The sequence below is a fragment of the Cololabis saira genome, chromosome 11 (assembly GCF_033807715.1).
Source record: "Cololabis saira isolate AMF1-May2022 chromosome 11, fColSai1.1, whole genome shotgun sequence".
Classification (NCBI taxonomy): domain Eukaryota; kingdom Metazoa; phylum Chordata; class Actinopteri; order Beloniformes; family Belonidae; genus Cololabis; species Cololabis saira.
In genome coordinates, this window is record NC_084597.1 from 16,228,574 (window position 1) to 16,300,662 (window position 72,089).

The 72,089-nt window shown below is 40.0% G+C and overlaps 1 protein-coding gene across 1 annotated transcript; it reads left to right on the forward strand.

Annotated features, from left to right (window-relative positions):
* Window positions 1-261: 261 nt before the first annotated feature.
* On the forward strand, window positions 262-34,832 carry agpat2 (1-acylglycerol-3-phosphate O-acyltransferase 2 (lysophosphatidic acid acyltransferase, beta)). Its single transcript, XM_061733808.1, has 6 exons — window positions 262-687; window positions 20,076-20,209; window positions 28,062-28,237; window positions 28,327-28,422; window positions 29,799-29,871; window positions 29,986-34,832. Exons 1-6 carry the CDS (start codon window positions 494-496, stop codon window positions 30,141-30,143), a joined length of 831 nt encoding a protein of 276 aa, XP_061589792.1. The 5' UTR covers window positions 262-493; the 3' UTR covers window positions 30,144-34,832.
* Window positions 34,833-72,089: the final 37,257 nt, after the last annotated feature.

Sequence of the window (72,089 nt, forward strand, 5' to 3'; positions counted from 1 at the left end):
TCTATATGTATAAAGTAATAGAATAATCAATACAAATAGACACAGAGTAATTCCATAAATGTATTTAAAAAACAAACATTTACATTTTCCCTTGAAGCCAAGGTGTGGCGGCTGCCATACCTTGCCATACCCAATTGACGCCCCTGCTAGTCGCAATCCAGATGTAAAATTATCAAATAAGTGGTGACATCTGACTGTTTGACACGTGGTGGTGAAACAACCGGAAATATGGGGGGCGCGGCGACGATGATGACGACATGACTCCACCTCATGATGCCATTTAGCAACAGATGTTCATTTTGTGCAGCCACACGAAGCCGCTGCAGGCGCCGGACTCGTATCAAACGTCAAAGGAGGACTCTCTCGGTTGTGTAATGTTCGTCGGGGCCGCGGAGCTGCAGCGTCCCTTCCCCCTCGCACCGTAGCCGGCATCCCGGCATCCCGGCATCCGCCCCGCGAGTGCTGCCGCCCCGCCGGCGTGAGTTGGTCCGCTATGGAGGCGCTGTGCACGGCTCCTCCTCTGCTGCTGCTGCCGCTGCTGCTGCTGCCGCTGCTGCTGTGGAGCAGCAGCACGTTTGTTTTCTACTTCAAAAAGTTCTTCTACGTGGCCTGGATGATGCTGCTGGCCCTGCTGGCCATCCCCATGTGCCTGGTGCGGAGCGGCGGCAGAGACGTCCGGAACATGAGGTGACTTAGCCCGTTAGCCGCCTAGCAGCATCAGCTGGCCACATTCAACATCCACACCACACTTATCTGCAGGAACGTGAGGGGGAACCCCGTTATATGCGAGTATTAACTTCGTTTTATGGTAACCAAATAAAGAAATGACACCCCATGCATGTTTAATCACTCATGTGCCACATTAGCCCCCTTGACGTGTTGGCATTAGGTATGTGTTGACGAAGCCTATGCTGCTAAATCTGTTTTGCAATGTTTATTTTGGTGTTTTGCATTTTTAACATAGTGGATCCTGATAATTTACTACCCTCTGGAAATCTCCAAATGCCAAAATATACATGCACAAACTACTGCTGTAAAATCGGCATGCATTAATAATATTCTTCTTTTCTTGGCATGAATCTCTGACCACTTCAGTTCTGTTCAAATCTCAATCAAATAGTCCATAATTTTCAGGATTTTTAACGCTTTAAATGCCAGTATGAATACCTTTTATTCATTTAAATAAAAATAGAAAAAAGTCGTTTTATTAGATTAAATGCAGAGGTGATTGGAGACAAGGATATGTAAAAAAACAAAAATCAGTCATTCAGTCGGTGAGGGATTTAAAGTTTTACACCCTCTGTGGAGCCTGGAGCCATAAATGTATATACTGCGACAACAAAAATACTATAACCATCATGCATCATTATTTTTTCTGCTGAAATCTCTTAGATCACATCAGCTCTGCTCAAAATGACAACATGAACATATTTAATCATTTTCAGGATTTTTAACCATTTTGTTGCCAGTTTGAACACGTAGTGACAAGGCAACTGTTGATGTCAACAAATGTGATTGTAGTGGTGTGAACAAAAGTCAACATATAAACACACATGCACAAAATTGACAGTGAATGTAGTTTTCATTTCTTCAGGATGTTCACCAGGTTTGTTTGTCCTTTTACTTGCATTTAGTTTAAAGATTGACTCAGTGCTGCCCTCATAACTTGAGTTGTATCTTTCTTGTAATGTATTCATTCGTACCTTGAGGACATGCAAAATCAACGCAAGATACGGACCAAAGGGTACGTCTGTCTCCAAACGTTGAGTATAAATAAGCATATTATCTGTGCCTCCATAAAAGAAAATAAAACTATACCAACAAAAATGATAAACGTCTCATTTTCGTCATGAATCTTGCTGTTAGGCTCACACGTACGCAATGAAAGCATCCTGAGCGTCACTGTCCATTCACCATTGCCGAAGTGAATTGTGGGTTGCGTGTGTAAGAGGGAGCATTGTTTCTGTCAAAAGTCATATCAGATGCGCCACCCGTCCAGTGTTAATGCAATGCTGCTGTGGGAGGCCACAGTTGGAGCTATTGAGCTCTTTGGAGAGACAGGCAAGATTGAAGTTTTTGTTGGAATAAAAAATCTTCTATGCCCGTGGCTAGCAATGTAGCCATTTACTAGAATAAATGATTGTAGAGTCCAGTTGTATGAATATATATTTATTTCTAATCACTTTTTGTCAGTACTGGTGTTTTTAAAGATGTGTGATAAGTCAGAAGAGTATAGCGATATTCAAAGAAAACATCAGTATTTTTTGAAAATGTTCTCTGGAGTAAAAGCTGTCTTTGATGTGAAAGAAGAAAAAAGAGGAAAAAAATCGCGCCCTCTTCTCGCCCTCTGTGGGGTTGCTGGTGACCTGGGTTCCGGCTTCTTCCTTGTCGGCCTCTGGTGGCGGGGTTGCCTCCCCTCCCTCCCCCACTATAGATACACTTCAGGTAGAGCTTTGACAGGACTATTATACACACACATACACACACACAGCCACATAGATATATATACACACACTTACGTACACACATACATGCATACATACATACACATGGCCAGACATATACATACACGTAGCCATACAGATATATACACACACATAGCCACACATACATATACACCACAGGTGTCAAACTGAATCCCAGAAGAGCCGGTGTCCTGCATGTTTTTAGATGTTTCACTGCTTTAACACACCTGATTCTAATTAATCATCGTCACCAGCTTGTCATCAAAGTCTGGATAGTTCTGTTGATGACACAGTCACTTGTATCATGGTGCAATGAAGCAGGGAAACATCTAAAACCTGCAGGGACACCGGCCCTCGAGGACTGGAGTCCGACAACCCTGATATACACGCTCGCTCGCGTACACACACACATACAGCCACTCAGACATATACATATACACATGGAACATACACACACACAGCCACACAGACATATACATATACACATACACACACACACACACACACACACACGCATAGACATACACAGACATACACATTGGCTTGTTCACCTGCATGCTTGCTCTGTAGTTTTTAGGGTTAGTTAATCGCGGTAGCTTAGCTCAGGTTGTGATTGGATCTCGAGATTTGGGACAGTTGCTGCTTGTGTTTTGGTCGGTTCCGTGTTGGTTTCGTGTTTCGTTTGTGGTTTTTGTTGCAGATTTCCAGTGCTCGACGTGTGCCTCCATGTGTTCTTGCTTCCTGGTTTAGCAGCGGATGTTACCCCCCTCCCCCCAAAAACTGTGTGTGTGTGTGTGTGTGTGTATATATATATATATATATATATATACAGGGATTAAAGTTCTCCGTCTCTGGACGGATTTCCGTCAATTGGAAAATGGGGAAAAAAAAAAAAAAAAAAAAAAAAACTTTGCACGTGAGTTTTGTTGTGGTATAGTTTTAGACTATCCAATGAAATCATGTTAGGCATTAAACTGACGCTGTTGTAAACCAATAAAACTGCCGGAGCCTTGGATTAGCCAATCAGAGCAGAGGAGGCGGTAACTTCGGGATAGGCTGGGTCGGTCGGGCTGGGGTGCGAAGCGGGGCTGGGCTCGAGCCGCGGCTGGGGGAGCAGTCGCCCCGTCGCCCTCCTCTCCCCGCCGCCGGAGGCGCGGTCGTCCGGCCCGCCTCGCGGGGGGGCCTCTGTCCGACGGCGTTCGCGCGTCGTCGGGCGGGGGTCTTTCTGCGGGGCGGTGTCCGGCGCCGCGTGGAAGGCGGGGGGGATCGGGAACGGCGGTCGGCGGCGCCGGGTCCTTCTCGCGGATCTCCCCAGCTGCGGCGCCCGTCGGGGACCCGTTAACGCGGGTTGCCACCTTTCAGAAATAAAAATAAGGAACGCCTGATTTCAGCAGCGCAGGCGCCAAAAAAGGCAACATCCCCACAACGTCTAAACTGCATAGAAATGTATTTATTTCATATGAAAAAACTAAATGCTTTGATTTAAAGTTTAAAGTGCTTTAATAGCATTGAACTTGCACGACTGTACAGACAGACAACTAACTGAAATAGTCTCCTATGCTATGCTTTTTCACATCAGCCCAGATGTAGAATATAGCTACAGGTGAAGGTTGGAAAATTAGAATATGGTGTAAATTTATTTAAATGTAAAAGGTGAAACTAATATATTACATAGTCTCAATACATACAAAGCAACACATGTTAAACCTTTATTTGTTATAATTTTGATGGTTGAATTCTTTATTGATTTCATAAAATATTCACATTTTTTGAGATTTTTTATTTGGGGTTTTCATAAACTGAGCCATAATCACCACAATTATAACAAAGGCTTGAAGTATCTTACTTTAAATGTAGTGGGAAATAATATATTTGTTTCACCTTTAGTTGAATTTACTACGAATGAAGTTTTGTGATATATTCAACTTTTCCGACCTTCACCTGTAGATTTTGACATCAATAAATAAGAGCATAATATATGTCCGTATTGTTTCAATAGGGAACGCAACTTTTAATTCGCAATTACGTAACATTTCTGCATATCAAGGGACGGGTGGCAAGCCTTGTCACCTCGGCTGGCGCCTAGCAGCTGACTTAGAACTGGTGCGGACCAGGGGAATCCCACTGTTTAATTAAAACAAAGCATTGCGAAGGCCCACGGGGGTGTTGACGCCATGTGATTTAGAAAAACCTTCTTCTCAACAATAACATCATCATCTCTTTGTCTGCATTAACACCATCATTGATTGTCCATGAAACAGTCCAGGATGCTTTCATCACCTTGGCCAGAGCCTTGCCAAGTGCAGTGACATCAGAGCAGCTGGTCAACTGGATGAAGAAGTGCAGTTTACCAGGTCGACTCAGATCTAGGAGAACAGGCCTAAGGCTTTAATGACCAATTGATGTGGACAAAAAAAAAGAAGCAAACTAACAATAATAAAACTGCTCAAAAACACCTTCCTCCTATAAAATGCTATTGGTCTCGAGTATTTAAATAGTGTTGGTTAAAAGTCTTATTACACCTTAAATGCTGTATTAGAAAACAGAAGGGCTAATACAGCTTTTAACTTTTTTACTTGAAACCTTTGGGAAGCAACCGCATATGAACTGGCGTGAAAATTTTTTTTCAGTCAAAAATATTTTTTTTGCTTTAATCCCTGTATATATATATATAAACAATGCACATATATGCCTTAGGTTTTTACCAGCATGGTTATAACCATTAATGTGTGCAGACAAGGTTAACAAAAAAGAAATAGGGATGCATTATTCTGATATCTGGGCTTTTTGAATAAGCTTATACTGGATTCTCCAGTATCATTGAAATGGTTGTAATCTGTAAAGTCATAGTTTTCCGAAACAAAAAATACTTCACTGAGTTTGCTGCTGAAGATCAACAAAACACAACTTCTTTCCACAGACTATTTCTATTAATAGTCTTATTTTTGATGTCCCAACATCATTAATCATATTCCATGGAAAATCCACCCTTTGGTTCAAGTCATCACAAGTGTTTGTGATCAATCTGTGTTATTTCTCATATCATTTTATTCCCTCTCAGCAGTAGAAGCAAAACAAGGCAATACCAACCCAGCATTGGGAAACTTAGTCTTTTCTGTGTTTTCATTAGATAAGGCCTGAAGTGAAAGGGATTTGTGAAATGTCGATTTCCATCAGCTGTGAAGATTCCATTGAGGTATTTTTCATGGAAATCTATCAAGATATATCTGAGATATGGCTGCGATATGGCCTTATGCCATCTTCCACAGCTCAGCAAGTGTACCACATGAGGGTACTACCGGAAACTACAACATGCAGTTACCGGGATATAGTAATGTTTAATTAGATACGTTTATTTTATTTTTTTGAAAAAAATCTCTTAAATAGATTAAATTGTGGGTTTCAATTAACAGTAGTCACGGATACTTCTACAGGGCTGCTGGTATGTGTCCTCATTAGCACCCATTTTGGTGCAGTAGGAAATTTTGACAACCACTACCAAAGCAAACCTCTGCACGGTGATAGGTACTGCAGTCAGGAAAAACTGCAAAACTGGGTAGAGTGTGACCTTAAGTTTTGCTAGGTCAGTGGATCCTGCCAGGACCGACAGTAATGGACACACAATGCTTAAAAAACTGAGGAGTTCAGTCCGTTAGCAGTTTTAGCCTCCTAGATTGACCCCAGACCTGCACTAAAGAAAACCTGCCTTTGGCTAGACAGGAGCTAATGAAGAATGCTAGAAAACGCCAAGGGTTTGCATAGTTTCTATTGCCTCTGCAGTTGTGTGAAGCTAACATGGGACTTAAAAAAGTTGCAAACAAAATTAAAGTGAATAGGATCTGGCCCATTTATGCATTAGCTGGTCCAGTTATTTTGACAATATCATGTCCAATATCTGTGATGAATCCCAGTAATATCTCAGGTGAATAAATCCAGTGCCATATTGTTGGGGAAAATACAGTTATTACCCCTTTTTTTCCAGCACTAATAGACATTAGTTATTTTATACTTTTATTTGATATTTCTTAGTGTCCACTTTGCTGTGGGGGGTTTTCAGTTTTGTGGTGAAAGCTTGTCATCGAGGGTGGATTGCTGCACACAAATTACTGCATTCCAATAATTAATCATAAGAGACGGATGGCAAGTTTCTACTGATTAGACTTGGGTTACTGAATAGTTATGTTGCCCTTTCTCTGTTCAACCTAGCTTGGCCTTGATCTGCTGACGGCACCCCTGTCAGTTGCGACAGCGGACTTTACTGCCTCAGTGCACTAGGAATAACTGTTTCACAGACACGGTGCGGTGGTGGTGTCATGTTGCGCCAGTGTACCATTCTGTCAGCTCAAAGGTTATCTGGACCTGTTGACTGCGACAAAGCAACTGCATCAGGGTCAGACCTTGAACAGAAAGTGAATTGAGGGTTGTTGGGTTTTTATTTTTGAAAGCAAATTTTTCGCCTAGCGGAAAGAGCTCAGTGATTCAACAGAGACAGGAGTCTGTCAAAGGCATTTGCTGACATACAAAGCCTGAATTCTGGGATTGACCTGATTTTTATATATATATATATATATATATATATATATATATATATATATATATATATATATATAATTTTTTTTTGCAGATGACTTAAAGGACATGGGGGGCGGGTAGGTGTAGTCTAGTGGCTACAGAGGTACAGAGGGTTGCTCCATGGAGTGTGTGTCTCAGATGTAAGTTGCTTTGGATAAAAGCGTCTGCTAAATGACCGTAGTAGTAGTAGTAGTAGTAGGACCTGCATATATCTCTGTAAAGTGGTGTGGCACAACACGCTTTTATATATTCAGTCAAAAGCATCAGTGAAACTCGAACTTTTGACCTGATGTGACATCCTTTCACCCTTAAAGCCTAAAAGGATGCACATGTTGCAACAAGAGGTTTGTTTGGTTTATGTTGATCCTCTCTATGCTTGTTTCCCACTTCCCTGTGCATGACCAGGACAAAGGATTGAACTGGAGTTGCATCAAAAAAAGAAAATCTTTTTCAAGAGCTGAGAAATAGAAGGCTCAGTTGAAAGCTTTTAAGTTTTTTCAGGAATTTTCTCTGAGCTTAAAAGGGATTTTGAAATGAGGGCATGTGCGTTCCTGAAACATTCTTGTTAATTTCTAAAATGATCAGTGTTTTAATGTAAACAGGAAGTCTAACCTGACATGTACATGAATGGCTGCTTTAGGTCCGAGTGTGGCTCTGGCCTTCATGAACAGGCTGGATTTCACAACAGTTTAAAGGCCTAGTTTGCTCATAATTTCATCAACTCAAGTCTTTACTATGAAATGGTGCCTAGCACCAGTGGTGGACTAGTACTAATTTTTGTATGAGCAGTTAAGTTTTCATTAAGGCGAGCCGATTATGGCATATTTGTTCTACTTTATTTATACTTTAGACTTATCCTTTAATCCTTTTTAAATTGTATTATGTCCTCCCAATTTCCTGATGTCTACATGAAATACCAATGACATGCTTTGCTCAAAATATCACAAGGAGTCATGTAATTGCTTCTGTGTCAGCTTTGAATTTACAGTTTTTCATACAGTTGCTACTTTTTTTTAAGGGTATGTTGTGACTCTTCTTTAATACTTCAAACTACTGTGGAAACATAAATAAGATTATGTGAAATATTATAGAATATATTGCCTTTGAGGTCACACTAACACAACTGTGACATGAGGCACTGTGTTTTTGCAAGCCAGTTGTGGCAGCTGGCCACTTTGGCGGTAACACTATGGTTGGACGCCAACAATGTAAATGGGGCTGGCTGAAACATTTTTTTTATGGGATGCAGAGCTTATGCAGAAGATTGAAATAAATGTTTTCTGTGGAAAGGTACAGGTGTCATACACAAGAGGTCATACAAGTTATGCAACGCAGATGGCTTTAAAAAGCAAATACTTATCTGAAAACTGAATGTCCACCTAGCAAATGAATGTCCGGAGCATCCGGATATTCAGTTTATGTCCAGTGTATTTTTGTACCAATATGCAGTCAAATAGCTTCTGGAAGCTATTTGGCAGGACATTGGTGCGGTGGTTCGCAGTGTTACATCACACTCAAAGGTTCCTGGTTTTACTCTTTTGAGTAACCTTCTCAAGGCATGTTAGGCTTAATAGTGAATGTACATTTTCATTGGAGGTCGACTAATTTTGTTTCTTGTGATTTACTAGCGACCTACCCAGGTGGTAGCCCACCTCTTGCCCAGTGACAGCTGGGATAACCTCAGGATCCACATGACCTTGAACGAGATAAAGCAGGTGTATAGAACGTGAACGAATGAATGGAAAAACTTCTTCTACTAATGGTGCATTCAGTGAGAAAAGCTAACTTTCAGACTGGGAAAAGGGACTACAATTATTAGTCAACGTTTTTAGCATTAATGCACCATGTAAAATGTGGATATAAAGTCTTTGCAGGTCGCAGGGCAATGTTCACTTGTTGTAATTAACTACAGGAAGTGTAGACAGCAGTCTAGGTTGCACATAGCTCACTGGAGAAGAACATATGAACAGTGACGAGGGAAACTGGTGAATGAAAGGTGGAAACTTGCAGCATTGCCAGACGGCAGGTGTGCTGCTCTGCAATGGCCAGTTTGAGACGCCAGCCATCATCTACATATCTTCTGTGGCCTGTGCCCTAGATTTGTGTTGTCTGTTAGCTGTGATAAACAGCTGTTATTGCTCTGGAGCATTGTGCCGAAGCACGAGGAGGGCATGGTAGAAATAATAGACTAATTAACCAATTTAACGAATAGTTGACATATTGCTGTCTACCAAAATGACTGGTAGTTGCAGCCTTACTAGGAAATAAAAATTAAAGATCTACAAGTTGGATTTCCTATTTTGGATTCAAATCATTAAACGAGGTAGAGTATAATTAGCTCACTTCTATTTTAAATAAGCTACGGACGGGACTTGCGATCCATTGTCAGTATCACAAGCTGATACTGCCTTGTTTTAAACTTATTTGAAGGGTAAGATAATACAGAATTTAGTTTTTTTTTCACAGTGTTTGCACTTTTAGTTACGGTATATTCAATTCTAAAATAATAATGGCCTTTTGATATCATAATCGGTGATTAGGAATGATATATATCAGAATCAAATGGGCGTTGAGGCATATTTGGGGAAAGTTTACCACTGTTGATGAGAATATGTTGTTCATAGCAAAGTAAATGGCAACAGCGTTTCAACTTCTCACTTCTGAGATTCTGTAAATGAACATGAGTTAGCTGGATAATTGCATAATTTACCTGTATCATGGAAATCTTAACATCTCATTGAATAACCCTTTTGTGGTTCCCCTGTACCAATACCGCTATGAAATGAACTGGTATTCCTAAGGGCTTTAACTTGTCACTAGTAGGGTTGCACGGTATACCGGTACCAGTATAGTACCGCGGTACTAGAGTTTTGAAAACGGTACTATACCAGCATTTAAAAACAAACGGTACTTTTATATATTTTTTCTATGCAAACGAATTGGTAAATTGGAGCCTGTCTCTTTAAGCACGGCAAGGTCCGCGAGTGTGACGTAGTTACAGAAGCAGAGCCGCCTCCCCCTCCCACTCGCATGCGGAGGAGAGAGAAACGAGAAGTCGCGTGTTATTAGACAGACAGAGCGGGTTGAAATAAAGTTGAAATAAATAGGGATGGCAGCTGCAGAAAAGCCCGTACTTGTGGACAAAATGGGGGCCCGAAGTACGGTGGAAATATTTCGGGTTCAAACCGCAGTGAAAGCGCTGCTACAAGTGTGTCTCGCAAAAGGAGGCAACACTTCAAACTTGTCCAAACATTTAAAGGACAACCACGCGGACTTGTTCCACGACTTCAGTCAAGAACGACAGCTGATAACTTTGTTCACCAGTTCACTGCACTGTCATGTCAATTAAAGAAGTACAGAGCCTCTCCCAGCCCGTAGTAAACCTACAGTAGCCTACATACACAGAGTTAAAACATGTCCATGGTTAATAAATGCAATTTTTTAAATATTTAAAAAAAAAAATTACAATCTTAAAATATTTAAATAAATTCCACAGACTATAATATAACTTTAATATATTTTTTATATTTTAATATTATTTAATGTTTCATATATATTATAAACCATTAAGGCAATGAATTATATTAATTAATATTATATATTAAAACACACTTTTGTAAAACATTCCATTAGCCTACAATATCTAATCCTATCCTAAAGGACTGTCTCAGAAAATTAGAATATTGTGATAAAGTTCTTTATTTTCTGTAATGCAATTAAAAAAAAAAATGTCATACATTCTGGATTTATTACAAATCAACTGAAATATTGCAAGCCTTTTATTATTTTAATATTGATGATTATGGCTTACAGTTTAAGATTCCCAGAATATTCTAATTTTTTGAGATAGGATATTTGAGTTTTAGTTTTCTTAAAGTGTAAGCCATGATCAGCAATATTAAAATAATAAAAGGCTTGCATTATTCAGTTGATTTGTAATGAATCCCTTATGTATGACATTTTTGTTTTTGTAATTGCATTACAGAAAATCACAATATTCTAATTTTCCTGTCCTGTAGATGATAGAATGAGCCTCAATTTATTTTTCTAGTTATGCCCATTTAATGTTTCATGTGGCCTATAGTTTCAAAACACAAACCTTTTGAACAATGAGAACAAGTAAAATAAAGCAATGGCATTTAAATTAAAATGACCATGTTAATTAAAATACTGTACCCCCTCCCTCCCCCAATTACAGAAGACTAGTGCTCCTGGCTCAGAGAGGGTGACACCACCCACTCAGAAGCAGGAGTTTTTGCTGCTACAGTATTTTATTTAACATGGTGACTTTAATTTGAATGGCATTGCTTTATTTAACTTGTTCACACTGTTCTAAAGGTTTGAACATTTTAATATCCCATGCCAATTATTTATTTTATTCATTGTTGTTATTGTTCCCAAAGTCTGCTTTAAAATAAAGGAAAATATGGACATTTGAGAGTGTTCCACCTTTTTACAAAAAGTATCAAAGTATCGAAAAGTATCGAAATACATATTGGTATCGGTATCGAAACAGAAATTTGGTATCGTGACAACCCTAGTCACTAGGTTCATAGTAGAGCAATCCTGACTTTCAGTGTCTTGCTTTTCTGAATGAAGTAACCTCTTGCTCAGCCACGGTCCCGCCTTGGAAAACCATCTGACCTTGAGCTTGTGACTGAGCAGAGTTTGTGCTCGGCATTAGTGTATTAATTGTTAGTTCAGTAGGTTTAGGGATGACAGGAGAAATTCAGCCTTCATCTGATTATCAAGGCCCTGTAATATTCTTCTCATGCCTGAGTCACGCCTCATAGGTTTAAAGTATTACACTAACAAACAAATAGTTAAAGGGGACCTATTATGGCATTTAATGTATATTTTAAACAGGCCTTGAATGTTTTAAAAACAATCAAAAGCTTGTTTTTTCTACATATATCAGAAATTAAGCCTCTGGGCCATGTCTTTATTTTTACCGCTTTTAACCTCCTTCTCTATGAGGGATTCTGAGTGGGCGGGGAGGCTATGATAATGAGGCTCTGCGCTGATTGGCTGCTTGAATGACGTGTAGCAGGGGAGGGCACAAAGCCTCGCTCCGGGCAGAAGAGCAGCATGGGACACTATTAAAGCGTGTCCCATGCGAGCGAGCTTCAGCGACAAAATCAATTCCATTGCTTTATTTTTTTTGTTTTGGACTGTCCTAACTGGCCGCGAGTTTAACGGTTTCAATGTGGACAGAGAACGTCCGATGTCACGCAGCTCGACGCGATAGTCGGACGCTCGCATCTCATGCAGTAAGACACGGTGTAAACGAAAAATTGGAAAAAATAAAAAATGAAGCCCAAGCTAAGATTGAGTGTTGTTGAGCAAATTGATAAGTGTAAAAAAGTAATTCATTTATTATCTGACCCACAACAAGAATGATTACTTGATGGTAGAAAGCGATTTTTGGCATCTTGAATAGCTGAATTCGATAGCATTCCCTTTTGCATTAGTCTATGGTGAACATATGTGTTTCAACATTATACCACTGACAGAAGAAGGCAACAGCCTCTGTGATGTCATCCATTGGTTTTCTGAGGAATCTGTTTGTTTGAAATCCATTTTTCAGGATTCTGAATGGAGCCATATTGGTGGAAACTGAAGAATGCAGAATGATCAAGCCCAGCAATGGGTTAGGGTTATGTGATGGGCTGGTTGTTTTAGCCTAGCTTGGTTCATGCTAAACTATGAGGTTAAACTAATGTTTTCTTATATTCATAATGATAAAATTATTCATCTATCCTCATTTCTGAGGATAGATGAATAATCTAGGGCTCCAGTGGAGGCCCTGGCAGTGTTGGGTGGGTCTAGGCCAACCTGAAAAAGACAGGTGTTCTGACTACCGCCAGAGCTAGTAACTGGCAAGCTAGAAGGCATCAGTTCACATGACCTCTAGGGTCAAAGGAGACAGACGCACAGGTTCAAATCCTGTTGCATTCTGTTTGTCTATAAAGTTGTAAGCCCACAGGTGAAGCAACAATTTAAAAAGTAAAGGAAAGTGGCAGGCTCAGGTTGCATGAGTCCACCCCTTAAAACTAGCTACCATAAACTGAGATATAAAGGCATTTTGAAAATGGAGCTGTTGCATTTTACGAAATGTCTGACACATTTGGTCAAAACATCAAATAAAGACCTCAGACACAAGTGTCAAACCTGTGAAAGAGGCATACCTTTTTTTTTTTTTTTTTAAGGTCAGAATTGGATTCAACGTCAGTTCTCAGTTTACAACAATTCTTTATTAGGACTGTATTATTTTTAGGAAAACGTATATCATAGTCGTAATCTGTTATGACGATATGTGTGGTACATATTAACATATGCTTAAGTATTTTGAGCCACAGCTGAAATTGACCCCAACATCTTGCCCAAGAATTTCTCATTGTCTTTTTCCCTTCTGTCATCACAGCACTCACTGCAGCCTCCATGTGAGTTGGCATCTAAATTTGGATCTTTGACAGTGACAGCAATCTGATTGGTCAAATATATTGTAGGTATTTAGAGCACAGGTCATTTGGGAAACATCAGTTCACCATTCATTGCAATTGTTTCTTTGTTTTTGCACCATTGATATTGCAATTGCAATACATTTAAGATATGATGTGCAGTAGTATTCTTGATGCATTGCAAGTGTTTACTAGTTTTAGTATCTAATGAAGTCATGTTAGCACACCTATCAGCAGAAGTGAATTAAGCAAAAGACAAGTGTGAGGAGAGAAAGAAAATTAACTTTCTATTTCACAAGAGGAATTGACAATTTACAAGTGCAATATATTTATAAGAGCAACTTGATTCTCTTAGTTAGGACTAATAAGTACAAGTCTATTGGGCCCAGAATAATTGTATACCTTGTATATCATTTTATTTATTTTTTATCATTACCAGAAAACATACCAGAAGCACCAGATTGGAAGCATCTAATCTTATCCTGGTTCATTGTTTCTCTCTTGGTTCAGATATCAGCAATCTTGAAGGTTTCTTTGCCAACCCACGTTTGCTGATGGTCGTTGGTGTGCCAAGCTGAGAAGAATTGTCAGAACATAAATGCAGTGTTTGCTGCGCAGCATTTTGCAAAACAATAATTTTGTTGTCGAAGCAATTTAGCTTTTCGTGCTAACTTTCAATATAGCTTCTTTAGCTCGTGAGTCGCATGACAGCCTTTGTGTGTGGCAGGAGGCTAATTGGATTTGTTTCTAATTGATTACCCATGTGGACATGGATCACGAGGGACCTCTGGCAGGGTCTTGTTTTCTAGCCATTCATTCGAGGTGTGGTATGCTCGACGTAAAGCAGACAGCTGTCTGACTGTGAGATGGTCCGTCCTCAGATGATCAAATTTACAACAAACCAGAAAAGGGTCTTTGTTAGTCCACCAGGATCCGCTCATTCAAAGCTTTGGTGCAACCTTCCTGTGTTCATGGTTTGCTGTTTTTTCAGCAGGTCTAGATTTCTCAAAGTGGCAAACACTTTTCTGGTTCTGAAGCCAGACAATCCATTGCTGACTGGTTCTTCTCACTGGTGTTGATTCTACATTTTATCTGGTAGGACCTTAAAAGCTCCTCTTCATTGGAGAGCCAACTGACTCGATTAGTGATTATTAACAGTTTTTTTTTATCATAATAATAAGCTTACGTTTTAAAGCTGAATTTTACTGTTGCAAAGCCAGCACCAAGGGGGTGCAATTTATTGTGATTTAATATACTTTACTAACAGGACCACAAGGCTACTGTAGAAATCGGAAATAAGCATCCATTTGAATTTACCAAATAATGACGTTTGCTGTAAACATTGCAGCGTCATACGTGCAATATCATTCACTGCAACGTGCAATTATGTAAATATCCGTCTGTTATTTTATATACCAGTATTTTTTATTATTTTTTTATTATTATTGTATATACCCTATTGTTGCTTCTTGTTTTACACTATCGCCTTTGCTGCTGTACACTGCAATTTTCCCCGCTGTGGGACTAATAAAGGAATATCTTATCTTATCTTATCTTATACACCTGGAACACAACAACCACCCAAATGATATACCACTCAACGTTCAGCCAACTAAACTTCCTCCTCCCTTGAACCAACCATCCTCACAACATTGGCAAGTAGGGGCTGCTATGCCCAACGGGTTAAGATTTATCGATAATTGACTGATGGAGTACACTTCTGAAAATGCCCGTCCCTTTTGGAAGATTGAAGTTCATAATTTTGAACACTACTCTGCAGATTTAGAAACAAATCGAGTGGAAGTGGGTAACAAGGTCACAGTCAGAAGTATCTGTATGTTGTGTTGAGTCATTGTTGAAAAATACGTGTTTTAATTTACTTTTCAATGCCATTAATAGATAAATAACACATTCTTAGTGGGGCCAAAATTCACGTAAGATACATCTTTACTCCTGTTCAGTTTTGTTAATCTTTTTTTTTTTTACAAAGGTTGAATTTAAGACATCTTAAGTGATAAACTCTTCCTGCTCACATGAAGTTCCCTGCTTAAATAAAACAAATTGATGTCTGCAAAATCTGAACTGACATTCAAGTGTGCAAATCCATTTTTAATTGAATCTTCTTGGTTTTTTTTGGATCTAGTTTTCCTACACAGCTACTGTACTGTTAGTTCATCTACATTAGTCTGGCATTTTCACACAATAGATGCTCTTTGTCAACTAGAGTGAGAGAAGTGCAGTTTCACATCCGCTTCTAATGGCTTTACAAGGACTCATCATTAGAGCTAAAATCAGAGCTCATATTGATGTGTCTGGCTGGGTTTATGCCACTAACCTAGTTGGTTAAGGTCTCATCTGTGAAATGTTTGACCTGTAATCGTGTTGACAGTTTATCGTATTTCAGCACACAACGCCTTCAATTATTTGAATATTTAATCTGTAATCAACGGATTTGTGACGGTTTTGTGCTTTAGAAAGTTTTCATTAACAATCTTTAAAGCGGCACAATGTAACTTTCAGCTTTTGTTGAGTTTGGCAGCACCTTTGGACAAAAGCGGTAGTGCTTTACCACACTACGTTTCCCATGAGCACCAGCGCGTACTGCCGGAAAACTCCCGTCCCCGTCGCGTGCATTTGATAATGCGCTCTGGTTTTGTTCTACGGCACCTTTTTCCTATCACGTTTTTTAGAGGGACTTCATCATAAATTAGTAGAGCTGGGTATCATCACTGACCTCCCGATACGATACGATTCCGATACACTAGGTCCCAAGACGATACGATTTCCGATACGATTCGATACGATATCGATATTCTGGTTACAATAAGGGAATAACGTGATCCTTCCACACGCCACGTCCGGCCAGAGAAGCCCCACCCTGCCTGGTGAAAAGAAGCAGCCTGCTCACTCCTCAAGTAAGGAGGAGACTTGAGCTCAGTGCATGGCCTCCAGGGGTTGGTAGATGGAGCAATGCCCAGGACTGACTTAGGTAGGAGCACTGGGTAATAAATGGGGGAAAAAATCGGGATTTAAAAAAAAAAAAAAAAAAAAAAAAAATTTAAATCGATACTTGGATTTATGTATCGATAATCGTTCCTACACATGCATATCGATATATCGATATTTTTAACCCACCCCTAAGTCCAACATACTTACTGACAAAATCAGCTATCAATCAACAACAAGCTATCAATTGAGCAACACTGTTCAGGGCTGTACGCTTACTTTTTTGAATGGTAGCACTGGTGCTAGCAAGTTAAAAATTTTAGTAGCACAAATAAAAATTTACTAGCACACCCGGGTGGAGTTAGTAGGGGTGTAACGATACACTAATCTCACGATACGGTACGATACACGATACTGAGGTCACGATAACGATACGATACGATATTATAGCAGTATTTTTTTAACAACCTTGAATGAGGAACATATAACTGGAAAAAATGTCTTTTATTTGAAAGACACAAAATACAAAACAATGCTGTGTATTTGCCCTATTGTTACAGTTTGTAATGCTTTATAACTGTTTAAGTTTTAAAGAGAAAGCCAGGCCAACCATTTTCCACAAAATGAACTAAAAGTAAATGTCAGGTTTGCATTATGCATCTTCAGTTTCATACAATAAAAATATTTTGCCACAAACTGAATAGTTTCTCTCATGTATGATTTGACTTTTTTATTTTCCAGAAATTTAACAACTAAAATGAAATAAATAAATAAAAGTAAATAGATACATACGATTTTACATCATAAAAAAGATTGATTCATGCTCACCTTATAAGTGTAAGAGGAGATTTATTTTTGTTAAGAAGGTTATTTTGGTAATTCAGGGTTCATTATTTTATAAATGTATTCTTTATATTCTGATGTAAATCGGGGACAATAATTACACTAGTCAGTTTATCTGTAGTTGTTAATATGTTTTAGATTGGGCGGAGTGATACAGTACTAGGTGCTGTGTTGATCTTCTAAAATCCTACGCTGTTGAGCGGACAGTAAAGTACTCTCAAACTCAGCAGAAGTTGTCCTCTGTTTATCCTACTCACGACCCGAAAAAGGTTTAATTTAATAAGGTAAGGCTTAACTCTACACCAGACTTAAAAGTTCAGAGCTCAAAACCCAGCTAGAGTCCCGTGATCGGGACCGCAAAAAGGTACTACTTTCTTCTGAGCGGAGTAAGATTTTGGTCCGCGTGTCGAGGCGCGGTCGGCGCGCGCGGTCGGATCATGGATGTATTAATAGTATTAATAGCCTTTCCACACGGCGCCCCGGCCGCATGGTCGCGAAAATACGGTATTTATATATGAAATGTCAGAATAGGTAATTTTTTTGACGACACCCCGGTTGAAAAAGGCTGATGTAGGTCAAGAGACATTCATATTGATTTTCACACTTTTTTTAACATGACCCCAGCGCAACTCACTCGCACAAATGCGAGTGGATACATATTTCTCTTCGCACCGGATGATTTTTATTCGCAAATGCGATGAAAACTGTCGCACTGTACAGCCCTGCTGTTATAGAATAATATTTATGAGTTTTTATAATTTCTGCTTTTAAAATGTGTGCTATAATTGTCAGAGGCGGGTAGGGAGCCAGATTGCAAGATGTTAGTTCTCAAAACTTATTAGAGCATTACTTTCTCCACAGGCCATTTTTTAATTACTACTGCTAAGAAACAGCCAAAGCTAGTGGGGATGTTGGACATAACTCATCTAGCAGATGTTTTTACAACTATATTGACCCAAATATATAAGACACCTGGAAAAGATTTATATTTGGGGTCTAGACTAGTTGCTGGTAGGGAAGTACCAGAGACTTGATTGTACCCAAAACTTTAAAATGGTGGCAAACAAGGTGCAAACAGAGTCACGTCCTGAGCAGACGATCAATAGCAGGGCAAATTAAGAAACGCACGAGAAGAAGTTTTGAGGTTTTTTAAAGTTATTGTGATAAACGCGGCAGAGTCAGACAACTGCTAAGCAGCTGAAAAATATGCTCTCATGCAATTTTAATGTACAGAGATGGTAACCCCAAAATAATGTAAACTGTGCAAAAAAACTGTCTTCCATGGAGAGTGTGCATCACTTGGTAAGGGTTGAACAACCCGGCCACCAAGTTTCGTCTTAGAAGCCTGGTTGTGTTTTATTTGGTGTCAGTACAGAATTTTGTCAGCCTAGAAATCTAGATGTGGTACGTGTGGCTCATTAAATATGCCCAAAAGTCACTTGGAGCTAGGGCTGTTCGATTTTGCCCAAAAATAAAATCTCGATTTTTTTTTTTTTTTTTTTTTTTTTTTTTTTTTTTTTTTTTTCTCTCAAAATCCGATTTTCGATTACGATTATTTTGGGAATTGACAAAAGGCAAAGAAATGATTTCAAATATGCTGTTTTTTTATTGAACATTTGCTCCATTGGGCTTTAAGTGCAAACTTTTCTCTTATTAAACCAAAAATGAATGAATAAAGTGCAAAACTCTGTAAAATAAGTTGAAAAAAAGTTTTAAAAAATATAATAAAATATAAAGTTTTATCTCTGAAAAAAAAAAATCAGCAAATCAGCACTTGCAAACATACAGTAAGTTATATTTCCAATTAAATAAAACAAGACATTAATCATTAATATGGTATCAATCACTAATATGTGTGCAGACGAGGTTAAAAAAAAAAGTGAAAAATCGATTTTACGATTTTCACGTTTTAACATCGTTCTAATTACATAATCGCGATTACGATTTAAAATCGATTAATCGAACAGCCCTACTGGGAGCCAATCAAATCAGTCTATCCTCGTGAAGGGAGTCCCCAGGGCGGGCTTAACATGATGACGACAAAGCGTTGACTTTGTTATCTGGATATAAAACATGGCTGCAGCAAGGGGTTAGTGCTTGCTTGAATTGGCTTTGACAGCATCAAATAAAGATTCTGACTTTTTTCTTGAAAATTGAGCATCTACCTTTTGCAAGGTTGATGTGTTTTTTGACAGGCTATGGCAAACATGTAATTTACTCTTGTACACAACTAACTCATCTATTTACTCGTTTCTGTTGCTCTGAATCCGTCAACTAGTTAGTTGCTCTGATTGGTCGTAGTACTAACCAACTGCTCGCAAAGGGAGTTTGATGAGCAACTGTTGGTGCGTCCCTGGGATGGGAAGGTCTTACCGATCATTTTCAGACCCTACATCTTTCTAGATGTGGGTCTGATCCAATTGGCTAGTATTTTGTCTTATTTAATGTAGATTTTTGAATATCTAAATCTACATGGTTGTAGAGGTTATGTTACAAAACCTTCACACTGATGTTTTCGCATTTGGCTCGGATTGTTGCCGCAACGGGCTGGATATAATGATCAAAGTCCTCGTAGAGTCAGTGTTATCTGAAGACACGTGTCCACGTACATCTGTTGTCGGATAAGCTTATTTCTTGTGACCTTATCAGCATCTTGAAAGTGCTTAGTAGTAATGTAAAGAAAAGTACTGCAAATATGATAATGACAATAAAATCAACATTAATAGAAATAGTTATAATGGTAACTTGTATTTACCATTTAATGTATTTATTTTTTCTCCCTTGTTAGGGTAATCCGTTTTCTGGTTCGCCATGTTAAATACTTGCTGGGTCTTCGAATCGAAGTGAGCGGCTGGGAGCATCTGCAGACAGAGGGTCCTTATGTGATCATCTCCAACCACCAGAGCTCCCTGGATGTTTTGGGTGCGTATTATTGTGCTGTCCTTACGTTAGATTGAATTATGTAGTTTCTCTGAAGTACAGTGATGTAACTCAAACTAGTGCTGTCAAGCGATTTTATTAAAAAAAAAAAAAAAAAAAAAAAAAAAATTGAGAGATTAATTAATAAATATTTGTAATTAAATCTCTTTTTTTAATCTCACCTAAAAAATGCTGATAAAAGCCCTCAACTTGAGGTGTTTTCCTATAAATTCATTACATTATTGTGGCAGATCAAAAGATTGATATATAACAAAAAAGGGGTCTTTATAAAGTCATGTATATTTTTAACAGACTTGAACAGATGCAATCCTAGCCATTTACATCCATTTGGCAAGAACATTCGCCAGCCTCTCGGTTGCAGACGTGTGCATAGGCGTGGTGCTCTCCTTGAGTTTAGTGGCAATCAGTCATATTAGAAATAAATGTAATGCTTTTATATAAATTCTCCTGGTGTGTTTTTAAAAAAATATCACCCCCTTCAGAGTTGTCATGGGTGTGAAATCAAACGATTGACAGTAAAATGGTCTTCAAACCTTAATATGTTAATTTATTTTCTAAAGTTGGACATTTGAACATGGAGGTCAATGTAGACTGACTCTTTTGGAGCCAACCTCTACCAGCCAGTCGAGGAACTGCAGCAAGTCTTAATTCTGTATGAGTCTCAACCTGAAAGATTGGCTCTTGATGATGGGGGTTAAAGGGAAAGCTGGGAGGGCGTAAACAAAGAGAGCGACTTGATGTGGGTAACTCGTAGCTTTTAAGCAGCCCGTGTGACCCTGATGATGTCACGGAGGGTTTGTGGTACCCACCCACGCTGGGGATGAGTTGCCTTTCTTATCAAGTATCAATGGCTATGCATATGGCAGACATGACGGAAATAACTGCAGGTGAGTCGCACAAAAATCTACCTACGTTTTTGTGTAGTCATGTTTTCTGGACTTCTGCCTTAAATGTTTCTACAAATTGCAATTTGAATTTCAAACATTTTAAAAGCTTTATTTGTGCACAACACGTGCAAACATTCCCTGAAATCTATCCCTGTTAGATCAGTAACCTGGTGGTTTTCTTTTTTGTTTTTCTTTAATCAGTGGGTAGCAGTGTTGGGACTAACGCGTTACAGTTACGCCATTAGCTTTGGCGGTAACTAATACTCTTAACGCATTACTTTTTAAATTCAGTAACTCAATTACCGTTACCAAACAGTGCGTTATTCCGTTATTTCTGGCCACAGTGAAGCTTTTTTCCCCCACATGCGGGGACCGGAGGAAATGTAGTGGGGGTGTGTGTGTGTGTGCTTTCAAAAACATGACGGTCATGGCAAGCCAAGAGAGCAAGCGAGTTTCGCAATGTGGAGATATTGTCATTACTGTAATCCCTCGTTTTTCGTGGGAGTTACGTTCCAAAAAGAACCCGTGATAAGTGAAATCCGAAAAGTAGCAACCTTTTTTTTTCTTTTTTTTTTTTAATTACAATTATTATAAAAGGCTTCAAATTGCGGAGATCAGCACTGCCTCACCTCTCTTCTGACTGCTGCTACATCCCGACTCGCTCTGTAGCGTCTATTTCTTCTGAAGCCCGCAGTGCAGGGGTGTTTTTTTGAGAGAAGAACATAGTTATGGGTCGTCGTCAGAGGTGGACAGAGTACTCGACCCCAGTACTTGAGTAAGAGTACAAATACTACTGGTCAAAATTTACTCCGTTACTTACAAGTAAAAGTAGCTCAGTCAAAATATTACTCGAGTAAGGGTAGAAAAGTACTTGCTTTTAAAGGTACTCAAGTATCCAAAAGTAAATGCTTTTAAATTTACTTTAAGTAAAAGTAAGAGTAAGAGTAAATTTCTTATTTTCCACATGAGTAAATTACTATATTTTTTCTAAATTATTTTAAGGATCTTTTAACTCTTGTTTCTGAGAATTTGATGTTGAGTTGTTGAAAGCAGAGAGGTAGTTCTGCTTCGGCAAACACAATAAACATTTGAAAATAAATGTCTGTGGTTTGTCACACCACAGACATTTACTCGTTTTTTACTCGGTCGAACTCAAACATTGAGTTAAGATACGGCCAAGGATTTTGTGAAAGTCCCTGCTCCGAGTCCGGCTGATTATCAGACTCAGACGACTCAGCGGATTGTCTTTCTTCTCCTGACGCAGGCATAGCCATTGTTGCGGCTCTGTCTTGACTTGTTGCGGCTCTGTCTTGACAAACGCAGGCTACTTTGGCGGTATCGTTTTGAGGAGGCTTGACGTATTTCCGCTTTACGTACATCCCAGTGGAGAGCGTGCACTGTGATAGGTCTCCTCCTTTGACAAAAACAGCTTGTGTCCAATAGGATTTTAGGGAAGAAGAAAAAAGAGCAGACCTGAAAGTTACAAGTACTTTTCAGCCTTCCTAGAAATTTACTCGAGTAAAAGTAAAAATATTTGTCTTGGAAATGTATTCAAGTAAGAGTAATAAGTACCAAATAAATCTAATACTCAAGTAAAGTACAAATCCTCTGGATATGTACTTAAGTACAGTACTCAAGTAAATTTACTCCGTTACTGTCCACCACTGGTCGTCGTTGTCGCTCTTTTTTCTTCTGGGCAAAAAGATTAAACCTCTAAACCGACATGCCACCATCGATTATATCTGAGAACTGTAATGAACGATTCATCAAAGACTCTCATTCTTGAACTGCTCGCTGAAGCTCATTGGCCGTTCTCAGCATTGTTGCTAAGCGACCAACGTTATTGACACAGGAAATGAAGAAGCGGGGAGACTGTTTAGCCAATCAGAATGCAGAACACGAGGCACAATGCAAATCCATACAGTACCTGCTGAAATGAAGGCTAGAGGGGCATTAATAGGAGCATTTAAAATAATGTTGTTTTTTTAAGTAACTAAAAAGTTACTTTTCATAGTAACTCATTACTGAGTTACTTTTTAATGAAGTAACTATTAACAGTAAATAGTTACTATTTTTCAGTAACTAGCAGAACACTGGTGGGTCGTGACATCGCTTTGTCAAGACGGTGTACAAAGCTTTCTTGTGATCCTGAAGTTTATCACACACAGAGAATATATGAATTAAAGTAAATGTTGGACAAAGAAGTGTAGTCTGAAATGAGCAACAGAGCTCTCCAGTATTCATAAAGACGCACACCCCTGAACCACACTTGGATTCCATCTGCAGACATTCAGCTCATCGAGGAAAAACACTTAACAGTGATTCGAGGCGACGGTTGCTTTTCCAGAGTGAAGTCACAGCTGCCAAAGCAAACATCGTGTTGGGCATCTAATGTGTGCACATTATTACTGCTGGTTGCACTGCATTGTGCCTGCACTCCACTGTTGCAGCTTCAGAGCTGTGCACAGAGCGTGAATTTGCCAGCAGCTCCAATCACATGCTGTAAGAGATGCAACCTTTAAGTACTCCCTCATTCTTCTTTTCAATATTATGTCGACATACAGCTTCTGAAAAATATGTAAATAATTGCAGTGTCGATTTTACTACATGAAAGTACAGCGTTTGTCATCAGCAGGACTATCTGCCACAACCGTGACAGAGCTGGAATTCAAACCAGTTAGCTCCTGCGTACGACGACCACGGCCTGTGTTGACTCTGGAACCAAATGTTAGCAGAACAGAAATGACAGGACTGCTGAGGACATCATTATTACAACCATCCATGGTTTAGTGTGTCTTCAGTTTATTAATGAGGCCGAGACAGACTGCTTATCTGAGTAATAACCACCACTCCTAGTTCAAGTACCTGACGTGTCAGGCAACAGTCTTGCTAAAACTAGGGCAAATGTAAGATAGCCCTTTTCAGCTGTGTGCCGACACATGCAGGCTTTAACAGAGAAAGCTGGTTTGCAACAGCCACGGATGTGTTCGTTTTGATCTAAAGGAGGACTAAGGATGTCGCTTTGATTTAAAGGGGACCTATTATGAAAAACACGTTTTTCTTGTTTTAACATGTATAAAGTGGTCTCCTCTCACCCTGCCAGCACAGGGGAGACAAAATACCATGAATTTCTGCAAGCTCTCTGACCCCCGCCGGACAGAGTCCCCCAGTGTCACGTGGTTTTTTTTGAGCCGATTAGAATCTGCTCCCGTCATTACGTAACGACGGGAGCAGATTTCCATAGGTTCAGCCTCCGCTGCTGAAACCACGCCCACAACCAGCTCTCTCCACTGCTGGAGCGGTCCTTCCTTCAGCCAGTCGGACGCGGCGCCGCAGCGGAGCGGATCCGGGTTAAATCATTCAGGTTCCCGGGTGGTTTGGGAGCTGGTTCCTTGGGGGTCTGTCCCAGGTGGGACCAGCTTCACCCTCAAAGATTTTCAGCCAAATCTGTCGGTTTGATCCCCGGTAACGGGCGATGCGCCGCGGATGCGCCCCGGAGCGACTCTGTGCGCCTGCCGCGGGGTTGCGGCGCCCGTCACGCAGCATCCGCCAGGCAGATCCGGCTGAAATTCCGCTGGTCGGTCCCCGGGAGTCCCTGCTACCAGTCCAGGCGGGTTCCTGCGGTCCCGGCCGGTCGGAACCGGTCAGATTCCCCCGTTAAAGCCGCGGTGATGCGCGCTGCTCCTCCCGACTTCCTGGTTCCCAAAGCGCGGTCCGTCCGACTAAATTGTCCAGGTTCCCAGCCGCTTTGGGAGCAGGGATTTCTGGGGTCTGTCCCAGGTGGGACCAGCTTCACCCTCAAAGATTTTCAGCCAAATCTGTCGGTTTGATCCCCGGTAACGGGCGATGCGCCCCGGAGCCATGCTGGGCGCCCGGCGTGGCTCCGGGGCCAGCGTTCAGCATCCGCCGGGCAGATCCGGCTGAAATAGTGCATAAATGTTATTTATATACAACTCCTATTTTATTTTTTTAACAATAAAGTTGCCATTTGTGAAAATTCAGTGTTTTATTTATTTACAGGCTCGGGCTGCTCTGGCGGAGCAAGGTTTATTCTCCTCCGCTGCTACACGTCATTCATGGAGCCAATCAGCACAGAGCCTCATTATCATACCCCCCCCTTCCCTTAGAATGGAGCACAGAAAAAGGGGTTAGAAGCGGTAAAACTAGAGACAGGGCCCACAGGCTGGATTTATGATTTATGTAGAAAAAACAAGCTTTGGATTGTTTTTAAGACATTCAAGGCCTGTTTAAAATATACATTAAATGCCATAATATGTCTCCTTTAATGTGAAGAAATATTGGATTGTTTTAAACAAAAACCACACAACTTTGGACCCTGGTTGTCTTTTATAACACACATCAGCAGCGAGGAAACTCGTTCAGAGTGACTGCAAACTAATGAGGGAAGAGAAAACGATGGAGTAACTGAGCAAAAGAATGATCTTGGTCAGTGTAGTAAAAGCAAATTGATCTCCGTTCCTACAAGGTGTCACTCTGAGCTAACCTCTGGGCATCCTGCTATTATGGTTATCAATGTTTCTTGAAGCAGCTTTATTTTTATTTATTTATTTTTTCCTCGTCAGTTTTTGAGAAATTTTTCTTTTTTTTTTTCAGGGCAAAGTATTTTTGATCAACTGGATTTTCACATTGCCAACATATAATCCAACATTGAGAAAGAAGGGTCGTCCTGAATACCAGTGTTATGGGCGCCAAGGGTTCAGCAGAACATTATGAATATTCACAGCCTTGTTTTTTTGGTGGGGGGGGGGTGTAGGGGGGCAGAATCTGCTTTCTATGCCGTATGTGATGTGACGTAAAAGAGCACTCCACACATCCATGACTTAACAGTTTCAACACCAAACAGGGGAGAAGTGCAGGACATCAGTGCACCGGATGGAAAATAGCTTGCCAGTTGGGGTAGAGGTAAATCCTCTTTTCTAGAAATGAATCCATTGGTGAAGGAGTTAATTTGCCAACTTGTCACTCAGTTTCAAGTGTCCCACACAGCTAAGGTCTACAGCATGCTGTGATGGCTTAAAATGGACTGAAGCATTAGTGTGGGTGACGTTCGCCAGCCAGTGAGACACACCGCTGGAACTGGAAAGAGGAAAAAAATAATAATAATCAAAGTGACATCCTCTTGTGCAGCAACCGCATTTTGTTTTTTTAATGTAACATGTTTTCCTGTGTTATGTTATCCGTATAGTGGCTTTAAATGTAGTGGGTGTTTGTCCAGGTGCTTCGTTTCTGCTTTTTAGTTCCTTTTTTTCTTTTGTGCATGTGTTGCTGGTTATCATTTAACAATAAAATGTGAATTGACTCGCTCACATCCACGACCTTCTCCATCTGAGAAAATCTTCAGCATCATAGTCATGTACTTACTTGGTCCCATCTAAAACTGGAGTATGCCAAGTAGAGTTGCGATCAATCCATCAGAAGTAGTCCCTAGTTCTGCTGAAAATGGTGGAATCAGGATCTGAGAGTATCCACATCTGCACCAACCATGTCTCTTTTTTAAAACTTTTTTTTTCTTCAATAAAGACTGTCATCCAGGTCATGATAATCCTCAAAGGCATGGCCAGATGAACTTCCTTTCCTTGCCTCTTGAAGGCATTCCTCCTTTTAATCCAGAAGGCATCATGATGAATGAGCATATTTCAGCAATATGCTGCTATTTTCAGCTCCATTTTGCTACATCTTGGAGTTTAAAATAACTTTTCGGCCAACACCCAAAGCCCAGGTATAAGAATCAGTACCAAAAAAGAGACGAGAAAAATACCGTCACACCTCTGGTGCTGAGTAAGACCTTTTGTGCAGGTTTTATTTTAGTCTCAGCTCCTGATTTGAATGCCTTCTAGTATCCATTTTAACTGTAAATCTGAGCGTAAAGGACACTGATTTAGGAGAGGGATTTTTTCTCTCCATTAGTGTTCTTCTGTGCTGGTGAGTGAAGAGGGCAGGCCCGAGGCCAGGACACTGACAGCAGGGGGAGAGCCAGGCGTCTAATTAGCACTGAGAAAACTCTGATCCTGGGCTGATTCGGCATCCAAGTTACCATGCCAACTGGTACACCAGCTTTTAATAGATGCTCCTCCTGGAGCTGATGTAATGAGTCTGTTTGGTGCTCAAGTCCTCGTCTCACCTGCACAGATGGAGCTGCATTTCAAACAATGTTTCTGATGTCATTTGGGCTCCTCCACTGTTGTGAAGCAAAATACTTTTTTATCTGATTTGAACCCACGCTTTTTTCACAACCATGGAGGCTAATGTTGATTTTAACACTTATGGAGACGTCACAATTTTAGATCTCTTTTATGATTTGCGATTGGAAGAGAAAAAAAACAGATAATCTAAAAAAAATTATGGCACTATTCTTCTGTTCTCCAAATTTTAGTTGCAGCGCTTCCAATTATGTTTCTACTTACAAAACGGTTCTTTTATACTTTTGTGTAAATTGATAAATTAACTTTGTATTCACAGTTAAACATTATCTAGAACTTTCTGTGAAAAAACCTCATGAAGTCGACCCCTAACCCGTAAATATAAAAAGTGATTAGGAATATTAGACCCAGTATAACATTATATAAAGATTGTTTTCCCAAGTTCTTAGCTGATGACTTTCATCCTTGGGTCTTTGTTAACACACGTCTGAATGCTTCAGACCAGCAACCTAATCAAGTGCAACCACCTGTAAAAGCAGAAGTTTTGGCAGTTTCTGCAGCATCCATCTGCAAGTTGGACTCAACTTTTGACTCTGCACTCCTGCATTTTATCATCCACTGTTATCTGAGGTTTTATTTAGTCTTAAGGAGTCTTCGAAGACCACCTTCTCTGCTTGATTGTATGTTTGTTGTAGATTTATCAGTCAACAAGAGTTATACTGTATATAAGCGGGGTGAATCTGACTGTTGTTTAAATGTTTCAGCTTCTAACCTCCCATTTCTCAGGTATGATGGAGATCTTACCCGACCGCTGCACCATGATTGCCAAGAAGGAGCTGGTTTACGCGGGAACAGTGGGTCTCATCTGTTGGCTGGGTGGCATCGTCTTTATCAATCGCAAGAAAACAAGCGATGCCAAGAGTGTCATGGCTGATGCTGCGAAAACAATGATGGATGACAAAGTAAGGAACAGTGTTGGTCCCCGCAGCTACATTGTTGTTTTAAGGTAATGGCATGTAAATTCCTCTCTTCCCTCCTTTGACCATTGCAGCTTAGACTGTGGGTGTTCCCAGAGGGAACGCGTAACCAGCAAGGTGACCTTCTACCCTTCAAAAAAGGTGCTTTCCACCTGGCTGTGCAGGCGCAAGTGAGTATATTTTATTCATCTTCCTTAATTTTCACCTTCCTTTATGGGTTTTTTGTGTGCTGTGTGAAGTAGGGGCTATATTGTCCCATCTAGGGTTGCAAAATTCCGGGAATTTTCAAAGTTGGAAACTTTCCATGGGAATTAACGGGAATTAATGGGAATAAATAAGAAATTTACAGAATTGAAGGTTGGCCCTTAACAGGGAACTTAAATATAGTTGGGGGAAATATATTGTAGCATAGTCTTGGCTAAAACAACCAGATTTAATGCAAGTACACTCCTCAATCACATGCACACAGCACATTGCTTACTGCAGGGCTATTGAGGCCACGCCCCCTACAGGCACTGTGCATTCCTCCATCACATGCACAGGTGATTTCTTGAAGCCTGGAGGCCACACATTTGAGCTCAAAGCACAAGACTATTGAAGCCACACATTTGAGCCCACGGACTATATAAAGTCAAGTAAGTTTTGATAATATTATGGGGTAAATATATTTGATCTATAATGGTATTAATGTTTAACTTGCAAATATTAAATAAAAATGTATTAACACTAGCTAGCTGGTAAGTTAGGTGCTAATGTTTGGATATGATACAGTTTGTTTAAATTACCCCCAATTTCCAGTTAATTCCCATTTAATTCCCATAAATTCCCATGGAAAGTTTTCAATTTGGAATATTTCCAAAATTCCCCAGCTTAACTTCCCATGGAAAGTTTCCGGAAATTTACCGGAAATTTTCCACCCCTTTGCAACCCTAGTCCCATCTATGTTCCCTCTAAGTAAATTCAGACAGCCCGTCTTGTGCTGTAATGCACAACTTCATGTTTTTTGTTCTGTTGACCGTGAGTGAAAGACTGAGGGCACTCTGGTCTTTTAGGAACCAAAGTTTCCTGGAATACAGTCAGAGGGGGCAAGTATGGTCCTGCTTCCAGACACAGGGGGGCGCTAGCAGCTTTAGGTGGGACATGACCAAGTTAACTTCAACTGTATTCAATACACATGCCGTGGCACTCAGAGGGAAAACAGATAATAGTATAATTCATTTTATTTATGGGCGCTTTTCAAAATAAAACCTTAAATATAGCTTATAGTGGTCCAACTAGTTATATTTGGGATTTGGAATCATTGTTTCTATTCTAAATGACATTTATGTTTCCTCTTTATCTGTTAGAGACTGTAGTGTAATTTCCAGCTCAGATGTTTGCTTGCGTCATGCTGACTTTGCGTGGGGATGTGACGTTGGTTTAATCGAGCATTGATGATTTTTTTCTTTTTCTTTTCCCCCCTTTGCTTAGAAAGCCCAGAAAAGTTGAATCAAATTCAGAGGTGACAACAGTTTTGCTCTTCAGTCACTTTCCTCTCATTCTTCAGGTTCCCATCGTACCTGTTGTTTTCTCCTCCTACGGCAGCTTCTACCATCGGAAAGAAAAGCAGTTCAACGCGGGTACATCAGTTTGATTTCCCTCCTCAGATGAACATTTCATTGTCTTGTTTTTAACTGGATTTGTGCTCATTGGTTTGCAGACTTTACTGACAGTAAAGGCCTTTGTCTCTGCAGGGACCATAAGATTGAAGATCCTCCCAAAGATCGACACAAAGGGGATGACGACGGATGACGTGTCGCCTCTGTCTGAGAAATCCCACGACCTGATGAGCACTGCTTTCAAGGAGGTCTCTAACTCTGTAACCCAGAGCAACGGGCCCTTGAGGCACTGAAAGTTTACCAAAAAGTCGCGCCTTTATTTCGGCCTCTGCCTGAGAGAGCCCTAGACTTCCCCGCTTCCCCTACCCATCATCTGGCCAGGAAACGACACGATGCAGGTCTGTTCTTGTCCGTTGATGCTTGGTCCAGTCTGCCTCTGGCCTAACCCATACAGCACAGTCGGTCCCGACCCCTCGGCGCTGCTTTGCACGCCGCGAGCGGAGTGACGGACGGCAAGTCGAACAGTATGGATATGTGTCGTTCATGCATGCCTTCCGGATGGCTCTGTCCACCGTCCCCCTCGCTTTGGAAAAGCTTGGTTTTGTTGTCGTCCAGCATTATCACCATTTTCTACTTTTTTTAAAATATATTTGTTTGACTTTTTGCTTCCCTTTTGTCCTTATCTTTTCACTTTGGCATTATTTCTGTTCATAAACGTCGCTGATTATTTATGCGTTCTCTCACGCTGCCTTGTCATGTTTGAGTGCGCACGTTCAGATGCATATTAAAAGTAACCCCGTTTTTGCAGCCTCCCTTTGCTTTTAGTGTCTTCGCCCCTTTTTTGCATTCCAGTCTCTCGTCTAAAGACTAACAAGAGCGGGTGTATCCACCGGGGCTGTGTGGAGGGGAGAGGTTGACACTGGACGACCACGGACGTCTTCAAGTCCCATCGCTATGAATTCATACTGATTCCATATTGGCTCTTTAAAATATACGACAATAATCCATAATGTCAGAAATCCAAACATGCAAGATAACCATGTTTAACAATAATAACCTGATCTGTGTTGAACTAACGGACTTGGTGAACAGATCATCTGCAGTGTCGTGTGTCGTCAATGTGTAATGGTGAATCCTTTTCAGTTTCAAAACGTTAGAAGTAACTGTTAAGCAACACTGAAACCATCTTTAACCTTTGCTATCATTATTTTCACATTGGCTTATATATATATATATTTTTTTTTTTTATTAAGTTATCTTACGATTGTTGTCCTTTTTAAACTCATAGTTGAAGATATTCAAGAAAATGTGTAAAAAAAAAAAAAAAAAAGCAAAACGAAGGTGACTTGATGTGCTGAAGCAGCACGTCTGTTATTAGTGATCCAAAGTGCGAGCTACCTGCTGTGCCATGACGCCATATTATCTATGATCTATCCATCATTGACTGAATGATCAGCTTTTGCCAACGATGTTTAGGCAGATCTTGATGTATCTTGCTGTTGTTTTATTATATTAATATTTTTTATTTGCTTTTTTTGACTGATTTTCATTTGTGATTAACTGGAGGGTTCACTAATGACTTCACGAATCGAACTCAAATTTCTTTCTAAGAAGGGTTCAGTAACTTAAACTAAGTTTTTGTTTGATAGACTAAAATGAGGGTTGTCCCCAATGTGCAAATGTTTTAGTTGTGATATTGGGAGTCGGTTATGACTTGGTCTCTTTGGAAAGTCTCAGATTATTTTTAAAAAGAATTGTGAAGAATTTAGGCCTTAAGATTTATTGGTTGGGTGTTGATGATGCACTTTGGACGGTTCAGCAAGGTTGCTTATAATCAATTTCATGTTGTGTAATATGTACTGACAATAAGTTCTAATGCATACAGTTGACTGAAGATTTATTTTATTTAACACTTGGGTCTTAATTTTGCTTACTGCCTTTTCCTGTTTCACCGGTTTTGCCCATCAGACATCATCTGAGAATGTAATGCAGCATCCAGGATATTATTTTGATAAATTTTTCTTTTATATTTAAAGCTACGCTGTGTAGTGGTACCACTTCTGACCACATGGGGGCAGCAAAAGCGGACAATATTGTGCTAATGAGTGGGTAAGGTCCGGCACATCTCGTAATATTGTTTATGTCCCATTAGAGGTGCTCTTTGTTGTGTCTTACCCCAGGGGGTGACGCTATGGACTGCAGGTGTCCAATTCCGGTCCTCGGGGGTGGCTGCCTGCATGTTTTTTAGATGGTTCCCTACTGGTTGGCGCTGCATTGGCAGGCGCTGACTCAGCCCATTAGTGGATGATTAAAAAATGGTCGAATGGGTCAAACAAGCAAAACCGGAGATTGCCCGAAACATGCCCGCCTGAACTCATTTCAGATGTTGCTACCAGCACAATGTTCGAAATGAGTACCAGTGGTAGATGCTGCTAGCTGCCTAGATAAGCTTTGCAGTTGCTGCAGTTCGTTAGCACAGTTACAGCTAGGGGTGTCACGATACACTAATCTCACGATACGGTACGATACACAATATTGAGGTCACAATAACGATACGATATTATAGCAGTATTTTTGTTTTTAACAACCTTGAATGCGGAACTTATGACTGGAAAAAATTGTCTTTTATTTGAAAGACACAAAATACAAAACAATGCTGTGTGTTTGCCCTATTTTTACAGTTTGTTATGTTTTATAACTGTTTAAGTTTTAAAGAGCAAGCTAGGCCAATCATTTTCCACAAACTGGACTAAAAGTAAATTTCAGGTTTGCATTATGCATCTTCAGTTTCATACAAGTAAAAATATTTTGCCACAAACTGAATAGTTTCTCTCATGTATGACTTGACTTTTTTCTTTTCCAGAAATTTAACAACTCAAATTAAATAAATAAATAAAAGTAAATAAATAAACTATGAAGACTCCCCGTTCGGCGCCTCAGAAGGGGGAAGCAGTACTCTGCCGGCACCATTTATGGTGCGGGTGGGGAGCTGTTGACCTCGACTGGGGACATCGACGGACGGTGGAAGGAATACTTCGAGGATCTCCTCAACCCGACTGACATGCCTTCCATTGAGGAAGCAGAGGGTTGGGGCTCTGAGACGTGCTCATCATCACCCAAGCCGAGGTCACTGAGGTAGTTCGTAAGCTCCTCAGTGGCACCGGGGGTGGATGAGATTCGCCCCGAGTACCTCAAGTCTCTGGATGTCGTAGGGCTGTCTTGGTTGACACGCCTCTGCGACATTGCATGGAGGAAGGGGACAGTACCGCTGGAGTGGCAAACTGGGGTGGTGGTCCCTCTGTTTAAAAAGGGGGCCTGGAGAGTGTGTTCCAACTATAGGGGGATCACACTTCTCAGCGTCCCCGGGAAACAATGCGGTTTTCGTCCCGGTCGTGGAACACTGGACCAGCTCTTTACCTCCGCAGGGTGCTCGAGGGTTCATGGGAATTTGATCAACCAGTCTACATGTGCTTTGTGGATCTGGAGAAGGGATTTGACCGTGTCCCTCGTGCCATTCTGTGGGGGGTGCTTAGTGAGTATGGAGTCCGGGGCCCTCTATTAAGGCCTGTCCGGTTTCTGTATGATCCAAGCAGGAGTTTGGTTCGCATTGCCGGCAGTAAGTCAGACTTGTTCTCAGTGCATGTTGGACTCCGGCAGGGCTGCCCTTTGTCACCGGTCCTGTTCATAATTTTTATGGACAGGATTTCTAGGCGTAGCCAGGGGCCGGAGGGGGATCCAGTTTGGGAACCTCAGGATTTCATCTCTGCTTTTTGCAGATGACGTTGTCCTGTTGGCTTCATCGGACCGGGACCTTCAGCATGTGCTGGGGCGCGTTACTAATAAACACAATATATCAATATTAATAACCCAATATCGCGATAGTTTGTCACCTCCACGACACGCATCATGATGTTTTTGTATCGTGAAATTTTGTGGCACGATATATTGTTACATCCCTAGTTACAGCACAACAAAGAATCCTGTCTTTAAATTCAAAGTGGCTCTGTACTGTTAGGTCTTTATGCACAGCTCAGTGGTTAAAACATTGGAAATTACTTAGTAACTTAAGCAATGACTCCTAGCCAATGACCATGACAAACTGTTAAAAAAGGTATGGGGCTAGCTATGAGGCCCTAAACCCTTTTTTATCCTCTCCTTAAACAGAGGAAAATGGTTATTAACTTGTTTGGAGGTAGCCTGTTGATTGGTTGAGGAACTGCCATTTTTCATACTTTCACATTGTTGTTGGCAATGAAACCTGGATGGTTTTTATTCCCATGACCCAGGCACAGACTTTCTTTTGATGTGCTGCCCCCGTGTGGTTGGAGGTGATATTGCAAATGTAGAGTGGCTTTAATTAAAAGTGGGCTGTTGCCTTGCTTATAGCTGGTATCAGATCTTGCAGGGTTTCTTTTTCTTTCATGTTTTAGTAGTATACTTAAGATTAACATATTGTGTACACAGAACCTTCGAGGAAGTCTGAGTGGATTTATCTTAGACGCCTGTAAGCTGCTGTTTGTAGTTGAATGCAACAGTAGTTTTAGTGATTCATATTCTAAATACGTATAAAAATCAGGATTTCTATTTCCTTTTTTTTTTAGTTTAGACATATTTATTAATGTGATTATGGGTCTATTAAAAACAGATCTGATCAGAACCTCTGCTGCCAGTTCTCTGAATGTTTAAAAGCACTATTCTAAATTGGCGTCATCCCAAAAACCATGTATGTACATTTAAATTTTGTCAAGTGTTCATTTATTACTTGTTGATTTATTGGTTGTTTTTATACAAAAAAAACCCAAACTATTGTGTGAATTATGAGCCTTGTGTCACAAGATTGAAGCCACCAGGCTCAGCATCAACCTCGCCTGGTGATTTTTGGGAAGTTGTTTAATATGTAACATTGGAAAAGTATTCTGAACCTTATTAAAGCACTTTTCATGCTTAGTGCGTGTGTGCAGAATAAACTGATTTCTTCTTGATTTATTTTATTTATTTTCATTCATTGTGGACATTTCTGCAGAATTTGTCTGACTGTGTTGATGGTTGTGACCCTGGGGAAACTCCATAAACTGCGGGGGACTTTTTTTTTTTTTTGGGTGGGGTCATGGACATGTATTATAAGGATTTATTTTGAGAATTGTAGCAAATGTTCAGATACAAACATGAATTTAAAACATTTTGGGTTGAGTACAAAATTAATCTGAGCTCAAAGACCTAAGAGAACTACTTCAAACCCCAGTTGGTGAAACATGATGGTAATAATGTTGTAAATTCTATTTTTATTTAATCTTGACTCTTTAAATATCAACGATTATAATATACTGAAGTGTCCAGCATCTATGCTCCTTCATGCAGAATTCTTGATATAAAAGGGATTTAGTGTCACACAGATTATATGCTCTGACGTGGTTAAAAATACAGCTGGTGCTGCTTGATAAACAAACTGGAATCTGTGCAGGGATTGTAACCCATTGGTTTCTAAAGAACGATTTTGAAGCCCATTTTTCTTTCTTTGGGACGCAAGCCAACGGCGAGGAAGTGATAACGGCTATCCATTGGCTGAGCAGACTTGTCAATCATATTAGAAATACATTTAATCCTTTAAATAAAATGTCCTGACCAGGTACAAAAAAATTCACAACCCTGAGGGGTCATGGGTGTAAAATCAAACGATTGAGACCAAAGTGGTTATTTGAACCAGGCTGTAAATATGATTATTCCCGCTCTAAAGTTGGACATTTTAAAGTTTTAAAGTCGCCTTTTGGTGCTAGCCTCTAGTGGTCAGTCAAGGAACTGCAACAAAACTTCAAATTTACTGGATACGCCTGAAAATGCTGTAAAATACATGCCAGGCCTGTTAGTGGTGCTGTGATGATGGAAATAGGCTGAAAAACATTGGGCAAAGAAATCTGTAAACTGAGAAAATGGTAAATACAAGTGACGTGTATGACGCAAGCGTTTCAGAAAAGTTGCGGACAGGCAGTAACAACGGAGTCACGTAAACGGCGTCTTCAAATATTTCCACTCTGTAAAGCCAGATTCATATGGATGATACGCTACACTTTTGTGTTTAAGCCTGAGCTCGTCTTTGCGTGGACTGGGCCTCAATGCGGAAGTTAAGATGGTTGGCGTTTGATGGGGGTCGGGAGGTGTATTGTTGGCTATTGGAGTACGTAGCAAGGTGTCTTCTCTGCTTCTGCAGAATGGCGTTTTCTTTCAAATTATTTTCATAAGCTTGGATAAATGTTACCACTGTATCGTACAATGTTTCTACACTTTTTACAGCTTGCCGTTATTTCATTGTCATCCTGAAACGCTACGCCCCTTTTCCTCTGCTGATCCTGCTTGTTTGCTTTTCTGACGCCGCTGAGTTATGTGAGGTCTTGGCAACCTCGTCCAGCTCCTCCACATGAATGCTGAGATGTTCCTAAGCGAGCTCTGAGATGAAAAACCACCAGCATGTCCTGGGTCTGCCCCGGAGCATCTGCCCTGTCTGTATAAACCTCCTTAAATGGCTCGTCTGGATGTGGAGAAGGAACAACTGCAAGACCATCAAAGACCTTCCTGATTTAGGGAATAACCAATTCCAGACTTACGTTAGCGGCTACTCATACTTGACAGGTATAGCTCCGTACCTCGGTGTACAGGAACCTGGATTTTAGACTTTTTTTTTTCTGTTGGTGCACTTGTGCGGTTTTACATTTCAGGTCTTATATGGCCTTGGGAAAAGTCTGAACCTTCCTGGGGGAGTTCCCATTAGATCGGATTAACATTGAATTTTTCCTCCTCTAAATGAAACAAGCAGTCGCTCAGGTGTGCCGAGATACTCCTCCAGAAAACCAACCTGATCAGTTGGAAGGAGTGGAACAGATCGTCCAACAACTGCGGGCAGAAGCAGCTGAAGAAAGCCAACCGCAACTTCTTAACAGAAAAACACACAAAGTTCTCCCATTTTAGAATATTACTCTGATTTTTCTATAAATGCAGGCAGGGGTTCTAATAAAAAACACCTTGTGGGTCTGGTATTTCAGATGTTTGGGATTAAACAGCTTCTTGGATTGTATGTCCAACACGTATACAAAGACCAGAGGTGTTCTTGGTGAGCCAGACTTGGATAAGAGTAGGTGGCTTTCATTAGTGAGTTCAAACATGCTCACGAGGTCTCTTGTGGGCCTTTTCCTGGAGCTCTACTCTGTTGCTACTCTTCCATCAGGTTCCGATTTGTAGTTATTCAATAGGGTGAAAATTTGCCGATTCCGGTACCAGGTCCCACCCAATAATGCTACACAACAACCATTACAAACTGCTAACACACGCATTTTTAAATCGTAAAACTCCAAAGTCATGAAAATTGTTGTTTCCTGGCAGGCGTTGGACTTGATGGATGTTATTTTAACTGCAGTTGCAGCATTACGCCACTGTGGAGGCACTGTATCGACGACAGTGCACCAGAGGAAGAAAGACGAAATCTCGAGAATTATTTTCGCTAGTTTTTCTACTAGTTGTATTAAAAATCGCCGTCCTGGTTTACCCTTGCTGTTCAAGCAGGTAAATATTGTTTCTTTTGCATCCAAGTATGTCTTATTCATTAAAAAAGTTTCCTCGGTATCAGTGTAACGCTAATGTTGCAGATATGGCTGGCAAAATCAGCCACTACTTTAAAAAGCGACCTCGCGACGAGGAGAAGCAAGAGTGCAGGTGAAACAGTGCAGACAACTAACGTTACAGGCAGTTAAAAAGTAATAAATCATGTTACTGACGAGATGTGGAAATTTTGTCAGGGCTGAAAGTATAGTGCACAAATATGCATGGAAGGGACCGGTGATAGCGAGGGTCAAAGTGCACGACAGGACGAGTTGCGAGGTGAGGATAATGTTAGTCAGTTTCCTAGTCATTAAGCCTGGGATATACTTGCTGTTGGTGCTTGCGTTCGCGTCCGTTCACGTCCCTTCGCGTCCGTTCGCATGCACCACCAACCACAACGTCGCTCGCGTAGTACGCGAGGAGAGCGCGTTGTACCGGAGGTGACTGATAGGGGGCAGTAAGCATAGCAACAGTTAGAAAAGTGATTAAACAAGTTTACATGACAGCATTGGATGATGTAGGAGATTAAAACATTGCTTTGGTTGCGATCTCGGCAAAGGAAACGGCGCCAGCGACCTCCGCGTCGTCACTTGTGGCCAGCTGGTATCTGACCGGCACCAGTGCCACTCGCGGCCACAGCGAGAAATGCAGGTCGCGTACGCGTTCAGTGTCTTTTTGAGAACTTTCACATCGACGTGTCAAATGAACGCAGGATACGTGTGGCGGCCATGATGCGTACGCGGTCTGAACTGTAAGTATATCCGAGGCTTTAGGAGCATATCAACGCGAAGCCAACGTGTATGTGATATAAACATCACTCCAGACTGTAGATGTGGAGAGGCTGTTCTCTGCACTCAAAATTGTAATATATGTTTGAAAACACTATCACTATTTATGTCTGTATCAAAATAAATACAAAAATACTTAATGCAGGAATTGTTTAAGGTGAAGACACCTCTGCGCAACAGACTGAAGGAGAGGCACTTGGATGTCTGTTATAATGTGGCCATCGATGGACCAGACCAGGAGGCCTTGGACTACAAGGAGTGCATGAGGAGGTTCTACAGATTGAAAAATAGTAGGCTGAAATGTTCTCTGTCTGGTTGCGAGATTTGTTGGTAAATGTCTGAAACCCTACAAAAACTCAAAATCGTATTTATTTTCCAGTCCAAAAAAAAATACATTTAAAATAAGACCAGTCACCTAAAGGTAACTTGTTCTAGACCATTTTCACTCATTTCAGTGAACATTTTCACTTGTTCCAATTTTATTTAATATTTGTATTTATATTTTTATGGTAATAAACATTTAACAAATGTATGTATATATGTATGTATGTATGTATGTATGTATGTATGTAGGCAGCAGCGGTCGATGAGGCGTCTATGTACAGGACTGTCTCAGAAAATTAGAATATTGTGATTTTCTGTAATGCAATTACAAAAACAAAAATGTCATACATTCTGGATTCATTACAAATCAACTGAAATATTGCAAGCCTTTTATTATTTTAATATTGCTGATCATGGCTTACAGCTTAGAAAAACTCAAATAGGGGGGCAAGTGTGGGAGAACCTCATCTCTCTCACTCTCAAAAAAGGGGGGGGGGATAAATAATTAAATAAAATATGAAATATGAATATGAAAATATGAAAAAATGGAAAATTGGAAAGCTTCTCCTCAGCGGGCAGACCCCCTCCTCAGTCTGGGAGTTGCCCAGACTAGGAGAAACACAGGAGGTCGATCACAACGGGCCAGCAGCCTCCTCTGGGTCTGGTTGTGGTCCAAGATGCGATCCCCCCTGACTCTAAATCAAATCAGACAGAATTAAACAAAATTAAACAGGAGGGGACGCGGGGGAAGGGGAATAGGGGGGAAAATAACAATTTTGAAATGCTTAAAATCAAAAAGGGAGGGAGGTTTTCCTTTCACTGCCGTCCTACCTGCCTCTTGCTGGGCCTCCCGGTCGGGCAACTGGAGTCTGGTGGGGCCTCCTGCTCGCTTCCCTGACGCCCCGGTCTGACCTCACCCCTCATTGCAATACATAAATTACCAATTCTAATTCTAATAATTATTCCTGGCATTGTCATGATATATTGTTTCATAGTGTATTATTATATTAAGTTATGAAATCTCATGGGATGTTAAACTATAGTATTATATTGTTATATATTATAGTATTGTGATATCCTTTTGTTATATGTTATAATATTATAAAAATGATTATGTTATATTACGATATTACTATATTATTATGCTATATTTATATTATATCGTGCTACACCACTCTATATGATAATTATTTGTTTACTTATTTATTCACTTATTTATTCTCGAATTAATATTTTTAATTTATTTATTTACTTTCATCATCTTATTTACACGCACACACACACACACGCGCGCACGCACGCACGCACGCACGCACGCACGCACACACACACACACACACACACACACACACACACACACACACACACACACACGCACGCACGCACGCACACACACACACACACACACACACACACACACCTAGATACATATAATTGTAACTGATGTCGTCTTTTGTCGCTGTTTGCACTGTATGTTAATAAAAAAAAAAAAGAAAACTCAAATATCCTATCTCAAAAAATTTGAATATTCTGGGAATCTTAATCTTAAACTGTAAGCCATAATCAGCAATATCAAAATAATAAAAGTCTTGCAATATTTCAGTTGATTTGTAATGAATCCAGAATGTATGACATTTTAGTTTTTTTAATTGCATTACAGAAAATAAAGAATTTTATCACAATATTCTAATTTTCTGAGACAGTCCTGTATGTCTGTGCGCACCCCAAATGGGGGACGATTTACTCATAAACCAGTCATGAAGCCATTCAAACCGTAGGCTACTGATTCGTTCTTTTTTTTTTCTCAACTTTATTGAAGCAAAAGACATAAGTATACACAGAATTGAGAGCAACATCAGACATATGTGTATACAACATAAACTACACAATTATACAGTCACAAATACGCCAGGGGAATTAGTAATTGACAAAGAAAAAAAATTAAACAAATATCTTATATAGCTTACAAAGGTCATGAGTTTTAACAGCTTTTTTATTTACAGAATCAGATATGGAGAATATGTATTGTTTGATATATGCGGACAGCTCCGGAAAATTCGGCTTTTTATTTAATAATTTGGATCTGTGGATATAGAATTTAGTTAAAATAACGAGCAAATTGATCAAATCAAATTTACAGTTGAGATTCCTGTCAAATTCAATATATCCAAACGATACATTTTTCCAGCACAAATTAAATTGGGGGTGTACTGATTCGTTCTGAATGAAGCAGTGAAGTGCTTCAAACGTCATCAATGACGCCACCTGAAGCGAGCTCCGGCCCACTGCTTCACCACAACAGCTTCATTCGTGCTTCGAAGCATCGGTGGACGTGGCATCACTACTGTAGTCTCTCTTCCTGCACCGGGGAGGAGGACAGCTCCCGGGCCGGTACCTGCACAAAGATCCAGCTGCTACCTGGACTCAGTTTAAAGAAAATCACCACTTTATTTTTTCAAGGTCAGCACCCTTCTACAGGTTTCCAGACGCCTATGATAGAGCAATTGTTTTACTACCCCTTCATTTTTCTTTTATCTCCGCCCACTGGAGAAGCTGCACACTGTAAGAAACAACACCGATAGCTGGGCTCATAACGGTTTTAGCCGTTTTTTTGTTTTTGTATTTGCCTCATTTAGTATGCACTTATTTATCTTTAGTTGTACTTGGATTTATCTTTAATCTATCTGTTTTTGGTTGTTATTTTTTTTTTTTTTTCATTTTCGTTTTTTCATTTAGGAAAATTAATTTTCTTTTTTTTCATTGTTTTCTGCTTCTTATTATCTTTAGTTTTTATTAGTTTTTGTTTTTTGTCTTGTTTTTCTTTTTAGTTGTTGTTCTTTGTACTTGTTATCTACTTTGTTTTATTCTGTTTAACTAACATTTTATATTGTACTGTAAAAGTTTTTTAGAAATGTATATTTGTACTGTTGGACCCCAGGAAGAATAGTTGCTGCTGAGGCAGCAACTAATGGGGATCTGAAATAAATAAAAAAAAATAAATAAATAACGATAGCACCGTCGTTTAAAGCTTAAATGATGGTCTCGGTTAAGCTCTGACACGACGACGCTCAGTGTCCGCTCTAATATCACTATCATGGCTTTTAAACTGACCGCGGTTGAATTGGTTTGATATTGGATATTGGATATTCGACATTCAACACCCATAAAACTTGTGATACATACCACTGATTTTGGTCAATCCACTTGTGATGTGTTCATGGTCATCTAGACTATATATCACAAAACAGTAATTATTGAAAAATCATATAAAAAATCATATATATGGGCTGATTTAAAAATCATATATATGGGCTGATTTAATGTGGTTTAATGAATTCAACACCCATAAAACTTGTGATACATATCACTGATTTTGGTCATATTGCTTGTGATGTGTTCATGCCCATCTAGACTATATATCACAAGAGAGTAATTATTATAAAATCATATTATGGGCTGATTTAATGAGGTTTAATTAATTCAACACCCATAAAACAATTGGTGTTATGTATCACAAGTTTTATGGGTGTTGAATTAATTAAACCTCATTAAATCAGCCCATAATATGATTTTATAATAATTACTCTCTTGTGATATAAGGTCTAGATGACCATGAACACATCACAAGCAATATGACCAAAATCAGTGGTATGTATCACAAGTTTTATGGGTGTTGAATTTGAATATCCAATATCCAATATCAAACCAATTCAACCGCGGTTTTAAACTGCACTCTAGGTTCGGTGGGCATACAAATGAGAGGAAAGTAGAATACTTACATGTGAGAAGATTAAAACACAAAGTATGCTTGTAGTTTACATTTGAAAAATACCCAACTTTAAAATAGTTGATTTTTATTTTTTATTTATTCTATTCTAGGGGATGGAGTAAAATATTGATTGACTTAAAGCATAGCATTGAATCTTTGAAAATACAATAAAAATAATATTTACCATATGTGATGAAACTGTTACTAAGTCCTTCTGGCTCCTTCTAGAGCTTTTAATATGAAGACTTCACTGTGCCTTAAACCCAGTACGAGCAATGAAGAGTTTCTTATTGCTGTCGCTTACTAATAGGGGTTAAACAAGATATCAATATCACAATTAAAATATGTTTCATTACCAATTTTTTCTTTCTAATATTGATTTTGCTACCCGGGCTTTGGGTATTTACTGAGTACTGTTCCAATACTGAGTTCTGTGGTGTTCTTTAGGGATATGTTTTTGGACCTATTTTGTTTACTTTGTACATTGTTAGTCATCGAGTTACAAATCTTTAGCAACATTTCCTATCATCTTTATGCTGATGATATACAGCTTCTTTGTCTTTCCATCCAAATGAACCTTGGTTGAATTGGTTTGATATTTGATATTGGATATTATGAATTCAACACCCATAAAACTTGTGATACATACCACTGATTTTGGTCAAACCACTTGTGATGTGTTCATGGTCATCTAGACTATCACAAAACAGTAATTATTATAAAATCATATTATGGGCTGATTTAATGAGGTTTAATGAAAACAATCGGTGTTATGTATCACAAGTTTTATGGGTGTTGAATTCATTAAACCACATTAAATCAGCCCATATATATGATTTTTAAATCAGCCCATATATATGCCCATATATATGATTTTTTAATAATTACTGTTTTGTGATATTTAGTCTGGATGACCATGAACACATCACAAGTGGTTTGACAAAAATCAGTGGTATGTATCACAAGTTTTATGGGTGTTGAATTCATACTATCCAATATCCAATATCAAACCAATTCAACCGCGGTTCCAAATGATCCCTTTAGCCAGAGTGCGAAATACAGGGGGGTTCGGGGGGGGGGTCCGACCCCCCCGATTAACCCTTGAGTCCCCCAGAAGGACTCAAAAGCCAAATTTAGGGGGGGGGTCTCAATTTTGTCAAAAAAAAAAAAATAAATTAGGCTATATAATATAATATAATATAATATGATAATTTGATTTTCACTAATGGTCAATGAAATATGTTTAAGAGATCGCCATATCAAGTATTCACAATTCAAAACTTGTATTGGTTTAACACAAGTCCTGCACCTTTATGCAAATTAGCCATGTGCGCCAGCACAGCGCAATGAGGCTTTTCCGCAGTTAATAACACGGACAGCCAGGTGTTATCTCACTCAAGAATTGAATAGCCAAATATGCCAGGGACCCCAAAAGCAAAGACACTGAGACGAGTTGCAAACAAAGGATTTAATAAGTAAACTCAATCCGGGGGAGCTGGACGGAGCGGTGGAGCGGGGAGACACTGGATTGGCTGGAGGGAGCCACAGTAGTCAACGTCTAAGCGCCGGGCGTCGTCTCTCAGCAGTTTATGTAGGCAGCCCTTGATGATGATGGTGGAGCAGCTGGAGTAGCCCCTGACGGGAGTGAGTCAACACCACTGAGGATAATGTCACCATGGCTCAAGTGCGTGAACTGTTGGACCAGCAAAAATACTTTTACAGAACTCTACTTGAACAACAGGAAAAAAGCTTTAAAACCTGTGTACAGATCACAGTTGATTCTTCAAACAGGAGTATTGATGATCTATCAAAGCAAGTCTATGATCTCAAGGTGAGTCTTGAAATGATTCAAAATTAATTTGATGATTTTAAGAACTCTTGTAAAACTTGGTCCAAGAACTGTAATGAGACCAAGACAGACTTGGACACAATTTGCAAAAAGTTTGATCTCAATCTCAGACGAGACAGATTATCTGGATGGCCAATCAAGACGCCGTAATATTGTCATAGATGGCATTTAAGAGTCTGGGAAAGAAAAAGTGTCTGAAACTGAAGAAAAGGTGAGAAAAATATTCAGTGAAAAACTACAGATGGATCATTTGAAAGTGGAGTTGGTAGGACCGGGAAGCCAATGTCGTCATCATCATCAGAAACATCAGAAAAGTCCGACCCATTGTGGTCAGATTTCTGCGCTTGAAAGACAAACTTGCTGTTCTGGCGAAAGCTAAAAACTTAAAGGGCTCAGGCATTTACATCAATGAGGACTTCCCTGAAGCTGTTCGGCAAAGAAGGAAAGATCTACTCCCAGCAATGAAGGCAGCTCGAGAGAGAGAGGTGACATTGCATATTTGAGATACGACAAACTCATTGTCCACCCACCTTCCCAAAACCCACCCCACAAAGGAAGGCTACTTCTCAGAGTTTGGCTCATTAGGCATTAAGCATTTTTTACAGTATTTTGTTTTCTTTCCCACACATCTACAGCACATTCCTTTACACACACTATGGACCACAACAAATATGATTTTGAAGGGCAGATCTTTAAGCCCTTTGATCCTTCAATATTTGAGTCCTACAGTTATGATCTTGACCCTGATCTACATTTTTTTTCGGGAAATGATACCTCTAACTTTTGTAGTTTTTATAACGAAACCCAGTTTAATGATTTATGTGCTTCTATGCCTCCAAATATATTCTCTACTTTTCATTTGATTATTAGAAGTCTTTCTAGAGACTATGACAAATGTATTCATTATTTATTGTTACTCAAACATGATTTTTCTGTTATTGCTTTATCAGAAACATGGCTTACAGAGAGCTCTAGAGATACCTTTAAATTACCTAATTACAATTCAGCTCATTACATAAGAGAGAATAGATCTGGAGGTGGAGTATCTCTGTTTATTCATGGTGACTATGAATTTAAAATGAGGAATGATCTCTCTCTGAAATCAGATAGGGCTGAGGTGGAATCGGTCTTTTTGGAGCTCTCTTGTCTCTCTGGTGAAAAAAATGTTATTGTTGGTGTTATTTACCGCCCACCTGACTCTGTTATCAAAGATTTTAATGATGTCCAGTTCTCTTGACCTTATAAGCAAAGAGGATAAACTCTGTTTCATTTTAGGAGATTTCAATATAAACCTTTTTAAAAATACTTTAGATATCCTCACTGGGGATTTTCTGAATATTCTTTATTCTAATTAATCTTTCCCTCTTATTCATAGATCTACACGAGTTAAAGAAAATTCAGCAACTTTGATTGATAACATCTTAACTAACTCTGAGTAGAGGAATGAAATCAGGGGTTTTGTATTCAGACTTGTCACATCATTTCCCCATATTCCAGTACTCTTTAATTAATGTTAATAGAGTTAAACATGCCAAGAAAACAATATACAAAAGGATTATGAGCAAGTCTAATATTTCTAAATTTAAAGACATGCTTGCTAGTATCTCGTGGGATGATCTTTATGAGCAAAATAATGTTGAAATTGAATATCAAAGTTTTATGAACATTATTAGCTTTAGTTTTAATCAGTGTTTTCCAATTGGCAGTTCCACTAAGAAATTCAGTCAAGTCTTCAACAAGCCTTGGTTTTCAGTTGATTTACTAAAGCTGTTGAGAAAAAAAAAGTCCTGCGGTGGAGCTCGCTGCACTACCAGCAGCCCTACCCACCTCCTGGCTGGATCCTCATCCCTGCCTGACAGCACCAATAACCCTCATGACCAAACAGGATTAAAAATAACTGAAGTTTAAAAACGTGCAATTACATGAAACATCTCTTTAGTCCTATAGGTTAAACCTACCTTTGTGCCGCTGGTGGTGTCCTCATGTGCCTTCCTGATCATAGTTTCATCGTTTGACATTTCTTGTAAATAGTTCCTGCAATATCTGTTCTTTTGTGTCCCTGCAATATCTGTTCTTGTTTGATTACAAAGTTCTAGTTCTCTTTGTATTCATTAATTCAGGGTCAGCTGGTTTCTGTAATCAAGCATATCGTTAGCCTCATAGCATAATTGCCTAATTCTAAGGCATTCAAATACAACTTAGGCAATTATGCTATGAGGCTAACGATATGACACATTTAACACTTTTTGTGTCCCTGCAACATCTGTTCTTGTTTGATTACAAAGTTCAGAGCACAAACCACACTTCATTCCTTGTATTTCTTTTTATTATTTTTTGAACATTTTTTCCAAAACTGCCATCAAATCTCTCTCTCCTCTCCTCGCTTTCTGCATTCTCCTTCTCTCTCCTCTCTAACCACTCTAACTCTCTCTATTCTCTCTCCTTCTTCTCATCTCTGTCCCTTCCATCTCCTTCTTCTCCTCTCTGTCGAGTCGCTCCCTCTCCATTTTAACCGTCTAACAAACTAACATCATCAGCTCAGGCGGTAACTTGTCTGATCAATCGGATCGGATAAATGAGGATGGTTGTAGCAGGATGAATATCCAAAATAAAACCCTTGTCATTTCCAGCAGCTTCCGTCTGTGATAAAAAATAAGTAGCTATTTGGTTTTTGCAAATGATAGTGACGTGTGTTTATTTGTATATCTGATCACTCAAAACATATTTGGGCTCATATTTGATTGCAGGTCCAAAGACTGAGGCTAAGCGTGAGCCACCTGTGCTCAGATTTCCAAGGATGCATGTCAATGTCAGGTGTGAATTGGGCATCAGACTTTACAGGCCTCAATTAACATGGTACATTTTAGATGAGACCAAACTGGAGTTGTTTGGATGTCCAGCATCATGTTTGGAGAAGAACAAACCCAGGTCATAGTATAATTTAATGAATGGGGATCTATCACTACTTTAATCTGGAGGGAGACCTGGACATCCGCCTCATGGTGGTGCTAGAGGAGAAGTTACGCAGCGACCAAACCCGCTCACTTTCACTGTTTTGGGAAACTTGCAGGCCGCAGAAAATGTTGTGAAAATCACAGCGGTGGAGGGCTCATGACTCGGGCTTGTTTTACAGCCGCAGGACCTGGACACCTTTCAAAGTTTTTATGCTATCTGTTGGTTTCCTTAACGAAGAAATAATAATTATTTGATTGGCTTTGTATTAGCTGCTTTGGAATGAGCTGAACTGTTTTTTGGAGAACTATGAGATTAATTCATGCTGAATTTAACTGAATTATGTTTATCCCAAAATTCACTTTCCATCTTCAGGTTTTTCAACACAACTACACTAAAATTTTAAATCCAGCTGCTGAAAAGAATCATCAACATCTTGCAACTGTAAAAGAGAGAATTTCTCTGCAGAATAATGATTTTTTTGATAATTTGATAATTTTTGAATATTAATATGACCTTAGCTAGATATTCTTTCAGTATATTATTGATGTAATGAATGGGGATCTATCACTACCTTAATCTGGAGGGAGACCTGGATGTCAGCCTCATGGTGGTGCTAGAGGAAATGTCACACAGTGACCAAACCCGCTTACTTTCACTGTTTTGGGAAACTCGCACGGCCGCAGAAAATGTTGTGAAAATCAGTTGACTTGAGGCATTTCACGCGAAGCAATAACTTTGACCTGCCGGTGGAGAAAACTCTGGGGATCATCAGCCATCTGCCTCCAATTTCATGGCCGTCCATCCAACATGGAGACGTTTCCTTAAAATCAAAAAGCTGACCGTCGGGATGACGCTACAGGAAAAGCCACAGGTCATCACAGCCTTGCTTCATACTGCAGGAAACATAAGCATCTGCAAAACATTTCAAAGCAATTTATCACAGCATCGTAAATATAACCCCCACTTCTCCCCAGATCAAACACAAAACCATGACGTCTGATGCTTTTCGTTGACTCAGTTACGGCCCATCCCGCTTCATTGATAATAGCTTTTAATCAGCGACAGATAAATAAACAGGTAAAAGTCACATTTTTATCATTACTCGGAGATCGGCATTGTTTATCTGTGCATGGCGATCGTTTAGTTTGCCTTGCAACAGGATTTCCCCCTGGCTGGCTCCAGGGCCGGGGAAATGTGGGAAAGAGGGGCTTTTTATGCAGAATGTGGACGCTGTTTTATGTCTCCTTCTTTACCAGTGAGAGCCTGATTGGAGGTCTCTGCTCCTCCTTTGCTCAACTTATCTTTTCCAGTTCCTTCAATGGTAGCAGAACAAGAAAAAGGGCTAACAGAAGGACCAGGTCAACCTCTAATCCTACTATAAACAGAGGGCACTGCCAGCACACAATGGCCCCCCTGCTCCCCCCTCTGTTCACCTCTCTTACACCGCCTGCACCCCCACATTGTGAGGCCTGAGTGGTCACTCAAAGACGCAGAGTGCATTCCTGCGGTTGAACAATGAGAATATCTGCAGAACATTTGGGAAAATGTCACAACACAGATTGAAAATGTGTTTTGACATCTATACATACAGATAAATCTGTCGTTATTCAATAGTACTTGAAGTACTGAAGTAAAGTTTGAGCTGTCATACCCTTTATGACCACCAGGAGGTGTATGCTCCTTCTCTGGCTTGGAAGTTCGCTGCAAAAATGTCCATGAAAATAATTGCACAGATCCCTTATTGCACATTGATCTGAACATTACATTATGACATATAAAGAAACTGTTTTTGAGTCTTTTTGTCCTTTTTTTAAAGGCCTGACGGTACCTGTTTAGTTAGGGAGCGACCTGAGTGGGACACCTCTATTTTGATATTTTGGGCTTTCTTGAGGTGGCGGGAACTGTGCTGCTCTTCCATACTACTCACCCAAAAATGTCTCCATCATTATTGACGGATCTAATTTTGGGGGGGAATTGGAGAGCGCTATAACTAAATTACAGTAAATCCATAACGAGAAGAAGAAAAAGTCATGTCACAATACAGCTGATCAACATTTGTAAAACAATAAATAAAACTCCAGTAAAATAACAATAATAATAAAATAAACTGTATTAGACACCATTACAAGCACAATAAGTGTTTGGCACGACCACACAGGAGTCAGAAGAGTCAGTAACAACCTTTAAAAAAAACAAAACAAAAACCTAATACTACTACTATTACCACTTCTACTACTACTACTACTACTACTATTACCACTACTACTACTACTTATAATAATAATAAGGATAATAATAACTACAACCCCAGTCCACAGGTTTCGCTTGGATCAGTCAAAATGATTGAAGTTGTGTTTTTAGAGCCTGTTACTCTTTCAAAGGTGACTGATAGTTTTTATTTTCATGTGAGAGAATATAACTATTTGATTTCGGTGTATAAAGAGAATTTAAGGTTATATAGCAGAAAAAAGCTTCAGAAATTGATCTCGCTCCCAACCTTTAATGACAAAATTATTAAAATCATTATCCACCGCGGAATTATCCACCGCAGAATTATGTAACAATTCCCAGAACAATACTGACCTATGAATTATTTATATAACTTAAGCCCTCAAGTGATTTTTCCCTTCAAAGCTCACCTAAGTAATCAATCAGCATTTGAACCTGACTGAAAGGACTCAGATGAGCCGGGCTCGTGTCTCTTCAGCGCTCGACTGCAGCAGACCCCCTTGAACTTTTGTTCAGAAGTGACAGGGCAGCACCAAAAGTAAAGAAAGTGTCCATCCAAAGTGTGAAGGCTACACTGCCATTTTAACTAGGGATGACCGTTGCTAAACTGGCCTCTTCCTGGATGTGGGAACTCCTCATGGTCGCAGCCTTCAAAGGTTTAGAAAAGCATTCAACAGCTGACGTCTCCACATATATCTTTTTGTCAAATACACTGATGAAACCAGTTATAGACGACTTTCATGCAAATAAAATACCACATGTTGTTGAGTTTAGGAATCACTTTGTTACAAGTATGCATCAGGGATTTTAGCAGCAACCGAGGAGTATACATGAAATCACCCGGTCTCAGAGTGCTATTACGCATCTCTTGTCCATCCTCGGTGATTGATGGTGGTCACTGAGAGGTTTTGTTTTGATTTCCAGTAAATGGAGGAGCCACCTTTAACCGCTGTAAAATGTGGTAGGGATTACCTAAAACACTACATGTGTTCGGTTTTGTTCATACGGAGGGTCATGGACGTGATTTAGAGCCAGACAATAAGTAAACATCTGATTCATACTCAGTAATGTTTAAAAAAGTTGGCAAATCCTCTTTAAATCTAATGTTTTATTTTCCTGTAAAATAAATAAACACAATTAAAATCATCTGATCATCATACACTTTCTTTGCCATTATGTTATTTTATTATTTAAAAAATAATAGATCCAAAGATTTAAAAAGAAAGTCCCCCCATGATTGGTTAGCTTGTAGACCTTTAGCAGTAGTAACTTGAAATACTTGTTACCCATAAAGGTTTCAGTGGGTGCTGAGTCATTTTGGTCCATTCTTCTTCACAATGTTGCTTCAGTTCATTTTCTTCATCACCTCTTAGACTCACATCACAGCATTTCAATGTGGCTGAGGTCTGGACTTTGACTGGGCCATGCTACCTCATTGATTCTTTCATTTTTAAGCTGTTTTGATGCAGTTTTGCTAGTGTGATTTGGATTATTGTCCTATCCTGACCAAGCATTAGTTGGTGGATATATGGCCTCACTCCAGAATACTCTGATATTACATAGAAGTTCATAATCAGTTTAATGAATGCAGGGTACCCTGGTCTTAAATAATCACCTTGCACCACTGTGCTGTTGAAATGCTCTGGTTTTTTACCACTTCAACAAATGGCATTCAGGCCTCCATGGTCCTGTAGGATCTGCTCTTTGAGCATTGCAAGGTCTGATCTTTGGGTATATTTACTGCGACTCTCACTTCTTGGAAGATTTGGCTTCTTGGAATGCTTTTTACTTGCTGGTAATCTGTCTCACTGTTGAACTCCATTTTTTTATGGGTATGTGACCCTTTATAGATTGATAAGAAGCAGCATCTATTCTCTAAGGCTATTGCTTATGTATTTCCCTCTATGCACTGTGTTAATGCATTTGTTGACGATTCAGATCAGCAAGCCACCAAAGCATCTGCACACCTGCTCATCATTCATTCATCCAGGGGTGACGATTAGCAGCACCTGGCTTCAGCTTATTATCTTAAAGGAGCATGAGGCAGGATTGAGGCAGGATTTATGAAAAAAATCCGTATACGTTTTAAGTTTTCTAGTAATAATGTCAGATGAAGCGTTCCAAACCAAAACGAATGAGCCCTCTAGTGTATCTCTCTGTTGCCTTGAACAGGCTGTGGCTGCAAAATGTGCTGCAATTCGGACTCCGAATTTCCCGCGCTGGGCGGCGGATGTGACGTCACAAGACGCTGCATGCACGTTCTCCCCGTTCTCCCGTGCCGGCTTCGCTGTTGGCTGCAGTACCCCCGACGGCCGTCGTGTGAAGGGTGGCGCTAGAGAGTCTAATTTCTTAGAAGGAGCCTCAAACTCCTTTAAATCCTGTGGAAGAAATAAGGGGGTATTAGTATTGTCTAAAAGATTTTCTTTAAATGATGATAATGATGACAAAGTGAACTATGCAGTATATTGCTGTTGTACTTTTATTATCCGATTGTTCCATCATGTTTTTACAAAACCAAAGAAATTATTTAAAGGGGGGGGGGGGGGGGTTTACAGAGTTTTGGCGATGACTCTTTGTGTAAGTCCCAGGACAGCGCTTGTGTTGTTTTTTTCTTTTGGCTTTTAGAAAACTGTCAATCTACAAGCGTCTGTAGAGGAATGATAACCTATTGTACTTTTTGTTCCAGCCGCTGATGCGACAATAGCAATGCCCATCCTCCAAGTGGTTTCCTGCATCACTCTGCAGAAGGTTAGATATCCCCTTCCAGCAAATGTGAACAACTCATATTCCATCAAAACACATTTCCCAGCATGCAGCAGGGCAATGCGGCGTAACAAAGAGGCAGCTCAACCTCTGCACAGAGGGGAGAAAACGAGGGAATACATTTTAGTACAATGCCTGCCGTCATTCTGCAAACATTCTCTAAACTCGCTCTATTGTGTCAGGCCAGCAGTCCGCCGTGTAAACATCCTCTTTGTATCGACTCACGACTATATTCAGACCTTCAGCAGGAAGTGATTTCATATCCATCATCCGCCTCAGTCTTCCTCTCTGTGGTGGCCAACAGTCTTCTCAGAGGACCTCCCCGACCAAGGAAGTGCTGGAGTAGTAAAGAAGAGTTGCTCAGACTTTTAGAATGTCATTGAACAATACAAATGTCCACAGTTATTAGTGTTCCTTAAAATCAGATTTATAAATAAATAAACACACACACACACACACACATATATATAAATATATATGTGGAATACGAATAAAATCTAACATTTTTATTTTATTATTTTTTCATTGTCTTTTTTTCTTCTGTGCATGATGCTTTTCTTTCTTTTTTAGCTACTTTTATTATGGTGATTGTTTTTGTTTTTTTCATTGACTTTTTTTCTTCTTTTCTGTGCTTGATGCCTTTCGTTTTAGCTACTTTTATTATTGATTCACATGTCTTTTAATTACTTTTATATTGACATACTTTTATATGTCAAGAAGAAGGATATACACTGTATATATGTATTATTATTAGTATTATTATTGTTATTGCTACTATTATTCTTTTATATATCGGATACTCTTATATTGCAAGCAGGGGCCGGACTAGATAAGCATTTGCTTCTTCCTGTCCCTTCTTGAACAAAATTGGTTGTGCTTTATTATTATTGTTGATGTATGTGTTTTAAATTGTTTTGTTCAAGATGAATAAAGATCAAATCAAATCAAATCAAATCAAAAACAAAAAAAATCAATTATAGTTTGATTAAAATTTTTTCACTTAGTTTCATTAATTTTTTTCGTAGTTTATTCACTTTAATAATCCACCTGCATCTTCACTTTAACACCCTTTTTAGAGGCGGCGTGGTCGAAGCAACTTAATATCCACTGTTGATCTGCAGCGTTACAGTCCCTCTGATTACTATGGACCGAGCATGGAGTGGAGCCAAGGAACCTGTGGGGAGCTAATAAGATGATGAAAAGGCCGACATACTTGGCTGACATTCATAAAACCTTATGAGAAAGCTTTAAGGGTCAAGTTATGGTAAAGCAAACCCATATGTAAAACCTGACATCACGAGTGCAGAGAAAGTGGAAGAGAGGAAGAAGTTAGGGTGAAGGAGCAGTTGTGGTATTTCATGTTAAAACACAAAATACTTTTCTCAGTGCAACATAATTTGAAACAGGATGTTGTGTTTGTTGAAAAACATCCATCTCTTCTATTACTAGGTTGGACTGAGGTTCAAAACGAGCTTTAATTGGTTTGAGTTAATTAGTCTGGTAACATTTCAAAGAGCACTGGAGCTAAACAGTGATATTTCTAAAAAAAGAAAAGAAATACAATCAGGGGGCATTAGCAGCACATTAGAGATGATTAATAGTGGCTGTTAGGCAAGGCGAGTTTATTTATATAGCACAATTCAACAACAAGGTGATTCAAAGTGCATTACAGAGATATTAAAACATCACATAAATAAAAAGCATGATTTTAAACATTTTAACAGAAAGAAAGAAAGAAAGAAAGAAAGAAAGAAAGAAAGAAAGAAAGAAAGAAAGAAAGAAAGAAAGAAAGAAAGAAAGAAAGAAAGAAAGAAAGAAAGAAAAAGAACAATTGATAAAATCAGTTATTAAAACGTGATCAAGTTTTGAAACTGAAGCTTAAATGTAAAACTGCAGATTTGAGCTTTATTCAAATGCAGCTTGGAACAGGTGAGTCTTCAGTGTTTCAGCTGATCTGAGGCTTTCTGGGAGTTTGTTCCAGACATGCGGAGCATAGAAGCTGAACACAGCTTCTCCATGTCTGGTTCTGACTCTGGGAACTGATGAAAGACCAGATCCAGATGACCTGAGGAGTCTGGAAGGTTCATACTGGGTCAGGAGGTCACTGGTGTATTCTGGTCCTGGACCATTCAGAGCTTTATAGACCAGCATCAGAACTTTAAAATCTTTCCTCTGATGGACATGCAGCCAGTGTAACGACCTCACTGCTGGACTGATGTGGTCCACTTTTTGGGTCTTTTAGTGAGGAGCGGAGCGGCAGAGTTCTGAATGAGCTGCAGTTGTTAACTGACTTTTTATGTGGACCTTCAAAGATGCTGTTACAATAATCAAGCTACTAAAGATGAATGCATGGACTAGTTTTTATCAAGAGCCTGTCTCAGTCTCCTGGTGACATTGTAATATATATCTGCGTGTCATCTGCATAGCTATGATAGTTTATTTTGTGTTTCTTTATAATCTGTGCCAGGAGGGAACCTTGGGGAACTCCACATGTGATTCCTTTCTGCTCAGATTTAAAGTTTCACAAAATACTTCCTGTTTTCTAAGTATGTTTTGAACCAGTTTAGTACAGTTCCGGAAAGACCCGCCCACTTTTCCAGTCATTTGAATAAAATTGTGGCCAACTGTATCAAATGCAGCGCTGAGATTCAGCAAAACTCAGACTGACATTTTTCCACTGTCTGTATTCAAGCATATGTTATTAAACACTTTGGTCAGAGCTTCTCAGTGCTGTGGTGCTGTGTAAAACCTGACTGGAAGGCATCATAGCAGTTATTTTTGTTAAAAAGTAATAAACATGTTGAAAAACAGCTTTTCAGGTCGGTCAAGACATATCATCTCTGAGCAGGTCCTGGGTCTGCCCTGGGGCTTCCTCCTGGTTGGACATACCTCAAACCCGTCCCAGGTGCTTCCAGGAGGCATCCTAACCCCCTCAACTGTCTCTTCTCAATGTGGAGGAGCAGTTAATTTACTCAGTCGCTCTTTAACAACATAACAACATAAAAACATTCTTTCTTTCTTTCTTTCTTTCTTTCTTTCTTTCTTTCTTTCTTTCTTTCTTTCTTTCTTTCTTTCTTTCTTTCTTTCTTTCTTTCAGGCTCATTTCTTTCTTTCTTTCTTTCTTTCTTTCTTTCTTTCTTTCTTTCTTTCTTTCTTTCTTTCTTTCAGGCTCATTTCTTTCTTTCTTTCTTCTTTCTTTCTTTCAGGCTCATTTCTTTCTTCTTTCTTTCTTTCGGGCTCATTTCTTTCTTTCTTTCTTTCTTTCTTTCTTTCTTTCTTTCTTTCTTTCTTTCTTTCAGGCTCATTTCCTCAATTTATCGTTTTTACCGTGAGATACAAATTCTTACTGTGGGGAATTTTTTTGACGGTTTATCGTGAACGGTAAAATATCGCCCATTCCTAATGGATTCATTAATTTGGTCACCACCTACCATTTGTGACCTAGTAAGACTGGAGATGGCATTCTACCCTTTATGAACTCGGAACTACATTCTCAGGTTTGAAGGTGCTGATTCTCATTTCTGGTACTTCAAAATTCTTCTGCAAGCTGCACCAAAAGCCCCAATAGGACATGAAACCAGAATCTCGTGATACATGAAAGTGTCATGGGACTAGTAGAGACTGTTGATTGCAATGATTTATTTTCATGACTTGGCCTCGCAGGATTTCCGAGGTCAGGTTAGTGAACTTAACAGACCAAACAACAACTGTTGCGTTTTCAAGGGGGGCTGCTGAGACAAAAAGCCCACCCCCCCCTCAGCCCTCCCAACCCCAGGAGCAGTAACACAGCGAAAGGATATGACCAGACAAACAGAACGGTGGTGACCTTCAAGGTAACTCGCCTTTTCTCTTGTGTGCGTGTGTGTATGTGAGTGGGGGTCACTTCTGGTTTAAAAGCTAAATAAACAGACACTCAATTGGGGTCACAGATCCTTCAAACAGATGTGGAGAAAGAATGTTGAGTCTTCTGTAGAAAATTAACCACACAAATTAGTTCTTCATCAATTTAGCCATAATGTATGGTCATGTAGCCATCAGCAACCAGTCCAAATCTAAAACTGTGTGCTCCTATCACCCGTCTCTGTGAAACATCTATCTACCATCTGGGAATCCCTGCTGTGAGGAGGGCTTGGGAACAACCTGTCACAGACAGAACCGCGAGGGATGAAATGAGGAAACCTAAAATAAATGAACTGAGGAAGCGGTGGCCGGTGGGGGGTGAGAAACAAATAAACACGGGGCTAGCTTTACACCCACCTGCTCCACCAGCTGTTCCATATCGGCTCCCGAGAGAGACGTAGGCACAAAAACAACTCAGGTGGTTAAAGTCCCCCATCTGAAGAAATATATATTTGGCAATGATAGCATCACACGGTTAATTTCTTGTAACTAAGAGAAAGACTTGAGCAAGTCACTCGAGCAGTGTCCAACAGAGTGGTAGAGGTTCCGTTTAGAAAAACTGCTTTTAGCCATAACGCACTATCCATAAAGGGTACTAGTGCGTTATGGAATTCTATACCTGTACACATAAGGGAATGCCCCTATTTAACAACTTTTAAAAACCAGATAAAAATATGGCTCAGAGGTCAACAAATGTGTACACACACCTAATGTGTGCTTGGGCCTCCTCCTACCTACTAACTTTTTTTTTATCATTCTCATTTTACTAATTGTACTTGTCTTTGTTTCTGTTTTCTTTTTCTTATTGCATTTTTATCTTCTCTGCTTTTAACACCTTACCTGCCTATATTGGACTACAGATGGAAACTAGCCTTGTGCTACAATCTGGCACATTTACATATGTATATATGTTCATCAATGTGCATTGTCCTGAGAAATAAATAAATAAATAAAATAAATAAAAAGAGAAAGTTTATCTTCTTCTTTTTGCCCACAAAGCAGGAACTACAACCACTTGTTATGGCCATTGGATTTGATTTATTTGTCCCGGAGGGAGATTTGTCTTCACGTACAGTACATTACATCAACAAAATAAATGACATGCATAGCAACAAAGACGACATAAATGACAGCACAAAAGTACAGATCAGTGGCGCTACTGTTCAGGGCAGCTATGACTACAGGGATCAGGCTTTTCCCCAGCCGGGCCTTCCTGAACTTAATGGTTCTGTACCTGCGCCCTGAGCCTAGTGGGATGACGTATTGGTTCAGTGGGTGAGTGATGTCTTGTACTATGGTCTTCACTAGGTGAGAGATGGACTTGGGTGTGGGGAGACCAATGATTTTAGCAGCTGTGTTTGTGATGCGTGTGAGCTTGGCCCGGTTGGTGACAGAGAGCAGGGCAGAAATTCCTATGATTTATTGGCATTGATTTGGAGATGATTGTCTGAGAAAAGCCAGAGTCGCTGTGTCATCTGAATATTTGAGATATGATGTGGTGGGAGAGATGCTCAGGCAGTCATTGGTGTAGAGAGTGTACAGGAAAGGGTTCAACACCCCGGTGTTGATGGTGAGTACAGGGGACTCACAGTTGGCTCTTATAAACTGTGATGCAACTTTTGGGTTGAAACGGTGTGCACTGATTGGTCCAAATCATGTCACCATGTTGCTAATGTTAATGATACAAACAAAAGCCCAGATTTTGATTTTAAATGTGATGTGGAATTGACAGGTTTTTTTAAAACTGTACTACCACCCATCATGTGACCTTTACATGACTTCACCTTTCTTACAACTCCCAACTATATTATGACTGTAGCTAGAGGACAAGCCAGTAAAGATGTGTCGTCCTTGTGGGGGGTCCTCTGTCTTCATCGTCTTTTTAGAGCAAAAACATACACTGCCAAACCAGCTCCTCATTTCATCCTAATATTCCTGAATATAGACTAATTGTCTTATTTTAGACATAAATAACTACCAATGGGGTAAAAAGTAACTTATTTTTTTGAAACAAAGCTTTTGTGGGGTTTTTTTTTTACTTTCTTAGACATTAGTCTAAGAAAGACATTAAAAAATGACTCCTTTTGGGAGTTAAAACATTTTAGGATGAGGGAAGCAGAGGGAAAAAGGCTAGATTTATTACTTATGATTTATTAATCTAAGGTCCAAATTCAAGTTGAGTTAGCAAAAAGTGTGAGGGTGTATAAAAACTGTTTGATGAGGGGAAAAAATTTAACTGCAGATGAATGGGGGGGTGAAGTTTCAAGAAACCGCCCCCAGAATTTCGGATTTTATTGTCAGAGAAATTTTGCAAGTGAAAACTTTATAGACTAGCAAATTTACAAGACAAAACTCAGCACTTCTGGCTTCATAAACTCATAAACAATTCAAGTTCTGTCATGGTTGTAAAGAGAAACTTTTATACCACAGTAGAATGTTTTTTATTGGCGCTTTATATAAAAAGATTGAAAAAGAAATAATAATAATAATAAAAACAACATACATATTGGAGGAATTCTGAAATATGTAGGATTTTCTTCTTTTGGAGCCACCAGCAGACCAACACCTGCAAATACTTCAACAACTATTGAAATGCAATTTTGTTTAGACATTCTTAAGTTAAGTTATAAAATCTTAGCTGATACCTAAAATATCAGCTTTAATTCATAAATCTTTTGTTGTTGTTGTTTTTACTCATACAAAGACAGCGAAGGACCATTTTCCATCACAGAACAAACATTCTGGATTTTTGAAGTAAGTTTCTGTAAAGATGCATACTTTTCACAGATGGGTATAATCTCAACATCAATAGCTCAAAAGAGCCTGGGCTCATGCCCAGCTTGTAAATCACTTTGCAACCAGAAAGTAAAAAGGTTTACAGGGTTGTAAAAGCCTCCCTTAACTCTCTGCTAATGTTAATTAACTCCGTATTCAATATAATAACCAATACTTATGTGTACAGGTCTAGTTGTATATATGTAGCCCTGCGATGGAGTGGAGACCTGTCCAGGGTGTACCCCCGCCTTTTGACTGTAATGCACTGCTGGACTCCAGCAGACCCCCGGGACGCTGTGAAGGATTAAGCAGCTATAGAAAATGGATGGATGGATGGATGCATAGATGTACACTGGGAAATGATCCTTTTTCTTACCTCTGCTACTAAAATAAAAAATGTTTCTGGTGGGTTTTGCTCTCAGTCACCCGTTTCAGATATTATTTTGACTGAGCATTTAGAATAAAACAGAAACAAAAGAAGCAGGACATCCTCTAAGGGGGCGCTACCTTGTAACTGACCAGTCACCAACACTTGTGTGGGGTTTTAATCAGATCCACCGGTCACCTGTGAGACCAAGACGGAGCTCAGGGAGGGAATTCAAAGCCCCAAACAATTTTTCACATACAGCTACTTAAATTACGCCATGCTATGATCTTTCCTATCTAATTTATATGTCTGCCGAAACAACACCGGAGACAAAGAGTGTATGTGTAGAGTTTCTTTGACCCCGAATGTTCCTGCAGTTTGGATTTCCCACTCAGATGGAGGGACATCACCAGTACAACCTAAAAATCTCTCTATTGATTGTCTCCTGTGTCTCATCAGCTCATCTGGGAGCATTTATATATAAATTCCTGTGTTTTTAATCATTCTTTTTTCCACTTTAACTGTCATGTAATGGTTGTGTTTTCTTTTTGTTTGACCTATATATATTTTTTTATCTCTTTGTTTTCCAGGCTTTTGTTTAAATAATAAATAAAGCACTTTTTACTTTTACGACTACCCCTGATCCCTGCATTTTGAGTCTCTTAACCATCATTCCTGACAAGAATGTGATAAACTCAGGTGGGATGCCATTCCAAGCTCCAACATCTGGGATAAATGCTACACAGTATAAGAACAGATCCGCTAGAATGCCTGCCATTGTTATTCGAACAATAAAATGACTCCTGTTTTAAAATATCGTCCACAGATAATTTTCTCCAGACTTGGTGGTTTCCTGTCAGCAACGTTTCGTTTCCAGTTTTGGGTCACTTTCACCAATCTAACCAGTCTTTTTTTAAAGACAGCAAGAAGATATTTTCATATTTGTGAAAGAAAAAGAATAAATAAAAGAGAAGAAATCCATTGTTCGCTAGCTGGCAGCAAACAACAAATTGAGTGACTACAAGGGAGAGAATTAAAAAAAAGAAAAAAAAATTCTTGAGAACTTGTGACCTAAACAGAATTTTAAATAAGTCTCAGGACTCGTTATCCTAGATTGGAGCTGGTCAACATATTTGCGTTTGAGAGATTATAACAAGATGTAAACTACTTGTAAAATTCAAGAAAGATTAGAGGTGAGATTTTGCCAGAAAACATCTAATAAAACCGAAACCAAGGTAAACTTATATCAGAATGACAAAGGGATAATAGAAGGAGAAGAAAAAGAACCGCTCATGATTTAAAGCAGACGACGTCATGTGTCAAGCATAGTGGAGGCAGTATTATGGTATTGCCATTTTTAGCAGCCAGTGAAATGGGCTAAAAAAGACAAACCCAAGCCTTACAGTCACTGAAGACAGAAAGTCCTACAAACATGCAGCTTCTGAATGTGGCTGCAGTGCAGGCAAGACAAAGTTTTTCTTGCCTTGTTACAGTACCAAAGACATCTCTCCATCTGTCCTCAATGACCACAGACCTGTAGCCCTTAAAGGGAAAGTTCGGTTTTTTACAACCTGGACCTTATTTCTGGCATTTTTTATGGTTGTATACTCACACAGAGGTGTTTGGTGTCATTTGGAGTCCTTCGGAAGATATTAGGAGTTTTTTGCGAGCCGCTTCTCCATATAACGGTAGCGCATGAGGGCACGGCGTCTAAATAACACATGATTGCCGCGAAACTCTTCATTTCTTTTATGAATCACTACATCTGCTTCCAGGACCTGTTGTCTTCATCCGGGGTTGTCTGTGTATTAAATAAATCCGTTTCTAAACAAGACCTCTGAACTCATGACGTCATCTCTGTGCGCGCACTCTTTCCTCCGTTCAGTGAGCTCTTCAGCCGAATACTCTGGCTCAAAACAGTAAGGACGTCCATCATATTCAAAGTCGTCGTCCACAACCTCAGAATTTGACAAATATTCAGACATGTTTAAAATAACTATCAGTAAACTAACAGTAGCGAACTCCAGCTGTACACAGAGCTGGGTCTGCGATGCGCGCACAGAGATGACGTCAAAATAAATGAAGAGTTTCGCGGCAATCATGTGTTATTTAGACGCTGCATCGTCTGTGTCCCGCGGTGCCCCCTTCACTACCGTTATATGGAGAAGCGGCTCGCAAAAAACTCCTAATATCTTCCGAAGGACTCCAAATGACACCAAACACCTCTGGGTGAGTATACAACCATAAAAAATGCCAGAAATAAGGTCCAGGTTGTAAAAAACCGAACTTTCCCTTTAACATCTCACTTCACCAGTGTCTGGGAGGGGCTCTTCATGGCCCACCTGAGTAAAGAGCATCTTCCAGGACTCACTGCTGTTTGCTTAACGTTGTGGGGAGTTTAAGACGCCTCCATACACTTGCTTCAGTGAACACACTGAAATCTGGACAAAGCTGGCAGAGATGAGTTATCCTACTCATGTAACAGAATTCAGCCTGCTTTAATACTTAAGAAACTCCAGAAGACGCATGTGGATGCCTCCACAATCACCTGGATTACTGACTACATGACGAGCAGACCACATATTGTGAGAATGAACGGTTGTGTGTCTGACCGGGTGGTCCGCAGCACAGGAGCACCACAGGGGGCTGTACTCTCACCATTTCTCTTCATAGTGTACACCTCAGGACCTCCAGTACAAGTCGGAGTTCTGCCATCTGCAGAAATACTCAGATGACTCTGCAGTTGTGGGGTGTATCACTGATGGACAAGAGACAGAGAGCTTGGTGGACTGTTTTGTGGTGTGGTGTGAGAACATCTCATCTTGAACAAGGCAAAGGAGATTATTGTGGATTTTAGAAGGACCAGGAATAAGTCAAACACTATTTCAATCATATTATAAAGGAAAATAACCTAATTGAGTTACATTATTTTTAAACTTTGTATTCCTTTATACTTCAAATCCTCATATTTACAAAAGAACAAATAAAGGTCAGTAGAATGAATGGGTTTCCAGGCTGTGAAGAGCTGACTTTGCTGGTGTGTCCTCCTTTTAAAACATGGAGATGAAGTGGATGTAAAGTTAATGTGGAATATTTTAAATCAAAGTAAAACCTGATAAATACACACAAACACACACACACACTTTACCTATTACAACATATGAAGGGATTACAGAGAAACAAAAGACAGATAAAAGTTCAATGCTGTAGGTTTCCTGACAAAGATGGAGAGCCAGAGGTTGCTGAGGCCATCTGCGGCTTTATACCTTGCTATTCATTTACTCTCACTCTCTTGCTCTTTGACCTTTCCTTCACCCCCCCCCCCTCTCTCTCTCTCTCTCTCTTTCTCTCTCTCTCTCTCTCTCACTCTGTCTCTCTCTCTCTCTCACACACACAAACTGAGATAAAAGCAGAGCTGATTCGACTGTGAAAGTGAACCAGTGCAGACGGCTGATGGGCCGAGACACTGTTAAGAGTTGCTTTTGCGAGGCGAGAGTTCGATGGTCAAACACCATCTGTACATGTGTGTGTGTGTGTGTGTGTGTGTGTGTGTGTGTGTGTGTGTGTGTGTGTGTGTGTGGGAGGGGGTATTAGTGTTCCTGTCTAACCCTTACCCCCACGTCGCCTCACTGCTGTGATCAACTATGCCACACCATGTCTGTGCAAATGCAGACAATCGTTAGTAAATTTTGGCATAAAATTTGGTGAGAGATTTCTGTAATTGTGAAAAGCTCTGAGAGTAAAAATCCATCTTTTTTATCTCACGTAACGATGTTTTAAATTTGTTTAACTCTTTATTTTAATCCATTAACTATTCAGAAGTAAAAGGAACCTTGGTACCAGTACTGGCCGGTGCTCAGTGACAATAATCTTTGGGTTTCAGTTTCTGTGGCCGTTCTAGTCAGTAAAAGTGATCCCACCAGGAGCAGCGCGATGCGGTTTAGAGGCATCCCGGATGTGACTGTCTGCCCTGCTCCTCTGAAGATTTGTGCCGAGCCCATTGTTGTGCTGTGTGTAAATCAACGCTGCGAATCTGCATTGGCTTACACACAGCAGATTGAGCGGGCAGGAAGTCACGCTCAAGACCGGCCTGGAGAATCGGGTCAGATTTAAAAAAAAACAAAAAAACGCTACGAGCCAGATCAGACTCACACAGCAACATAACATGAACCCAGGAAGAATGTGGACAAACAATTCACCAAAGTGTGAGGAAAGATTCAGTTAGGGAGTTCAGAAGGATGTTTTATTTGACACCTCTTATTTCTTAATATTAGATGATGGGAGCAGATTTATAATAGTTTAACATTTTTTTAATTGTTTTTTATTTTTGTTTAGTTTTATTGTTTATTTTTTGATTATTTCAGTTTAGTTTTAATTTGTTTAGAAAGGGCATCAGCAGTTTTAGTTTTGAAAAACTGGTTACTTTAGTTTACTTTCAGATTTTTTGTTATTTAGGGTGAATCCCATCAACAACGCAATTGTCAAAACAATTGTCTTGTTTTGATTGTTTTTGTTTTTTTATTTTTATTTATTTGTATTAATTTTCTTTTTTATTATGTTTGCATAATGTTATGTTCGCATGTGTTAGCTAGTCATATTTAAGGAGGGGGTGAGAGTTTATAAGTTTTACTTCTTCTCACTCCCTTTCGAATATGTACTTTGTTATGTCTCATGTTAAGACGATAAATGCCAAAGGTAAAAAGGCGCTGGATGAACGCGGCGCAAAAAAATGAATATCAAACGTCTAATTTGTAGTTTTTATTTAGTTTTTGTTTCATAAAAACAAATATAATAACTCTGGATGAGGGCCGAAGTGTCATGTTCTTGTGATCTTGAAACATTTGCGTGCACTCACACGGATCCAGCCGAGTGGGCGTCTAAAGCCCTCCCCTTCTGACATCCTCCATGTGGGACCTGAAGTCATGCTGAAGGTTAAACGAAACCACTGTGAATCCAGGCCACAGTGGTCCTGCTCCTTTTGAAACCCAAACGTAAGAGTCGTAGACTTCCCGTCTTGTTTTCATATTTACTTTTGTTATGCTATATTCGCAGTGGTGTTTTTTATTTATTTAAATAATAAGCTGGTATTAGATTAAGTCCATTCTTCTCTGTAATAGTGACATTTGTATATGATGCCGGTGGCTGCACATCATGATGGATCCACCTCCATGCTTCACAACTGGTCTGACCAACTGTCAGGTTTATTCCATCACATTTTTAAGTTGACCAAAGTTTGGACAGAGTCAGCGACCAACAAAGCTTCAAATATTGGGTTCCAAATACCCAGAAACCTTTATCTGATGTCTCAGAAGGGTTTTTCCAGTTCTCTTTGTACAGTCTACAGAAGCGTCCTTCAGCCATGGTCCTCGCGACCGACCATGTTTTAGATTTTGCTTGGCTCCAACACACCTGGCTCAAATTAGTGGACCAGTGACAGACTTGTGCGGACCCTCATGTGTGAGTAAGGAAACATCTAAAACATGCAGGACCAGGGTTGAAGAACACTGGTCTGCAGGTATTACCTACCGCATCTTTGAAGTTGGGTTTAGGGAAAAAAACCCAACAGGTTTACAGTGGCTTGAAGCGCCATGACAGACTTAGGTTCTATTGCAGGAAACCTAATTAAAACTAAGCTCTCACAAAAGGCCTTGTGATCTAACCATCTGGACCCGTATCCTGGCTTCTGTATCCCCAACATCCATCCCAAATGCACGATATAAGAATACAAGGTTTCCTGACCTCCATAAAACCATGCCAGAGAATTCACTTAATGTATTTCCTTTGAAAACATTGCTGGCAATAAAAATTATAAAAATATAAAATGTTTCCTGAAACAAGCCTCTATGAAAGCACAGTTAATATGCCAACTAAAATGTCAAATGAGGCTAATGTTTATTTCTTGGCTCTTGCCTTGGGACACCCAATCACTGGTTTGGAAGGAAGGCAACAGAATTGGAGACACTATGCAGCGGTGTGGACAACTTTACATCAGTCAAAGGAAACTTCTGCAATACTCAAGCAACAGCTTTGCAACGGCGACTCATGCTACACCCCTCGGTGCCCAGCAGCTTTGGATGACGCCTTTTCATGTGTGAGGCAGTTCATTTTTCAAACTGATAAATCCCTGAGTTCAGACTGACAGACTCTCTGGAAAGACGGATGGGCCTGCAGAGACTTGTTATAAGTGGGGAAACCTCTATGAGCTCCTTTGGCAAGAGGAAAGTGGAAGGGGGGGTTCTCTCTGGGGGTCGGCGTCTCCAAGATTAGCAGCCTTTAAATCACAAATGGGCATTTATACAGAGAGGGAAACGCATATGTGCGCACATGCAAACACAGTGGGGCCTTTCCCTGTGTGGTATGTCAGCACTTCATTTCATGAATCATTTATAGGTTTGCTGCTTCTGGGATGTGTGCATGTATATACATATATATATATATATATATATATATATATATATATATATATATATATATATATATATATATATATATATATATATATATAAATATATATATATATATATATATATATATATATATATATATATATATATATATATTAGGGGTGTAACGGTATTTGTATTCGTCCCGTCCCGTCACGGTTCGGTGCACGCAGTCATACGGCGAATACGTCTGACTAAGTTAAAAAAAAAAAAAAAAATCAATGTCTGAGTCAGTCCCCAGGTGGCGGTAATGCACCTAAAAGCTGCCAGCAACCGCCATAATGGAAAAAGAAGAAGACGAAGAAGAAGAAGATGCAACAAACAGATGCAACAAACTGAAGAAGAAAGTCGCATGTCAAGTGCAGAAATAGAGCTAGGGCTGCTTCGTTTAAATCAGGAGCATAGGCGCCGAATTATGTTTTTGCCGAGGTCGGCGGCGCGCAACAGAGCGCACGGCGCGCAAAGCTGGCGGCAGACCCTGCGCTCTAGCGCCGAGGCATCACATACACTATGAATGGCAAAGCCGGCGGCGGCTGCCGCTGTGCGCCCTGTGTGAAAACCGCTTTAGCCAATCAGTGATTGTTGACATGGGGGCTCCCCTGCTTGGCCCTCCCCGTGGGTGCTCGGCCATCTCCCCGAAGCACCCACGGTTCCTGTGCGATACGTCAGTGGAAACGCATCACCCCGATATGCCCATCACCGGAGGTAGGAAAAACAAAACAGCTGCCCAACAACTTATCCCCGCTGCTTTTAAGCAGCGTCTAGATGTGAAAGCAGACAGGGCCAAAGACATTACCGAAGCAATTGGCGTGTACATTTCAAAATCTATGCGACCCATATGCAGCAGTTGAGGAGCCCGGCTTCAAGTATTTATTAAAAGTGCTCGGGCCTCGTTACAATGTCCCATCCCGCGCTCACATAAACCAGTCCGTGGTAAAATTCAAAACACTAATGCACAAGTTAAATGTTTTATTCTATTTATTTTACACTTTAATAAGAGATGCTTTTTAGTTTTGTAGTCAATTGAACAAACTTTAACTTTCAAATGCTATGATCAAAATAAAGGAAGAAAAAACTCGTCTTATACATTTGGGACTTTTTGTATTTTTTTTCCCGTTGTACCGAACCCGTACCGAACCGTGACCCCTAAACCGAGGTACGTACCGAACCGTGACTTGTGTGTACCGTTACACCCCTAATATATATATATATATATGTATTTCAGGATACTACAAATACTACAGATGGGGCCAGTGATGGAGAGTCAGAAACACGTGTCGTCACCAGGACACCAGCCACTCCAGGCTGTTTTTTTGCCCTTACATGCAACCCAATCCTGGCATCGGGGAGTTGAAGAGGATCTCAGTTTATTTTTCTTCACCTATTTCCAAAAATAAAACAGCACCCTGCATTGTCTAAGCTATTTAATTTTTACTTTCCGCGGGGCTGCTGCACGTTGCAAACACAATACAACGTTCAAGCAGGTCTCACCCCGCAGAGATGAAAACAGAAACGATCTATTTTACACATTCTCACTGTTAGTTGAGCAGCAACATAACCAGGCAGGGTTACTGGCCAAACTCAGCATGCTTTTTGTTAAGACCCTGATCTCAGTCCGCCCTTCCCTCCTGTTCATCTCCACATCTATCAGCCTGCAATGTGACTCATGTATTATTGTAGCGTGAAGGCAGGGAAGCACCCGTGGACCGGAAGATCTGCTTCTCCAGATTGAGGCACTGGCTAAATGACGCTTCCTGTCTCCCCCCCTACCCACTACCCCCTCTAATGTTGTCTAAAAAAAATCATGACATCAATATTAAAGCCTCCTGCTACTGTGTGAGAGCTGCCAAACGATTTCTAACCATTTGAAAAGTGGATTACAGCTGTAGGCTTACATTTTCAGTAACAGTTAAGTCTTTCATGGCTCAGCAGGTATCTGTACCTGTGCGGTGGGTATCATTTTCTATTACGGGAGCGGCCGGGGGGCTGTGGCTTTTCCGCATATTTTACAGAAAAAACACCAGAAAAAAGGGCTTTAGACTGAACATTTGCCTCTTCCAAATTAATCGTGACAAAATAAACAGTCAAGTGGAGCATGCGGACAAAGTCAGAGTGAGGCACGCTCCATCAGCACTCAGAGATATTTGCTTTCACTGCGGCTGAACGCCAGATTAATCAGAAGTCAGAGGTCACAGCAGGTTTGCATTGAATCAAGGTAAAAAATACACTCTGACACATGTTGCAAACATAACCTCTTCGCTCTTCCTCGCCAATACGTCTGCATTTACATCAAGAGATCGAGGAAAAATTGTAACCCCGGCCCAATGCTCCCAACAAACCTGGTTTTGATTGACAGAATCAGGGAAAGATCAGATCACTAGGATCAAAAGTGGCAAGCAATTGGAATATTTTTGCTGGTGTTAACTGGGCGGATGTGCTCCGATTTAAAGGTTGAAGAAGCAGATTTGCCTTTCTTTTCCTTTTTTAACAGTGCCCTTCGGGGTGGGTGCGGCCGGGGGGAGAGGGGGGGGCAAGCAAGTCTGCAGGATTGAGATAAATTCAGGAGGGGGTCGATAGGAAGTGCTCTCACATCACTTCCAGTCTTTGTGTTCCACCACTATTTTCAAGGCTCGGAATGTAGTTCCTGTCGAGAGGTGAAGGAATTCAAAACAAGTTTGTTAACCCGTGCAGCATGTGAGAGCCCCAAGGTGGGAAAGTTACTCTGGGATGTGCGTTTGTAAATGAATCAGTTAATAAAGACAGAATGCTTTGGGTTTTTTTAATGCGTCTGCCGCTTTTTATTCCCATACAACGTCTACCGACCCAGTCATGCGCCACTTTGCGCTCCCCTGTGTATATGCGTGTCCCAGGGTCAGCGGGAGACTGAGCCCGCCACACCCACCTCACATCCTGTAGCAGGTCTGTCCTTGTGAGTGCGTCTCAGATGGGCGTCCAGAGACATACCAAGCCCTCTTCTTCCAGCGCACTTACATAAACAATCACTCTTAAAAGGAAATGTATGTGTTTTGCTCGTGTATTTGTGTGCGTACTGCTACATTTAGCGGGCGTGGGTATGACGCTTCACCGGAGTGCAATAAACCACCGACGAGTTTGCATCCAACACGGACATATCATGTATTTGTACCTCTCATTTGGCTCGATCGCTGTGTTTTCCAGAGCTTCTAACTTCTGGAGTTTCCACGGTCCTGTTGAAGACTCATGTATCGGTATACTAAAGGACTTTGGGTATATTTCTCCTGGGACATCTCATTGATGCCCATTTCTGTGTACTCAGACGTGCGGAAATCTTTTCTCTCCACTCGGCCTCGGCCCCACTAATGACTCCGCGGGAAACTGCAGTCGGCAGCACAGGGATTTGAGCAGGAATACAGAAAAGCTTTTCCAAATCCACTTTGACAGTCCTTCCAAGAACGTGTGCATGAATTCTCACAGTATTTGGACAAAATCAACACACACCGATGTATATTTTTGAACATCACAACTCAGCTTCTATAACAGGATTGCAATGGTGTTTTGTTGTTTTTTTTCCAAGAAAGCTTAAGAGTATTTTCTGCTGCACTGGTGATGATACATTCTCAGCTTCAACAAGAAACGAGCATAAAAGAGTTGCAAGATTTATTTTTCAACTAATTTCATCCTATACTTAAAGTGTATCCATCTCATGACCTTCGGGGTAGAGATCCACTTACACGCACCCGTCACCGTCAGAACAGTTTGGCATGTTGGATATTAATTTGAGAGAATCAAGTGAGTACCTCTTTTAAGATTAGATTTAGATTAGATTAGATTTATTTTATTTGTCCCGTAGGGAGATTTGTCTTCGCTGGCAGCACATTTCATCAAATGACCTACATAACAACAAAGACAACTTAAAAAGCAGCACAAAAGCGGACAGACTGATCAGCTGGGCCTGCTGTTTAGGGCAGCTATGGCTGCAGGGATCGGGCTTTTCCCCGGCCGAGTTAGCCCTAAATGTGAGGGTTCAGACGGTAGGATGGTTAAACTGCGGTACTTCCAAAGATCTTCCAGTAATCTTGTTATCTTTAGACCCTGTTTAGACCTCGGATTGAAATGCATCCCATGAAATCCAATCAAAAGTGTCCAATAACACTCTTTAACACTCTAAAGGTGGTCTGGGACACTAGTGTCTGCATCCTCTTGTTGTGGTATGGATTCAGGAATCACCTAATATATTTTTTTTAACCGACTGGGGCAATAACTGTATAACTAATAACTTTGGACTCTTTCTTCTAGCAGTTGTGGATTATCTCCCCTCATAATGTATACACCCAAATCTGTCTTATATCTAGGTTTTTCTTTTTTTTCCTGCAATTTATGTGTAGTCACTGGCCACTTGTGACCTGATTTTTCAGGTCTGGACGGACGATATTACAGAGGCAATAGCAATGGAAAGTAGAGGCTATGTCACAGGGAACTCACAAATGATTTGTGAATTCCAGAGACTGCTTTCACACCTACACACTTTAGATCCCTTGGAAAGAAGGTGCGTCATCATCTGGTGTGAACAAAGTAATCATACTCAAGTGTGGACCAAAACAAGCAAACCAATACCCCACGAAGAGGTGATCTGAATCCAAATCACAAGAAAACTGCTGTGGTTCTTGTGGTGAGGAATCATACCGTATATAAAACTGCATGATTTGAGGCACAAAATTAAACTTTTAATTCTATGTGAGTATAACGCACGCTTTATGCCTCTATGTTCAACAGTGGCACATGTCTGCCGTACTGGTGGGCCCTAGACCAACCTCCAACCTCTGCGGTAGCCAGAAGTGCACCTGAAATGGGTTAGGTTGATTCATACGTCTGAGCTACATGACTGAACTAAGCTCTGCACAGAAAGCACATAGCCTACCTATGGAAGAACTTGACAACGCTGTGTCATGCATTTCTGAAAAGTGCTTCTGATGCACTTTTTACCTCGTAACTGCGCAGTGCCACGTTGGACATGAACAGAGGTGGGTAGTAACGAGTTACATTTACCCCGTTACATTTACTTGAGTAAGTTTTGGGAAATTTTGTACTTTTAGGAGTAGTTTTGAATCACTATACTTTTTACTTTTACTTGAGTAGATTTGTGAAGAAGAAACTATTACTCTTACTCCGCTACATTAGGCTACGTTGAGCTGTTACTTTTCTTTTATCCCTTTTATCCGCGTACACTGAGTGATTCTTTGGGGAAAATGTTTGTTTTTGCATGTTTTGTCACATTTACAGAGACTCAAACACACAGAGTTTCTATGAGTTCATGGGCTTGTTCTAGTTCTGGTTAAAAAAGAAAAGTACAAAGGCTTGAAATTTTGTGCTACTTGTGCTTAATTTCTTAAGCTATTATTTTATTTATTTTATTATTTATTAAAGTACTTGAATTTAGTTTAAGATTTTAATTTAAGCTATTTTTTATTTTAATTTTTTATTCATTTTAATGTATTTTATTATTTTATTGATTTAATTTGCCTGAAGATGATTATTTTGTACTTTTGTCTGTTTGAATAGTTGTGTTAAAAAATAAATCAGACGTTACTCAACAGTTACTCAGTACTTGAGTAGTTTTTTCACCAAGTACTTTTTTACTTTTACTCAAGTAATTATTTGGATGACTACTTTTTACTTCTACTTGAGTCATATTATTCTGAAGTAACAGTACTTTTACTTGAGTACAATCTTTGGCTACTCTACCCACCTCTGGACATGAATGGAGCGAGCAGGACTGCAAGACCCCTGGCATTGTAGTCACAGGCAGAACTTTTAGTTTGGCTGATTTAGCTTTTGCTAATTTATGATGTTAGTTAATATTACATATGGATGCTTGACTCCGATCCCAGCTGACTTTGCTTACTTGAGTCCTGAAATTGTCGCCAGTTCCTTCACCCGCACCACACCAAAGGAGCTGCAGTGAATGTTTCCACCTTTGGCCTTAACGGTCACATCAGCTGTGTTTAGTTAAAGCACAGCTAGCACAAGCTGCTGCCTGACTGGGCTCCGTCCTTAGACCCTCCAGTTTGACTCCCTTTTGCTGCCAGCACCTAGTGGTCAGTCTAGGAACTGCCACCGAGTGTTTAGTAGTGTGATTACAGAGCAACGCAGACAACAACGTTCGTGTTGCCGCGTGGAAACATAAATCTAACAACATTTCTAACAAAATCCTGGATTGTGGAGCCAAACAACAGCAGTTATTGGTTTTTCTTGTCATCTGAATGAACCGTGTGTGAAATTGCCAGCTTTTTCATAATAGTGGTGGGACTGTTCTCCATGGTAACCAGGAAAGTGAAGGAGAGGCTTGTTTGTCATGATTCTAGCACATAATTATAAGACATTCGGTGTCAGTGCTTCTGTCATGAGATGTTGTGTTGATTGTTTTTCATATTTACACAAAGCCTCACCCTCTTCGTGAAAATAATGAGGGTAATTTTTAGACTTTAGTACATGTTGGATGGTATTTTTAAAA

Excerpts from the sequence above, each read along its gene's own strand:
- agpat2 (XM_061733808.1), top strand. The coding sequence starts at position 494 with ATGGAGGCGCTGTGCACGGCTCCTCCTCTGCTGCTGCTGCCGCTGCTG. Across the intron at positions 20,210-28,061 it reads GAGCTCCCTGGATGTTTTGG|GTATGATGGAGATCTTACCC; the intron begins GTGCGTATTATT and ends CCCATTTCTCAG. Across the intron at positions 28,423-29,798 it reads ACCTGGCTGTGCAGGCGCAA|GTTCCCATCGTACCTGTTGT; the intron begins GTGAGTATATTT and ends CTCATTCTTCAG.